This window comes from Anomaloglossus baeobatrachus, chromosome 2 (genome assembly GCF_048569485.1).
Source record: "Anomaloglossus baeobatrachus isolate aAnoBae1 chromosome 2, aAnoBae1.hap1, whole genome shotgun sequence".
Classification (NCBI taxonomy): Eukaryota; Metazoa; Chordata; class Amphibia; order Anura; family Aromobatidae; genus Anomaloglossus; species Anomaloglossus baeobatrachus.
In genome coordinates this window covers 614,686,622-614,758,710 of record NC_134354.1, presented here as the reverse complement: position 1 = coordinate 614,758,710, position 72,089 = coordinate 614,686,622, and positions in this window count along the sequence as shown.

Below are 72,089 nucleotides of genomic sequence, written 5' to 3'. Positions count from 1 at the left end.
TTGGATATTTCTGAGAACATTGTTTCTTTGAAGCAAGGATGTATTGAATCAAGATACAACTAGAATAAGGTAAATATATTTTATATACCCCTTTTAGGGTTTACATCCTTTTCTAGGGAAACTAATGAGGATAATCTGTTTGTTTTGTAGAACCTTCCATCTTTTGTTGGATTGGCCCTTGAATCTCCAATACATTACAGGAGGGATATTAAACAACGTGTCCCTTCCGTAGGCTATAAGAGTCCTCTGTTCCTATTAGCTATTTATGCATTGGCAAGATTTGTTTATTTGTGAGTTGTTTACTCATTTTTGGAATTCAAAACATATAGTATCAGTTTAAATTGTGATTTTTGTACACTAAAAGCTTCTTTTTTCTTTTTTTTTCAGGTGCCATCACTATATATTCCCTGATTATTCACTTTTCATTGCGTTAGGAAGGGGGGGGAACGCGTCAGGAGAGTCAAGGATATCCATTTAAGTGGACCCTTTGACTCAATTCCTAAAAATAGCTGATTGCTCTGACTGGAATTTTATACCAGTTAGAAAACCATATTATATTTAATGCAATTGTTGTATTGTGTGTAGGTGGTTTGTCCTTCACCTTTTCTTGCACCTGTTTTGGTGGTGGTTATCGTGCTAGTCAGTTATAGGGAGAGTAAGGGTCAGCCACCTGGAACGGGAATGCCCAAAAAATTATGACATCCTCTGTTGGTAGGAAGGATAAGTTAGGGTGCATCCTAGTATCTTTAAGCATATTCCACAACTATTGATATCTTATTACTCCTTGCTACGTTGAACCTATATCTGTCTAGCACTCACCGGCACATTTGTTGTTTTATATGTTGTTTGAAAGGACGCTTTGTGTCTATTTTAACTAGATTAATAATAAATTAACTTTTAGAGGTAATTATATATGGTGGTTGTTCTAGTGATATACCTCTGGTAATATCAATTGTGGTTGAAATAGATACAGAGTGGAGGGCAGGTCCCTGTATGTGTGACCTCCAGTATAGTACTGTGGTGACATATTAGTGACCCAAAAAATATGACCCAGTCCAGACAGTGTTTTGTGTGCTGTACCCAAACCAGGGTCCATTTGAGCTTGGTGACCACTGTTTTAGGTATTCTTATTTTAAACTCATGTTTTTATGAGGTTACTCATTTAAAAGAGCACCATTAAAAGTTATATTTTATAATTAGTGTGCGGTTGCACAATGTCCACACATCTTGCTATTTAAATAAGCTAAAATGTTCCAGTTTCACAACTAAGGGATTTTGCCTGTTTGACAGAGACCAGTTGTGTTACTGCTCTGTGTTTGCTGAGGTTATCTATAATTTCATTTCTTATTCTCCTTATTTCTCCCTTGTGCATATGCCTTGAGTTTCCTCACCTTGGATCCCTGTGTACCTCTGCTCTTTCTATCTCTTGTTAAGTTGTGCATAGCAGTCTCCCCTCTGGTTCCTCAATAGGAATGAGAAATAGCTCAATGCCTTTCAGCGAGCCAGGAGTCTGTACAGGAATGAGTAAGGTGTGACTTCAGTGTTGTAGGCTTTATTTCTCCCTTTACTTGTGCTTGAAATGATTTTCACAAAACATATATTTTTAAACAGGCCATAAGCAGTGAACTTAAATATTGTGGTAATGACATATTTATTTTGACTAAGAATTTAGATTATATAAAAAGGGAAAAGAATTTGACAAATCAACTGGGCTTGTTTCACAAAAATATACTGTATTTTCCATGCATATAAAGCACATTGCTTAACCATTCAACACTTTTCTGTATAAAGTTGAGGTAAAGAGTTCTGAGAGGAACTGCAGTTACAAGTGCAGCTCAATAAATTAGAATATCATCAAAAAGTTAATTTATTTCAGTAATTCAATACAAAAAGGAAAATGCATATATTAAATAGTCATTATGAACATAGTGATCTATTTCAAGTATTTATTTTGGTTAACGTTGATGATTATGGCTTACAGCCAATGGAAAATCAAATGTCATTATCAAAGAAAATTAGAATACTTACCACAAAACACCTGCAAAGGCTTCCGAAACATTTAAAATGGTCCCTTAGTTTGTTTCAGTAGGCTACACAATAATGGGGAAGACTGCTGACTATCAAGTCAGTCAAGATGTCCAGAAGGCAGTCATTTACACACTCCACATGGAGGGTAAGCCACAAAAGGACATTGCTAAAGAAGCTGGCTGTTCAAAGAGTTCTGTATCCAAGCATATTAATGGAAAGTTGAATGGAAGAAAAAAGTGTGGTAGAAAAAGGTGCACAAGCAACTTTAGCCTTGGGGTAGATTCACAAGAAGTAGACTGTTGCTGGAATTAATGCTTCAAGAGCCACCACACACAGACATATGCAGAAAAGGATCTACAACTGTTGCACTCCTTGCGTCAAGTCACTCATGACCAATAGACAACGCCAGAATCGTCTTACCTGGGCCATGGAGAAGAAGAACTAGACTGTTGCTCAGTGACCAAAGGTGTTTTTAGATGAAAGTAAATATTGAAATTCCTTTGGAAATCAAGGTCCTAGAGTCTGGAGTAAGAGTGGAGAGGCACACAATCCATGCTGCTTGAGGTTTAGTGTGAAGTTTCCACAACCAGGGATGGTTTGGGGAGCCATGTCATCTGCTGGTGTAGGTTCACTATGTTTTATCAAGACCACAGTCACCGCAGTCATCTACTAGGAAATTTTAGACCACTTCATGCTTTCCTCTGCCAACAAGCTTTTTGTAGATGGAAATTTCAGTTTCCAGCAGGACTTGGCCCCTGTCCACACTGCCAAAAGTACCAATAGCTGGTTTAATAACCCCAGTATCACTGTGCTTGACTGGCCAGCAAACTCGCCTGACCTAAAACCCATAGAGAATCTATAGGGTATTGTCTAGAAGAAGATGAGAAACACCAGACCCAACAATGCAGATGAGCTGAAGGATGCTATGAAAGAAACTTGGCTTTCCATAACACCTCAACAGTGCCACATGCTTATCGACTTCATGCATTGATGCAGTAATTCAAGCAAAAAGAGCCCCAACCAAGTATTAAGCACACTTACTGCACATACTTTTCAGTAGGTGCCAACATTTCTGAGTTTAAAATCATTTGTTCAGTTGGTCTTACATAATATTCTAATTTCATAATGACTTTTGGGTTTTCATTGGCTGTAAGCCAAAATCATCAACATTAACAGAAATAAACACTTGAAATAGATCCCTGTTTGTTATAGCTCTTTTATGTATTGAATTACTGATATAAATTAAATTTGAGGAAATTCTAATTTATTGAGATGCACTTGTATATGTGGTTGGGTGGCCATTGGCAATGGATTGAAACCTTGATTTGCATACATGGGCGAGGAAGGGAATCAAAATTATGTACTAAAAACAAAAATACCAGGATCTAGTAGAAAAGTAGCAACAGTGGTAATTCAATACTTTCCAATCTAACAGCTGTTATGGTGAATCGCAGGGACCATGGGAGATGATGCCCACTTTGACACCTTTTGCCTTGGACACCAATAGAGCTTTGTGCTAGAGAATAATTTTATAAGTAAGCTAGAATTATTGTCATGTAGTTTTTCATAATTTGTCTTTGGCAAAGGAAATCAAAAATTGTTTAAGGTTATCAGTTTGTAGCATATTTGCAGTTTGACGCACACTGAGCAAATCAATTCACTCATTTCTTGTTTCAGTAGATACAGTAAATATCTAAAGTATAAAACATAAAATGTGTGCAAACTGTAAAAGCCTAATAATTGAGCTTTTTATAGGCTACTGAGTGGGGGTGTTAACCAAATTCCACTCTGTTCTAATAACCCATAATTTTATTTAATGGGAAAATGATATAATTATGTGCAACAAAGAGTAAACAACATATATAGGCCAAACTTCATAATATCTTTTTTTTATGTTTACCTGAAATTAATGTAACAAGCTTTAATAAAATATTCATAAACATTGTCATTGTCTCACAGCCATGGGAGACGGGAACATATTTTGATCATAGCTTTTATACCTTATTTCAAAGCAAATGGCGTCTTTCATATTTAAGATTTTGTTTAATCAGCTCAGCATGTTTCTATTGATAGAAAATAGGAAAATGCAGATGGAAGTTTGAAATTTTGTATGACATTTCCATGCCGTGATCTTCTTTTCATCAGAGAATGTAACACTGATTACAGTTTTTTTTTTCCTTTACTAACGTTGAATATAAAGATCTGAATTTAAGAATTATATGTAATCTTCTTTCCATATTATTTTAAGTAAAAAGTACTTTTTGCTCCAGCACACAATGTTTTAACATTCTTAAACACATTATTATTTGAAGCATTTTAAGACAAAAATTTGAAGTTCTATAGGAAAGACAGAATAATTGTCCAGACCAATGAACATAAGTAAGAGACTGTAAGGGCTCTTGCAGACAAGGGTATAAATCAGGTATTTGCTATATGACCAATGTTATTCAATGAGGCAATGCAGATGACCGATTTTTTTTTTACTGGAAGAACCTGTGAATAAATCGTATTAGGAAACTCACTTATTCAACTCTATGGGTGCGAGAAAAAAAATCAGATGACACAGTATGGCATCCAAGATAGTGATGAGCAAGTACCGTAATATTCGTAATCGCCATATTCATAACGAGTACTTTGTAACACTCCCGTAGTCATTCCAAATAGCGAGTACAATGCAAGTCAATGGGAAATGCGAGTAATTTTCTTCTGGACCCAACAAAGAGGTCTGAGGGCCTTAGAAAAAGGCTGAAATCGATAGGAAAGTTATGAAACTGAATGGGAAGAGCCTGGAGACTATGCCTGCATGTCTCTGTCTCTCTCTCGCTTGCTCCCGTGATCGATAAGTATGAAGCACGGCCAGCCAATCATAGTAATGCCACAACCAAGATAGCAGGACATATGAATATAGCGAGGCAAGTACACAAAAACTCGCAATGTAACAAGTAACACGAATACCGTACTATCCGAGCTATTAGCAAATAGCAACAATTAGAGTTGAGCGAGTACTCAACTATTCATACTTGCTATACTCATAACGAGTAATGTCTAAAACTCGCATATTCATTCCGTATATTGTGTGCATTGCAAGTCAATGGGGAAAAATTTGCAAAGTAACGAGTAACTCAAATGCTGTAATATTTGTGTGAGTAGCGAATAGTGCGGCTTTCAGGTTACTCGTTACTTTGCAAGTATTCCCCATTGACTTGCATTGCACACACTATTCGGAATGAATACATGAGTATTAGACAGTACTTGTTATGAGCATAGCGAGTACGAATAGTTAGGTACTCGCTCAACTCTAGTAATGATTACGCTCACTTATCACTATTCCAAGATACATTGCAATTCTGTAATATAAGAAACTGTAAAATGATTAAAATTTCATACAACAAAAAACTGGATAGTACACAGACTGCACAAAGATGTTAACAAAAATCGTCCCAGTTTTCTGAATGAATATTGGACCAATATTATTTACACGCTCGTCTGCGCCTAGTCTAAGTGTGATACACAAATTATTATTTTTTTAATTTATTCATGTAACATTAAAAATGTTTAATAAATTTAAGGAAATAGCAAAAAAAAATCAAAGTTAAAATATTGGCTAAACAACAGATGTTCCTTCTGCTATATGGCATAAACATTGCAGTTCAAGGACCCTTTCTTGGGACTTCTGCCAAAACATTTGTTGATAGATAGTCTCAGCATGATGATAAAAATGAAGTATACTTTATCATGTGCACGGCTGATGGTTAAAGTAGGAATCTGAAAATCACAATGTTGACTAATGTTTGCTGTTTGATCTTATTTCCCTATAGCTCTACTTTGTTAGACTTCCTGATTAGAAGTTTTCATTTTTACAAATTAAGGTTTTGTTTTTGCTTCGTATTTTAGTATTCAAATATCGCAATGTAATTCCTTTCACATATCCATAAATAGGTTTGTTTAATCCTTTCATAAACTTGAATGTTTGACAGCTTGATACACTGGTGTACAAGTAATACATAATAACAAAAGTTTACCTTTTCTTTTTTTCTTTTTTATTTCATGACATGGATCAAAATTATATTTTTACAAGGAATGGTACCATTTTTTACTCATCTATGATCTTGCTAAAAACAGGGTAAGAAACAGACATAGACAGGGTAAGAGACAGACACAAAGAGACAGACACAGACAAAGAGACAGACTGACAGGGAAAGAGACAGACACAGACAAAGAGACAGAGACAGGTAAAGAGACAGACACAGGCAAAGAGAAGGAAAGAGACACACAGGGAAAGAGAGGGAAAGAGAGGGAAAGAGACAGACAGGGAAAGTGACAGACAGAGAAAGAGATTGAGACTGATGGAGAAAGAGACAGGGAGAGTCAAAGACAGACAGGGAAAGAGACAGACAGACAAAGAGAGAGAGAGACACAGAGAGATATATACAGAGGGGGAGACAGACAGAGAATGGGAGAGAAACAGAGAGACAGTTACTATGCCGGGCAGTGCCGGGTGCTACAGCTATAATATATAAAGCTGAATGTGTGTATGTATGTATGTATGTATGTATGTATGTATGTGTGTGTGTGTGTGTGTGTGTGTGTGTGTGTGTGTGTGTGTGTGTGTATGTGTGTTTATGCCCAGGATTGGCATCTGCACCGTCGCAGCTACAGCCACAAAAGTTTCCACACTCACACGTCTGGACCCCGAGAGCGTCATAAGCTATGTTGTGAGGTGAAGTTTTAACCCCGCGCATTCCAATTTACCAATCAGTTTTGCCCCATTCTACATAATGGGGAAAAAGTGAAATGAAAAGTGTATCCGCACCGTCGCATTTACATTCACAAAATTTTGCACGGACACCTCATGTGACCCAGGGAACGTCGTAAGGTGGTGTCACACATAGGGATGACCACAACGACATCGCTGCCAAGTCACCATTTTCTGTGACGTAGCAGCGACGTTCTGTCACTGTCACTGTGTGTGACATCCAGCAACGACCTGGCCCCTGCTGTGAGGTCGTCGGTCCTTGCTGAATGCCCTGCTTCATTTTTTGGATGTTGCTCTCCCACTGTGACGCACACATCGCTGTGTGTGACAGCAAGAGAGCGACGAACTGAAGTGAGCAGGGAGCAGGGAGCCGGCGTCAGGCAGCCTGCGGTAAGTTGTAACCACGGTAAACATCGGGTAACCAAGAAGCCCTTTCCTTGGTTACCCGATATTTACCTTAGTTACTAGCGTCCGCCGCTCTCATGCTGCCAGTGTCGGCTCCCTGCTCCCTGCATTCGTAGCTGGAGTACACATCGGGTAATTAACCCGATGTGTACTCTGGCTAGGAGTGCAGGGAACAGGGAGCCGGCACTGGCAGCGTGAGAGCGGCGGATGCTAGTAACTAAGGTAAATATCGGGTAACCAAGAGAAGTGCTTTCCTTGGTTACCCGATATTTACCTTAGTTATGCTCCCACGCGTCGCTGCTGGCTGGGGGCTGGTCACTGGTCGCTGGTGATATCTGCCTGTTTGACAGCTCACCAGCGACCATGTAATGACGCAACAGCGATCCTGATAGGGTCAGATCACTGGTCATGATCGCTGCTGCGTTGCTATGTGTGACACCACCTGTAGACTATGTTTTGACAGGAAAATTTAACCCCTTGCCTTACAGTTACTCTCTAAAACACATGCCTTCATTAAAGTAAATGGAGCTTGGAACTACAGGTTATTAGTAGGAGCTGTGAGTGGTTTCTATAGGAACAAAATACATTTATAGTATAAGAAGCTAATATGTGAGGTAATAAGATATCGGTGGGGAGACGGATAGAGAGAGACAGAGAGAGACAGACAGAGAGACAGACAGACAGTCAGAGAAAGAGACAGAGAGATAGAGACAGACAGGGAAAGAGACTGACAGAGACAGACGGTGAAAAAGACAGACAGAGACAGATGGGGAAAGAGACAGACATAGACAGACCTGGAAAGAGACAGACCTGAAAAGAGACAGATGGGGAAAGATACAGACAGACATGCAGACAGGGACAGAGATAGGCAGACAGGGAAGGAGGAGACAGCCAGAGAGACAGACAAAGATAGATGGCAAAAGACACAGACCTTGATAGAGACAGACTGGGAAAGACACACAAAGACGGGGAGACAGATGGGAAAGAGACAGACCTGGGAAAGAGACAGACCTGGAAACAGACAGATGGGGAAAGAAACAGAGAGATAGAGACAGACAAAGAAAGAGACAGACAGGCAGACGAGGAAAGAGGCAGACCTGGAAAGAGGCAGACCTGGAAAGAGACAGACAGAGACAGACTGGGAAAGAGACAGATCTGGAAAGAGACAGATGGAGCACATTACTTGGCCAATTTAGTTAAATCTGTGTGGAATATCTGTGGTGTTGAAATATATGTTGTAAAACGCTTTTATTAGCTTAGTTTTTGCCTTTTAATAATTACATTTATATCTATTTGTTTTGTGTTTTTTGTGTGCAGAATACATTTTTGTTAATACATTCTATTTTGTTAACAGCAGTTATTAACCCGGGCGAAGCCTGGTAGTACAGCTAGTTACATATATTTGAAATCTTCTCAACATTAAATTTGCAACGCCAACAAAGAAAAGTTGTGGAATTATTGAAATCACAGGCTGGATTGACATGTTAATGATATGCCAATGATGAAACAATGGAAACAAACTTTTCAAAACATCTTGATTTATTAAGTATCCGTACTATTTGATTCAGTAGGGATGAGCAAATTTGTTTGAATGGAATATAATTCTCTTTTTTTTTGTAATTTGCACCATGCATATTCTGGAAAAGATGGTTAACTGGGGCCATCATTTTACTGAAAATAAAGATAATACTAACATCACAGCTAACCAGTCCTCCTACTACCACATCCCATCATCCTTTAATCTGTAATTTTCAATTTTCCCCGACCCTCATATTTTCTGAATTTCCACTCCCAGTCAGGTGTTCCAGTTGAATAAGACCTCAGATATCCCTGTTGTGTCATGCTTTCAAGACAGAGTGTCATGACCCATGATATCACAATGTTAGAATCTGCATCACCCAAGTGACTGCACAACATGCAGTGACATCAGTTATAGGACTTGTTGAGACACAAGCTTTGGCGGTAAAAAAAAATATGCATCTCTGGAAAAGGAGAAAAGAGGTTCTGAGGATCAGAAAGAGTGCTATGGGGACAGTGGGACAGGTGAGCTATGAGATCTTTTTTGTTTTTGTTTTACATGCAATGATTTAAACAATGGCTTATGGAGAAACAGAAGAACACAAGAAAATTTAAATTGAAAGAGAATAACTTTTCTGCAAACCAAATTTCTCTGTAAGATCCAAGGGATTTGCCAAACTCAAATCTCACCAGATATGCTCACCTAATGAAAAGAGCAGATATATATATATATATATATATATATATATAAATGTATACAGTTATATGAAAAAGTTTGGGCACCCCTGTTAACCTTTTTTCTTTATAACAAATTGGGTTTTTGCAACAGCTATTTCAGTTTCATATATCTATGGGATGATTTGAAACGTGCTGTCCATGCTCGGCGACCATCAAACTTAACTGAACTGGAATTGTTTTGTAAACAGGAATGGTCAAATATACCTTCATCCAGGAACTCATTAAAAGCTACAGGAAGTGACTAGAGGCTGTTATTTTTTTGCAAAAGGAGGATCTACAAAATATTAATGTCACTTTTATGTTGAGGTGCCCATACTTTTGCATCGGTCAAATTTTGTTTAAATGCGGATTGCACATTTTCTGTTAGTACAATAAACCTCATTTCAATCCAGAAATATTACTCAGTCCATCAGTTATTAGATATATGAAACTGAAATAGCTGTTGCAAAAACCCAAATTGTTATAAAGAAAAAAAGTTAACATTAATAGGGGTGCCCAAACTTTTTCATATGACTGTATGTCTTGGCTGCTATAAGGGAGGTTATTAATGGATATTTGGAATGTTCTGTCATCTTGGGCACATCAGTCATTAAGATTTGCTGCTGGCAGCTTTCTTTGCAATTGTCAACTGTCTCAGATGAGCCTGGGTCAAGTAGACAGATGCTGCAAACCATGGTCGCTTGTTTAGGCCACATAGGCTGCTCACAATAGCATGAGCAACACGTGCCTTGACACATTGAAAAATGGTTGATTGGTCACTTTAGAGAAACAGCCATACCACTGATTCTATAACCAAATTAATGTAAAGCTGAGGTGTTAATGTACCTGGAATAAAGATTAAAGCAATCCATCTGACATACATTGTCATCTGACAGTATTATGCCAGGAGCAGGACTGGTGTGATGTTCCCTCATCTTCATCATGTTGCCAATATTATCTCCAGATGTAGACCTTACAGCAGTGACAATGTAACCATTAGATATATTTTCTCCAGACACTGGGGGATATTACTACGTGACCCCATCCTTAGAAATATGTTATCTGCTCGCCCATTGGTTACTTTTAGAAGGGCGCCGACCATTAAGAATATTATAGCTCCCAGCAGGTCAAAAACTCCTCTGTTGTTAAAAAAAAAAAAACAGCTACCTTAATTGGCTCCTATAGATGCGGTCTCAAAAATTGTCTCTGTTGTAAAAGTATTTGCCACAAAAGGACCACTTTCTGCTCTTGGGGGGGCTCAGTAAATTTCCCCATCAGAAGTCGTTTAACATGCCAGTCGGACTTTGTTATACATTTAGTGGACTGTGTGTGCGGGAAACAATATGTAGGAAGGACGAGTCAGGCCCTCCACAATAGGCTAAATTTACATAAGCACAATGTGAAGATAGGCTATATGCTCGACGGACTCTCTAAGCATTGCGCTCTGAAACACAATAAGGGGATAATTTTTAATATTACACCAATAGAGCAGATAGCCCCAAATGCCCACAATAGAATGGAAACCCTGAGCAGAAAGGAGACCTTTTAGATCAACAAACTAAATACGTTAAAACCCTTTGGTCTAAATGAGGTCACTGACTTGTTTTATTAATTCGTTTTTATCCCCCATCAGTTATAAAGTACCCTTTTATCTGGTATTATATGCTGGCTTGGCCATTGTTTTTATATCTAGTGCTAACAAACGTTTTACTCATTTATTGTGTTTTATTGAATTAATATTGTATTTATATTTATAATTTGAAAACCATGTAGTAATTTTTAAATTGACACTGTCCTATATATATCTACAATAAGTATAGTCTTATTGTTTTACCATTTATTATTTATTTGTATTGCGTTTCTGTATTTGTCCCCTATGTTCCTCCATCTCTCGTTAATACTCTTATTCTTCATGCAAATGACTGCTATATGTGTCTGGTACACTTTTTTTGCTGTCTTTCTGCACTCTTTGCACTCATTTGCCGCAAGATTGACAAAACCTCCTCTTCTGCTTGTCTAGCGCAAGCGCATTGTATCTGGTTCCCACGGTAGTGAACTCTGGTCATCCCTCGGTTCCTTGAACTTGTATCACCTCTACTGCGCAGGCACCCTAGCTTTTTTTTTTTTTCTCTACACTCGCTTCCTATTGGAGCATGTCTCCTTTATGAAAATAGAATGCATACTAAGCATTAGAAAGTAAAAATCGACGGATGTCTTTTTTATATATAAATGTCCCCCCTCTTTTTAGTGGTTTCCTCAACGAGCCCGCTTTTTTTGTCATTGTCAAGACATTATAAAATTTTTAATCAAAATAATTTTCAATCGCAGTGTCCTTGCAGTTCTTTTCCTCATTCTTTATAATTTTTTATATATATAAATAAATATAAAAAGATTTTTTTCACGTCCTTCTGGATATTCACTCACGATCGCTGTATCCCCATATATAGTTATATATATATACTTTTTTACACATTGTTTTGAATTTTCCCTTACTATCTCTGTATCCCCATGTAGAGTAGAGCACTAAACACCAGTATATTCACCTATATTCCATAGGTTCGCACACCATCTTAATCACATCCCTTCCACCCTGATTTTATTAAATAACACGAGGAACAACTGTTTTCATGTTTATATTCATTCATTTTTCTATTTTTTCAGTATTCCCTTTGTTGGAATTATCCATGTTTCTTGGGATCATGCTGTTTTCAGACACTTTTTTCTGTTGTTCACAATTTTTCCATCTTTCCTTTTTTTTCTCCCTTTTTTTTTCTTCTTTACCATGTGGCTCTGAGTCATCAGCTCTGAGTCATACGGACAGTCCTTAATGCATGCATGGCTGTTTGCTCCTTATTAGAGATGAGCGAACCGGTCGCGGTTCGGCTCGAGGTTGGTTCGCCGAACGGACCTCCCGTTCGAGTTCGGTTCGTCGAACGTTCGACGAACCGAACTCGAACTGCATAGGAAACAATGGCAGGCAATCACAAACACAGAAAAACACCTAGAAAACACCCTCAAAGGTGTCCTAAAGGTGACAAACAACTCAAACACATTGGAAAGTGACAAGGACATATACTCATGCGAAAACAAAACAGCTGGACAAGGAAAAAGAGGAGGACACACAGATATAGGCATGGCACGCCCTTCTAAAATCATGTAAAACACCGCAAGGTGACTCCAAGCGGAGTCTCCCTTTTTTTCCAAAAATTGGGCCACACAGACACCCACCCCATCAGTGGCAGCACTTGGGCCCTAGTTGCAAACAGGATGTTTTGATTTGCATCAAGCACATTCAAAAATACGCCATTCTTATCCGTCCCCAGGATGACACCGGGGTAGGTAGCAAAGTCTTTCCTGATCCCAGCTCTGTTCATCTTGGCTTCTTTTAAAAACACAGCAAGCAAGGGTTACTCCAAGCGGAGTCTCCCTTTTTTCCAAAAATTGGGCCACACAGACACCCACCCCATCAGTGGCAGCACTTGGGCCCTAGTTGCAAACAGGATGTTTTGATTTGCATCAAGCACATTCAAAAATACGCCATTCTTATCCGTCCCCAGGATGACACCGGGGTACGTAGATAAAGTCTTTGCTGATCCATGACTTGTTCATCTTGGCTTCTTTTAAAAACAATGTAAGCAAGGGTTACTCCAAGCGGAGTCTCCCTTTTTTTCCAAAAATTGGGCCACACAGACACCCACCCCATCAGTGGCAGCACTTGGGCCCTAGTTGCAAACAGGATGTTTTGATTTGCATCAAGCACATTCAAAAATACGCCATTCTTATCCGTCCCCAGGATGACACCGGGGTAGGTAGCAAAGTCTTTCCTGATCCCAGCTCTGTTCATCTTGGCTTCTTTTAAAAACACAGCAAGCAAGGGTTACTCCAAGCGGAGTCTCCCTTTTTTCCAAAAATTGGGCCCACACACACCCACCCCTTCAGTGGCAGCAGTTGTGCCCCAGTTGTACACTTCACAGCTAGATTTGCATCAAGCACATTCAAAAATACGCCATTCTTATCCGTCCCCAGGATGACACCGGGGTAGGTAGCAAAGTCTTTCCTGATCCCAGCTCTGTTCATCTTGGCTTCTTTTAAAAACACAGCAAGCAAGGGTTACTCCAAGCGGAGTCTCCCTTTTTTCCAAAAATTGGGCCACACAGACACCCACCCCATCAGTGGCAGCACTTGGGCCCTAGTTGCAAACAGGATGTTTTGATTTGCATCAAGCACATTCAAAAATACGCCATTCTTATCCGTCCCCAGGATGACACCGGGGTACGTAGATAAAGTCTTTGCTGATCCATGACTTGTTCATCTTGGCTTCTTTTAAAAACAATGTAAGCAAGGGTTACTCCAAGCGGAGTCTCCCTTTTTTTCCAAAAATTGGGCCACACAGACACCCACCCCATCAGTGGCAGCACTTGGGCCCTAGTTGCAAACAGGATGTTTTGATTTGCATCAAGCACATTCAAAAATACGCCATTCTTATCCGTCCCCAGGATGACACCGGGGTAGGTAGCAAAGTCTTTCCTGATCCCAGCTCTGTTCATCTTGGCTTCTTTTAAAAACACAGCAAGCAAGGGTTACTCCAAGCGGAGTCTCCCTTTTTTCCAAAAATTGGGCCCACACACACCCACCCCTTCAGTGGCAGCAGTTGTGCCCCAGTTGTACACTTCACAGCTAGATTTGCATCAAGCACATTCAAAAATACGCCATTCTTATCCGTCCCCAGGATGACACCGGGGTAGGTAGCAAAGTCTTTCCTGATCCCAGCTCTGTTCATCTTGGCTTCTTTTAAAAACACAGCAAGCAAGGGTTACTCCAAGCGGAGTCTCCCTTTTTTCCAAAAATTGGGCCACACAGACACCCACCCCATCAGTGGCAGCACTTGGGCCCTAGTTGCAAACAGGATGTTTTGATTTGCATCAAGCACATTCAAAAATACGCCATTCTTATCCGTCCCCAGGATGACACCGGGGTACGTAGATAAAGTCTTTGCTGATCCATGACTTGTTCATCTTGGCTTCTTTTAAAAACAATGTAAGCAAGGGTTACTCCAAGCGGAGTCTCCCTTTTTTTCCAAAAATTGGGCCACACAGACACCCACCCCATCAGTGGCAGCACTTGGGCCCTAGTTGCAAACAGGATGTTTTGATTTGCATCAAGCACATTCAAAAATACGCCATTCTTATCCGTCCCCAGGATGACACCGGGGTAGGTAGCAAAGTCTTTCCTGATCCCAGCTCTGTTCATCTTGGCTTCTTTTAAAAACACAGCAAGCAAGGGTTACTCCAAGCGGAGTCTCCCTTTTTTCCAAAAATTGGGCCCACACACACCCACCCCTTCAGTGGCAGCAGTTGTGCCCCAGTTGTACACTTCACAGCTAGATTTGCATCAAGCACATTCAAAAATACGCCATTCTTATCCGTCCCCAGGATGACACCGGGGTAGGTAGCAAAGTCTTTCCTGATCCCAGCTCTGTTCATCTTGGCTTCTTTTAAAAACACAGCAAGCAAGGGTTACTCCAAGCGGAGTCTCCCTTTTTTCCAAAAATTGGGCCACACAGACACCCACCCCATCAGTGGCAGCACTTGGGCCCTAGTTGCAAACAGGATGTTTTGATTTGCATCAAGCACATTCAAAAATACGCCATTCTTATCCGTCCCCAGGATGACACCGGGGTACGTAGATAAAGTCTTTGCTGATCCATGACTTGTTCATCTTGGCTTCTTTTAAAAACAATGTAAGCAAGGGTTACTCCAAGCGGAGTCTCCCTTTTTTTCCAAAAATTGGGCCACACAGACACCCACCCCATCAGTGGCAGCACTTGGGCCCTAGTTGCAAACAGGATGTTTTGATTTGCATCAAGCACATTCAAAAATACGCCATTCTTATCCGTCCCCAGGATGACACCGGGGTAGGTAGCAAAGTCTTTCCTGATCCCAGCTCTGTTCATCTTGGCTTCTTTTAAAAACACAGCAAGCAAGGGTTACTCAAAGCGGAGTCTCCCTTTTTTCCAAAAATTGGGCCACACAGACACCCACCCCATCAGTGGCAGCACTTGGGCCCTAGTTGCAAACAGGATGTTTTGATTTGCATCAAGCACATTCAAAAATACGCCATTCTTATCCGTCCCCAGGATGACACCGGGGTACGTAGATAAAGTCTTTGCTGATCCATGACTTGTTCATCTTGGCTTCTTTTAAAAACAATGTAAGCAAGGGTTACTCCAAGCGGAGTCTCCCTTTTTTTCCAAAAATTGGGCCACACAGACACCCACCCCATCAGTGGCAGCACTTGGGCCCTAGTTGCAAACAGGATGTTTTGATTTGCATCAAGCACATTCAAAAATACGCCATTCTTATCCGTCCCCAGGATGACACCGGGGTAGGTAGCAAAGTCTTTCCTGATCCCAGCTCTGTTCATCTTGGCTTCTTTTAAAAACACAGCAAGCAAGGGTTACTCCAAGCGGAGTCTCCCTTTTTTCCAAAAATTGGGCCACACAGACACCCACCCCATCAGTGGCAGCACTTGGGCCCTAGTTGCAAACAGGATGTTTTGATTTGCATCAAGCACATTCAAAAATACGCCATTCTTATCCGTCCCCAGGATGACACCGGGGTACGTAGATAAAGTCTTTGCTGATCCATGACTTGTTCATCTTGGCTTCTTTTAAAAACAATGTAAGCAAGGGTTACTCCAAGCGGAGTCTCCCTTTTTTTACAAAAATTGGGCCACACAGACACCCACCCCATCAGTGGCAGCACTTGGGCCCTAGTTGCAAACAGGATGTTTTGATTTGCATCAAGCACATTCAAAAATGCGCCATTCTTATCCGTCCCCAGGATGACACTGGGGTAGGTAGCAAAGTCTTTCCTGATCCCAGCTCTGTTCATCTTGGCTTCTTTTAAAAACACAGCAAGCAAGGGTTACTCCAAGCGGAGTCTCCCTTTTTTCCAAAAATTGGGCCCACACACACCCACCCCTTCAGTGGCAGCAGTTGTGCCCCAGTTGTACACTTCACAGCTAGATTTGCATCAAGCACATTAAAAAATACGCCATTCTTATCCGTCCCCAGGATGACACCGGGGTAGGTAGCAAAGTCTTTCCTGATCCCAGCTCTGTTCATCTTGGCTTCTTTTAAAAACACAGCAAGCAAGGGTTACTCCAAGCGGAGTCTCCCTTTTTTCCAAAAATTGGGCCCACACACACCCACCCCTTCAGTGGCAGCAGTTGTGCCCCAGTTGTACACTTCACAGCTAGATTTGCATCAAGCACATTCAAAAATACGCCATTCTTATCCGTCCCCAGGATGACACCGGGGTAGGTAGCAAAGTCTTTCCTGATCCCAGCTCTGTTCATCTTGGCTTCTTTTAAAAACACAGCAAGCAAGGGTTACTCCAAGCGGAGTCTCCCTTTTTTCCAAAAATTGGGCCACACAGACACCCACCCCATCAGTGGCAGCACTTGGGCCCTAGTTGCAAACAGGATGTTTTGATTTGCATCAAGCACATTCCAAATCCACAAGCATTTACTCTCCCCAGGATGACACAGGGGTAGTAAATTCCTTCTGGATCCATGACTTGTTCATTTTGATGAACGTCAGTCTGTCCACATTGTCACTGGACAGACGCGTGCGCTTATCTGTCAGCACACACCCAGCAGCACTGAATACACGTTCAGAGACAACGCTGGCAGCTGGACACGACAAAATCTCCAAGGCGTAACTGGAGAGCTCTGGCCATTTTTCTATGTTTGAAGCCCAAAAGGAGCAAGGCTCCAGTTGCACAGTCATGGCATCGATGTTCATTTGGAGATACTCCTGTATCATCCTCTCCAGCCGTTGAGTATGTGTCAGACTTGTTGTCTCTGGTGGCCTTGCAAAAGAGGGTCTAAAAAAATTATGAAAAGATTCCATAAAATTGCTGTTACCGGCACCAGATACGGTCCTACTGGTACGGGTAGACTGGTGAAGATGACGAGACCGTCCCATGTTTGTCAAGTTACAACTGGGAGATTCCCTCCCTGCACCTGCACGGTTGTTTAGTGGAAAAGCCGAGCTAAGATCGAGTAACAGCTTCTGCTGATACTCCTGCATACGTGCGTCCCTTTCTATGGCTGGAATTATGTCACAAAATTTGGACTTGTACCGGGGATCTAATAGTGTGGCAATCCAGTAGTCATCATCACTTCTAATTTTGACAATACGACTGTCATGTTGGAGGTAGTGCAACAAGAAGGCACTCATGTGTCTTGCGCAGCCATGCGGACCAAGTCCACGCTGTGTTTGTGGCATAGAGGTGCTAACCGTTCTTTCTTCCTCTGACATCTCCCCCCAACCTCTTTCAACTGAAATTTGACCAAGGTCTCCCTCATCCGCTGAGTCTTCCATGTCCATGGACAGTTCGTCCTCCATTTCTTCATGTTCTCCTGCACCTTGCTCAACATTTCGCCTGCTACTATGCGCCCTTGTCGATCCCTGTTCCCCATGGTCCCATGCCTGCTGCGTTGGTGATGATGAACGTCTGGATCTTGGTGATGTTGTTGTCCCTTGCACATATGAATCCTCCTGTAGTTCCTCCCCTTCATGTTGTCCCACCCCCTGACTCCGAATAGTGTTTAGCGTGTGCTCCAGCATGTAAATGACTGGAATCGTCATGCTGATAATGGCATTGTCAGAGCTAAACATATTCGTCGCCATGTCGAGACTGTGCAGAAGGGTGCATAGGTCCTTGATCTGAGACCACTCCATCAGGGTGATCTGCCCCACCTCTGCATCTCGTTGGCCCAGGCTATACGTCATGACGTATTGCACCAGGGCTCTGCGGTGCTGCCACAGTCGCTGTAACATGTGTAGAGTTGAATTCCAGCGTGTCGCCACATCGCATTTCAGGCGATGAACCGGCAGGCCGAAAGACTTCTGGAGCGATGCAAGTCGCTCAGCTGCGGCGCTTGAACGCCGGAAGTGAGCAGACAGTTTTCGTGCCCTGTTCAGAAGGCCATCTAGGCCGGGATAGTGTGTTAAAAATTGCTGCACGACAAGGTTCAACACGTGAGCCATACAAGGTACGTGTGTCACCTTGCCCAGGCGAAGGGCCGCACCCAGGTTTGCAGCATTGTCGCACACGGCCTTACCAGGCTGCAGGTTGAGTGGAGACAACCATTTATTAAACTCGGACCGCAGAGCTGACCACAACTCCTCAGCTGTGTGACTCTTATTACCAAGACATGTCAAGCTAAAGACCGCCTGATGCCGTTGCGCTCGGCTGCCAGCATAGTAATGAGGCGTGCGTGATTCCTTCTGCGCAGTGAGAACGCTGGTGGCCTGACCAGGCAGGCTTGGGGCGGAGGTGGAGGACCCAGATGAGGTGGAGGATGCAGAAGCTGTGGCGGAACTTGGACAGACAGAGGATTGACACACAAGTCGTGGGGACGGCAAGACTTGTGCAGCAGACCCTTCACCATCTATCACCATAGTTACCCAGTGCCCAGTCAGCGACATGTAACGTCCCTGTCCATGCTTACTGGTCCAAGTATCGGTGGTGAAATGCACCCGTTCACACACAGAGTTTCTCAAGGAAGCGGTGATGTTGTGTGCGACATGCTGGTGTAGCGCGGGCACACCTTTCTTAGAGAAGTAGTGGCGACTAGGCATCTGGTACTGGGGCACAGCGACAGACATAAGGTCTCTAAAATCCTGTGTGTCCACTAGGCGGAAAGGCAGCATTTCGGTAGCCAACAGCTTACAGAGGGATAGAGTCAACCTCTTAGCTTTGTCATGGGTCGGAGGAAGTGGCCTTTTATTTGACCACATCTGAGGGACAGAGATCTGGCTGCTGTGTGTAGACGGTGTTGAGTAGGGTGTCCCTGGAAAAATGCAGGTTTGTGAGGAAAGTGCAGGCGGAGACATGATGTTGCCTTCATCCAACGTTGGTGCTATCGATGTCTGAGAGAGCTGTACACACTCACTTGTTTCCCCTTCCAAACCAACTGACGACCTTACAAGCAAACTGCCTGTTGCGGTTACAGTGGTGGAAGTTTTGCGTGGAAAAACAGGTGTGACAGCTGTCCCCACAGTCCTAGAAGATGAAGAGCGCGCGGATGCACTGGAAGGGGCGGGCGGTGGATGGTTCGCTCCGCTAGCCGGCATTGCAGCACGGTGAGCTTCCCACCGGGACTTATGATATTTATTCATGTGACGATTCATGGAAGAAGTTGTCAAACTGCTGAGGTTTTGACCTCTACTAACAGAATCATGACAAATGTTACATATCACATGAGTTGGGCGATCTTTTTCGATGTGAAAAAAGGCCCAGGCTAGGCAAGGCTTAGAGGCCATGCGACCTGTTGATCCACCCCGAATAATGCTCATAGGCAGAGTGGTGGCTGAGGATGCAGTTGTAGACGTGCTACCAGTGCTCCGACTCTGTCCAGGAAGGCGCAAGGTAACTTCGTCGTCGGTTGCATCCTCCTCCACCGCCTCTGTTGACCTCCTCGAGTGCCTAACTGGGGGTTGACAGTAGGTGGGATCTAGAACGTCATCATCAATTGTTGTGTTTGCACTCCCCTCCCCCTCAGACTGAGCCTCTTCTTGCCCTGACCGAATATTTAAGTTGTCATCCCAATCGGGTATCTGCGTCTCATCTTCATCAGTATGTTCCTCATTGTCTATAACCACAGGTGTTACAGTTTGTGACAAAGGGTCAACATTATGCTCAGAAACTTGGTCCTCACGGCCTCAATCTGAGTCACAAAGGTTCTGGGCATCACTGCAGACCATTTCCTGTTCTGTACTCACTGTAGCTTGGGAGCAGACCTCTGATTCCCAGGCTATAGTGTGACTGAACAGCTCTGCAGACTCAGCCATCTCAGTTCCACCATACTGTGCAGGGCTGATGGAGACTTCAGAGCTGGGAGAAATCAAGTGTGATTGGGATGACAACTCAGAGGAATGGTGTTTTTTGGATGCGGTACTTGAAGTGGCTGAGAGGGCACTTGTTGGACCACTTGAGATCCATTCAAGCATTTTCCTTTTTTGCCCATCATCTACCTTTGTTCCTCTTGTTCGTGTCCGTAAAAAAGGGAGCACATCGGATTGTCCACAATAAGTAGTAGACATCTTACTTTTGCTAGTAGATGGTCTATCTTCAGCAGATGATAATGGAGCTTTGCCACCTTCCCCACTGACAAAACATTTTTTGCCTTTTCCACCACGCCTCTTCCCCTTTCCACCAGCATCTGTCATTTTGCCACTCATGTTGATTGCGACAAGATTGTGGACTGAAAATGTGGTAGTAAAAATTGAGAGGTGGTGAAGATTGCAGTGGTGGTGTAGCTTTATTAACAGCAGAATAATAAAGAATAAATATCCCTGACAATGTAACTTAGTTATAATTCGTTGGAGTGTGCAACGCAGGCAGACGTGCTGCAAATGTCTTGGCACTAGTGGGACTATAGCAAAGTCCAATAGCCACGTATAGGATGCCACTAGGTACACTGAGTGTTTGCTAGTATAATGGCTTCGTTATAATTTGTTGTAGTGTGCAACGCAGGCAGATGCGCTCTGCAAATGTCTTGGCACTAGTGGGACTATAGCAAAGTCCAATAGCCACGTATAGGATGCCACTAGGTACACTGAGTGTGTGCTAGTATAATGGCTTCGTTATAATTAGTTGGAGTGTGCAACGCAGGCAGATGCGCTCTGCAAATGTCTTGGCACTAGTGGGACTATAGCAAAGTCCAATAGCCACGTATAGGATGCCACTAGGTACACTGTGTGTTTGCTAGTATAATGGCTGAGTTTAAAAAACTTGGAGTGTGCAATGCAGGCAGATGTGCTCTGCTAATGTCTTTGCACTAGTGGGACTATAGCAAAGTCCAATAGCCACGTATAGGATGCCACTAGGTACACTGAGTGTTTGCTAGTAAAATTGCTTAGTTTAAAAAACTTGGAGTGTGCAATGCAGGCAGATGTGCTCTGCAAATGTCTTGGCCCTAGTGGGACTATAGCAAAGTCCAATAGCCACGTATAGGATGCCACTAGGTACACTGAGTGTGTGCTAGTATAATGGCTTCGTTATAATTAGTTGGAGTGTGCAACGCAGGCAGATGCGCTCTGCAAATGTCTTGGCACTAGTGGGACTATAGCAAAGTCCAATAGCCACGTATAGGATGCCACTAGGTACACTGAGTGTTTGCTAGTATAATGGCTTCGTTAAAATTTGTTGTAGTGTGCAACGCAGGCAGATGCGCTCTGCAAATGTCTTGGCACTAGTGGGACTATAGCAAAGTCCAATAGCCACGTATAGGATGCCACTAGGTACACTGAGTGTGTGCTAGTATAATGGCTTCGTTATAATTAGTTGGAGTGTGCAACGCAGGCAGATGCGCTCTGCAAATGTCTTGGCACTAGTGGGACTATAGCAAAGTCCAATAGCCACGTATAGGATGCCACTAGGTACACTGAGTGTTTGCTAGTATAATGGCTTCGTTATAATTAGTTGGAGTGTGCAACGCAGGCAGATGCGTTCTGCAAATGTCTTGGCACTAGTGGGACTATAGCAAAGTCCAATAGCCACGTATAGGATGCCACTAGGTACACTGTGTGTTTGCTAGTATAATGGCTGAGTTTAAAAAACTTGGAGTGTGCAATGCAGGCAGATGTGCTCTGCTAATGTCTTTGCACTAGTGGGACTATAGCAAAGTCCAATAGCCACGTATAGGATGCCACTAGGTACACTGAGTGTTTGCTAGTAAAATTGCTTAGTTTAAAAAACTTGGAGTGTGCAATGCAGGCAGATGTGCTCTGCAAATGTCTTGGCCCTAGTGGGACTATAGCAAAGTCCAATAGCCACGTATAGGATGCCACTAGGTACACTGAGTGTGTGCTAGTATAATGGCTTCATTATAATTAGTTGGAGTGTGCAACGCAGGCAGATGCGCTCTGCAAATGTCTTGGCACTAGTGGGACTATAGCAAAGTCCAATAGCCACGTATAGGATGCCACTAGGTACACTGAGTGTTTGCTAGTATAATGGCTTAGTTAGAATGAGTTGGAGTGTGCAGAGGACAAGAGGGTACAGTGGCAGGATTGTGGTGCTCTGGGTAGAGGAATGGAAGCCTGCCTTTCTATTCCCTCCTAATGGTGAAATGCAGGGAGGAAATCCCTGACCTGGGCTACACAGACGCTGTTGCTGTTTGCAGGACCTGTCACCTATGGCTCTCTGACCCTGCCGGTACGAGCCCTTAAAAGGACTGCTAGAATGTGCTCTCCCTAAGCTGTCCAAAGCTGTGTATGCAGCGCATACAGCTGTATCGGCGATAGGACAAAGGACGGAACTGCGACAGTGATGTCTGACACCAAAGACGCAGAAGGCAGATAATGGCGATCGTGAAGAAAATGTCCGGTTTTATAATGCAGGGACATGTGACATGCAGATCCTATCACACATGCCGTTGCTTCTCTGCCTCAAAGTCCACTTAGGTGTGTGTGTGTCTGTGATTGGCTGACATGCTGGCCAGCCCCACAAGACGTGCGCGCTTAGGGAAGGAAGACAAGAAAAAAAAAAAAAAAATGGCGATCGCCATTATAGAAACAGCAGTGATCTGAAGGCGCTGTTCACGCACACTATACACTGAAATGTGATAATAGTTTGATTCACAGAGTGACTTACACTATTACAGCAGAAACCAAGCTAAGATTTAGCTGTTTTTTGGCTGCTAGAACCGTTCTCGAACGTTTCTAGAACTATCGAGCTTTTGCAAAAAGCTCGAGTTCTAGTTCGATCTAGAACATGCCCCAAAATCACTCGAGCCTAGAACTATAGAACCACGAACCACGAACCGCGCTCAACTCTACTCCTTATATATAGGTCCAGGCGGCCTTGCTGTAATATGATTTATTTTCCTGAAGAAGGAGACGGATGTCTCTGAAACACGTAGGAACTGTCAAATAAAAAGGAAATCTTTTCATTTACACGCATCAGTGGTTTTAACGCGGCATAAACCCGGTCATCTCTTCTACCTGTGTGATACAAACTTCCTCTCCCGGGGCTGCAGCTAAACCACCACGCACTCACAGGCTATCATAAGGGGTTGTGACTGGCACAACCTCACCAGGTGAGTGCTTCTTTGTCTTGTCTGTCTACCCTCATACTGGGTAAGATCCTATTGCGCTTTTTTCCCCCCGACAGTTTCACAATAGCATGAGCAACACGTGCCTTGACACATTGAAAAATGGTTGATTGGTCACTTTAGAGAAACAGCCATACCACTGGTTCTATGACCAAATTAATGTAAAGCTGAGGTGTTAATGTTCCTGGAATAAAGAATAAAGCAATCCATCTGACATACATTATGTCATCTCACAGTATTATGCCGGGAGCAGGACTAGTGTGATGTTCCCTCATCTTCATCACGTTGCCAATAGTATCTCCAGATGTAGACCAGAAGCTGGAACTCTATGTAAGTGGACCTGGAAGAATTGATGCATTGATGCTGATTAAAGGCAAAAGGTTGGCCACTGCAAATTTAATTTATTTAGATTTTTCTTTGGTACTTTTACTGATCACCGACTTCACCACAACCCTGCATTGTTCCAGTCCTCTTCTGAACAATGTGACTGTAAATCAGCTTATCCGGCTCATACAGCATCTACTGAGTGGACCGGTAGCTGCTTTCCTAATATAAGACTTACATTGAAGAAGCTACTTCCAGTTCATTCAGGAGATGCTGTGTGGGTTTACAAAATGCATTTATTTTTGAGAGTTATTCTTTAACTATTAATATATTTTTCCCTGTAATATCTCTAAAAAAACATTTTCAGTGAAATACTAAAGCTATATGACATCTGAAAGGCATTTTATAAGGATATAGTGTAATATATCTCTAAATAATATATAGCTGGGATGAATAAAAATGAATACAAGATATTCTCAACATATAAGAATTGTGTTCATAGGAAGAGTTGCATATTTAGATTACATAATGAACTAATATTGTCATATTTAATTTCATTTGTTTACATATTGAAAACATTCTTTATTCATTGAATGAAAAAAGGGTTTAAAGGGAATCTGTCACCAGGGTTTTGCCACCTAAGCTGAGAGCAGGATAACGTAGAGTCAGAGACCCTGATTTCAGCTCTGTTTTACTTTCTGAGCTGCTTAGTGTAATGAAGTGTAGTGTGATTTTGATGAAATCAGCAGTAGATTATCTATATCAAATAGAGAAGAAATCAGGTATCAGTCACGCTATACCACAGGATTCAATCTTGTAAAGGAATTCCTTTATTTGAAGTACAAGTCTACTAGTTTCAGAGATATATCTATCTCCTTCCTCAGGACGTAGGGTAAGACCCTATTGCACTTTTTGCTCCACAGTGTTTCCTGTTAGCAGTAGATTATCATTAGAGGACTACTTGACATGCTGCAGGTAATCCAGCATGTTCATGAGCTCTGTATAACAGCTAGATATGCACCATTAAAACATTGATTTTAACAAAATGACAGAAAACAGCTAAGTAAGTGATGCATCACTGGAATTAAGGTCTCTGTCTTTACATTATGCTGCTTTCAGATGAGGTATCAAAAACCTGGTGACAGATTCCCTTTAAGACCTACTATATTATGGTGCTCAAAAGTTTGTGAACCCTTCAGATTAATATACTGTATAGAAGAGCCCAGGCCGCTGTGTAGAACATAAAAAACAATTTATAATACTTACCAAGGGGGTCACTCCGGTGCAGACCGGTCAAATGGGTGGCGCCGTTCTCTGGGATTGGCGCCTCTTCTTTCGGCCAACTTGGTCCTCCTCCTTCTGAAGCCAGCGTGCATGACACCTCCTGAGCAGGGCAGATAAAAGTGCTCTTACTCAGGACCTCAGTGCCGGCGAGTGTGTATAACGTGGGACGTGTCATTTAACTCAGTGCCCATTTGATTAGTCTGCACCGGAGCGACCCCCTTGGTGATTATTATAAATTGTTTTTTATGTTCTACACAGTGGCCTGGGCTCTTATATACAGCATGTTAGAATGCCGTATATAAGAACCCACTGGTGGTGGCCGCAGCTTATAGGCCTCAAGTCTAGTGACAGGTTACTTTTAAAGAAACAAGGAAACAAGAAGGGTAATATGGGTGGGAACATACTTTTAATTGGCAGTACTTTGCAGAAAGAAAATAGTGTAGATTTCACCTTATAGTGACAGTCAATGTAATTTACTTCACAAGAATCAATATAAATATATAAAAAATGTGGCAAAAAAGTCATGTAGAAAAAGAAAAACTGTAATGTCATTGAAAATAAATGTTATCACATGTGTATAAACTTAGATGTATCATATTAAAAGAGAGTTAAATACTGACATGAAAAGGAAGTGAAAGGAGAAAACAAATATACCATTGCTTTTCCAGCCCTGTCTACAATTTAACCACCTGCTATCCATGTGCAAGGTTGTGTTGCTACCTGAGACTACACCTTTCCCCACACATGACAACTGATCTGATAAGCTAACATGTCATCAGCGACAAAAACAATAAAAACATTTAATTTTTTTTAAAAAAATATATATATATCTACAGTACAAACCAAAAGTTTGGACACACCGTCTCATTCAAAGAATTCTCTTTATTTTCATGACTGAAAATTGTAGATTCCCATTGAAGGCATCTAAACTATGGATTAACACATGTGGAATGAAATACTTAACAAAAAAGTGTGAAACAACTGAAAATATGTCTTATATTCTAGGTTCTTCAAAGTAGCCGGGTCCATACTATGGACCCGTGAAAGCACCCCTAGAGGTGCGAAATGGTACCGTCGTCCTCGTGCTCCCCTCCCTCCATTCCCTCATGTCCATTGCACCTGTCAGCATCGAAAAATAAAGCTGTCTAAAGTTACTGCAGAGTGCTGCCCGCTCTCTTATTTTCTACAGTCTGGAGGTGTGTTTGGGGTCATTGTCCTGTTGAAAAATAAATGATGGTCCAGCTAAACGCAAACTGGATGGAATAGCATGCCACTGCAAGATGCTGTGGTAGCCATGCTGGTTCAGTATGCCTTCAGTTTTCAATAAATCCCCAACAGTGTCACCAGCAAAGCACCCCCACACCATCACACCTCCTCCTCCATGATTCACGGTGGGAACCAGCCATGTAGAGTCCATCCATTCACCTTTTCTACAAAGACACGGTGGTTGGATCCAAAGATCTCAAATTTGGACTCATCAGACCAAAGCACAGATTTCCACTGGTCTAATGTCAATTCCTTTTGTTCTTTAGCCCAAACAAGTCTCTTCTGCTTGTTGCCTGTCCTTAGCAGGAGTTACCTAGCAGCTATTTTACCATGAAGGCCTGCTGCACAAAGTCTCCTCTTAACAGTTGTTCTAGAGATGTGTCTGCTGCTAGAACTCTGTGTGGCATTGACCTGGTCTCTAATCTGAGCTGCTGTAAACCTGCGATTTCTGAGGCTGGTGACTCAGATAAAACTTATCCTCCGAAGCAGAGGTGACAATTGGTCTTCCTTTCCTGGGGCGGTCCTCATGTGAGCCAGTTTCTTTGTAGCGTTTGATGGTTTTTGCACTGCACTTGGGGACACTTTCAAAGTTTTCCAAATTTTTCGGACTGACTGACCTTCATTTCTTAAAGTAATAATGGCCATTTGTTTTTTTTTACTTAGCTGCTTTTTCATTGCCATAATACAAATTCTAACAGTCTATTCAGTAGGACTATCAGCTGTATATCCACCAGACTTCTGCACAACACAACTGATGGTCCCAACCCCATTTATAAGGCAAGAAATCCCAATTATTAAACCTGACAGGGCACACCTGTGAAGTGAAAACCATTTCCGGTGACTACTAGAGATGAGCGAACCGGTCCCGGTTCGGCTCGAGGCCGGTTCGCCGAACGGGGGTCCCGTTCGAGTTCGGTTCGTCGAACGTTCGACGAACCGAACTCGAACGTATAGGCTATAATGGGAGGCAATCACAAACACATAAAAATGCATTATAAATGTACACAAACAGTTAATAAACATTGCCATAACACTTACCGGTCCTCGCGATCCCTTCTGCACTCTGTCTCCTGCCGCTATTCCATCCGATGATCGCTGAATCCTCCCGGTGACCTGCACTGCCAGCAGAGAAGCAGGACCTATCGTGACGTCAAAATAGCCATGTGACCAGTCACGTGGCTATTATCTCATTGGCTACAGACTGGTCACATGACTATGACACGTCATGTAGGACCTGCGAGTGCATCTCTCCGGTACACGGTGCACATATGTGTATCGCCGTGTACCGGCGACATGCTCTAGCACACGGTCGACTCCCCGTTCCGTTAGGGACCGGCTGACACAGCCGGTCATTAACGGAGATCACCGTTGCCATAGCAACGCAGTTAGCGGTGACGTCACCGCTAACCGCGGCTCCGGGAGCACCGTTGCTATGGTAACGCGTCTGTCAGCGTTACCGCTAGCAGCCAGCAGTGATCACTCACGGAGTGAAGGCTGCACGCTGCTTCCCGATTGTAGTGAGCATTGTAGTTAGGATGGAGGTTCCCCATCCCCAAGTGATGCCCCTCACTACAATCGTCACTACTACTACACTAGAAAGAAAGAAGACAGAAGAGCAGGATCGTGGAGGGCTGACAGGGGTAATAAAGATGGAGTCTCTAATGTGTCTGTGTATTTATTTCTATTAAAGTATTTTTTCTCTGTGTGGTGTCTTTTTTTAACCCTTTATTGGAGATTCTTAATGGCCGGGTCAAACGTGCCTGACATTAAGAATCTCTGGCTTAATACTGGCTAGTAAAACAAAGCCAGTATTAACTCATGATTACCCAACAAGCCACCCGGCTCCAGGGCTGTTGGAAGAGTTGGATACAGCGCCAGATGATGGCGCTTCTATGGGAGCGCCATTTTCTGGGACGGCTGCGGACTGAAATCCGCAGCAGAGGCGCCCACAAACCTCGGGCTAACCTGTGCTGCGGATTCCAATCCCCAGCTGCCTAGTTGTACCCGGCTGGACACAAAAATAGGGCGAAGCCCACGTCATTTGTTTTTTAATTATTTCATGAAATAAGTGAAATAATTAAAAAAAAACGGGCTTCCCTATATTTTTGGTTCCCAGCCGGGTACAAATAGGCAACTGGGGGTTGGAGGCAGCCCGTGGCTGTTAGCTGTACCTGGCTAGCATACAAAAATATGGCGAAGCCCACGTCATTTTTTTGGTGGGCAAAAAACTTCTGCATACAGTCCTGGATGGAGTATGCTGAGCCTTGTAGTTCTGCAGCTGCTGTCTGCTCTTCTCCATACAGACAGACAGCAGCTGCAGAACTACAAGGCTCAGCATACTCCATCCAGGACTGTATGCAGAAGTTTTTTGCCCCCTGAAAAAATTATGTGGCTTCGCCATATTTTTGTATGCTAGCCAGGTACAGCAGGCAGGTACGGCTGCCCCCAACCCCCAGTTGCCTATTTGTACCCGGCTGGGAACCAAAAATAAAGGGAAGCCCTTTTTTTATTATTTCATGAATTTCATGAAATAATTAGAAAACAAATGACGTAGGCTTTGCCCCATTTTTGTGTCCAGCCAGGTACAACTAGGCAGCTGGGATTGGAATCCGCACCACCGGTTGGCCTGAGCTTTCTGGGCCCCACTGCTGCGAATTGCAGTCTGCAGCCACCTCAGAAAATGGCATTTTCATAGAAGCGCCATCTTCTGGCGCTGTATCCAACTCTTCCAGCACCTGCCTGCTATACCTGGCTAGCATACAAAAATATGGCGAAGCTCACGTCCTTTTTTTGTAGCTTTTTGGCAAAAAAAAAAAAAATGCTTCCCTGGATTTTCCATTGCCAGTGAAGGTAACACCAAGCAGTGGGGGTTAGCAGCCAGTAGCTGCTTGGATTACCCTTAGCTAGCAATACAAAAAATGCAGTGGGAGCTAACATATATTTTTTTTAATTATTTATTTAAATAACTAAAAATAAAATGGGCTTCCCTGTATTTTGATTGCTGGACATCACAGTGCTGTAAAAATAAATCTTTAAAAAAATGACGTAGCGCTCCGCGGTATTTTTGATTCTCAGCGCAGATAAAGCAGACAGCTATGGGTTGCCACCCCCATCTGCCTGCCGTTACCTTGGTTGGCAATCAAAATAGAGGGAAGCCCATTAATTTTTTCTATTTAAAAAATAGTTAAAAAAAAAAAATTACGTTGGGTCCCCCCATTTTTGATAGCCAGCTAGGGTAAAGCAGACGGCTGTAGCCTGAAAACCACAGCTGGCAGCTTTACCGTGGTTGGGGATCCAATGTGGAGGTCCCCTCAGGCTCTTTTTTATAATTATTTTATAAATATTAATAATTACACAATAAAAGTAGGGGACCCCCCAAATTGGATCACCAGCCAAGGTAAAGCGGACAGCTGTGGTCTGGTATTCTCAGGGTGGGAAGGTCCATAGTTATTGGGCCTTCACAGCCTAAAAATAGCAGGCCGCAGGCACCCCAGACGTGGCGCATCCACTAGATGCGCCAATCCTGGCGCTTCACCCCAGCTCATCCCGTGCCCTGGTGCAGTGGCAAACGGGGTAATAAATCGGGTTGATACTAGCTGTAAAGTCACCTGAGATCAAGCCCAGCAGTTTGTGATGTCATGGCGTCTATTAGATACCCAACATCATAAACTGTCAGTACTAACAAAAACAAAAAATCGACAAAAGAAATTTATTTGAAAAAACAGTCCCCAAAACATTTCCTCTTTCACCAATTTATTGTAAGAAAAAAAATAAAGGGGTCCCACGACGACTCTGGACCGTCTGGAATATGGGGGGGAGACACTCAGGGAACGTATCCCCCATTTTCTAGGAGTGCGGACCCTTCATGTGAGGAGTGTGGGTGCAATGAATCTGCACTCACTCTCCCCGGGTCCACAGCAGCAGAGTCCATGTCGTAATGGTTGCTACCAAAGCTGCAATGCCCTGCTCATGAGGTAAGGGCATGCCTAATCAGGAGAACTACTGTAGAGGAAGCTCTGCTCAATGGTATATAGGTGCTCAGAGGTAATAATAGATAAAATTAGTGAGTAACCTCGGCACTCTATATCTCCCAGACTAAGTCAGTAAGTCACAACGGATAGTAATGCAAAATCACTCTTTATTGGTCCGTATTAAGAAAATTTTTTTTTCATAAGCATATATGTTTTTGTCCAAAACAAGTTACAAATGACGTTTCGGCCTGAGCCTTCGTCAGATTGGACTTATCTGCATGTAATCATGAAAAATGACAATAATCAGTATCACATAAGAGTGAGAGAACAATAACATAAACTCGAACAATGTAGAGGTACAATTGGGATGCAGCAAAAAAATTGCAACACAGCAAGAAATGAAACACATGATACAAATGTCATAATACAGTACAAGGACAATATAGTAATGACAAATATGGGGTCAGAGTAGACTTAGACAGCTCTGGTACGAAAGAGATGTCAATCATAAAGTAACATGTGCAGTAGGTGTAGAGCTACACTATGCATGGCAGAGCTAATGGGTAGACCGACCATAGAAAAAGTAGAGAAAAAGTGGAGAAAAAGTGGAGAATAAGTGGAACATAAGAGGAGAAAAAGTGGAGAAAAAGTGGAGAAAAAAGTGGAGAAAAAGTGGAGAAAAAGTGAAGAAAAAGTGGAGATTAAGAGGAGAAAAAGTGGAGAAAAAAGTGGAGAAAAAGTGGAGAAAAAGTGGAGCATAAGAGGAGAAAAGTGGAGAAAAAGTGGAGAAAAAGTGGAGCATAAGAGGAGAAAAAGTGGAGATTAAGAGGAGAAAAAGTGGAGAAAAAGTGGAGCATAAGAGGAGAAAAAGTGGAGAAAAAGTGGAGAAAAAGTGGAGAAAAAGTGGAGAAAAAGTGGAGCATAAGAGGAGAAAAAGTGGAGATTAAGAGGAGAAAAAGTGGAGAAAAAGTGGAGAAAAAGTGGAGAAAAAGTGGAGCATAAGAGGAGAAAAAGTGGAGAAAAAAGTGGAGAAAAAGTGGAGAAAAAGTGGAGATTAAGAGGAGAAAAAGTGGAGCATAAGAGGAGAAAAAGTGGAGAAAAAAGTGGAGAAAAAGTGGAGAAAAAGTGGAGAAAAAGTGGAGAAAAAGTGGAGCATAAGAGGAGAAAAAGTGGAGAAAAAGTGGAGAAAAAGTGGAGAAAAAGTGGAGCATAAGAGGAGAAAAAGTGGAGAAAAAGTGGAGAAAAAGTGGAGCATAAGAGGAGAAAAAGTGGAGAAAAAGTGGAGAAAAAGTGGAGCATAAGAGGAGAAAAAGTGGAGATTAAGAGGAGAAAAAGTGGAGAAAAAGTGGAGCATAAGAGGAGAAAAAGTGGAGAAAAAGTGGAGAAAAAGTGGAGAAAAAGTGGAGCATAAGAGGAGAAAAAGTGGAGATTAAGAGGAGAAAAAGTGGAGAAAAAGTGGAGAAAAAGTGGAGAAAAAGTGGAGCATAAGAGGAGAAAAAGTGGAGAAAAAAGTGGAGAAAAAGTGGAGAAAAAGTGGAGAAAAAGTGGAGATTAAGAGGAGAAAAAGTGGAGCATAAGAGGAGAAAAAGTGGAGAAAAAAGTGGAGAAAAAGTGGAGAAAGTGGAGAAAAAAATGGAGAAAAAGTGGAGAAAAAGTGGAGAAAAAGTGGAGAATAAGAGGAGAAAAAGTGGAGAAAAAGTGGAGAAAAAGTGGAGAATAAGAGGAGAAAAAGTGGAGAATAAGTGGAGAAAAAAATGGAGAAAAAGTGGAGAAAAAGTGGAGAAAAAGTGGAGCATAAGAGGAGAAAAAGTGGAGAAAAAGTGGAGAAAAAGTGGAGAAAAAGTGGAGCATAAGAGGAGAAAAAGTGGAGAAAAAAGTGGAGAAAAAGTGGAGAAAAAGTGGAGCATAAGAGGAGAAAAAGTGGAGAAAAAGTGGAGAAAAAGTGGAGCATAAGAGGAGAAAAAGTGGAGAAAAAGTGGAGAAAAAGTGGAGCATAAGAGGAGAAAAAGTGGAGAAAAAGTGGAGAAAAAAGTGGAGAAAAAGTGGAGAAAAAGTGGAGAAAAAGTGGAGATTAAGAGGAGAAAAAGTGGAGAAAAAGTGGAGAAAAAGTGGAGCATAAGTGGAGAAAAAGTGGAGAAAAAGTGGAGAAAAAGTGGAGCATAAGAGGAGAAAAAGTGGAGAAAAAAGTGGAGAAAAAGTGGAGAAAAAGTCGAGCATAAGAGGAGAAAAAGTGGAGAAAAAGTGGAGAAAAAGTGGAGCATAAGAGGAGAAAAAGTGGAGAAAAAGTGGAGAAAAAGTGGAGCATAAGAGGAGAAAAAGTGGAGATTAAGAGGAGAAAAATTGGAGAAAAAGTGGAGCATAAGTGGAGAAAAAGTGGAGAAAAAGTGGAGAAAAAGTGGAGCATAAGAGGAGAAAAAGTGGAGAAAAAAGTGGAGAAAAAGTGGAGAAAAAGTGGAGAAAAAGTGGAGATTAAGAAGAGAAAAAGTGGAGCATAAGAGGAGAAAAAGTGGAGAAAAAAGTGGAGAAAAAGTGGAGAAAGTGGAGAAAAAAATGGAGAAAAAGTGGAGAAAAAGTGGAGAAAAAGTAAAGAATAAGAGGAGAAAAAGTGGAGAAAAAGTGGAGAAAAAGTGGAGAATAAGAGGAGAAAAAGTGGAGAATAAGTGGAGAAAAAAATGGAGAAAAAGTGGAGAAAAAGTGGAGAAAAAGTGGAGCATAAGAGGAGAAAAAGTGGAGAAAAAGTGGAGAAAAAGTGGAGAAAAAGTGGAGAAAAAGTGGAGCATAAGAGGAGAAAAAGTGGAGAAAAAAGTGGAGAAAAAGTGGAGAAAAAGTGGAGCATAAGAGGAGAAAAAGTGGAGAAAAAGTGGAGAAAAAGTGGAGCATAAGAGGAGAAAAAGTGGAGAAAAAGTGGAGAAAAAGTGGAGAAAAAGTGGAGAAAAAGTGGAGCATAAGAGGAGAAAAAGTGGAGAAAAAGTGGAGAAAAAAGTGGAGAAAAAGTGGAGAAAAAGTGGAGAAAAAGTGGAGCATAAGAGGAGAAAAAGTGGAGAAAAAAGTGGAGAAAAAGTGGAGAAAAAGTGGAGAAAAAGTGGAGAAAAAGTGGAGCATAAGAGGAGAAAAAGTGGAGAAAAAAGTGGAGAAAACGTGGAGAAAAAGTGGAGAAAAAGTGGAGAAAAAGTGGAGAAAAAGTGGAGCATAAGAGGAGAAAAAGTGGAGAAAAAGTGGAGAAAAAAGTGGAGAAAAAGTGGAGAAAAAGTGGAGAAAAAGTGGAGAAAAAGTGGAGATTAAGAGGAGAAAAAGTGGAGAAAAAGTGGAGAAAAAGTGGAGCATAAGAGGAGAAAAAGTGGAGAAAAAAGTGGAGAAAACGTGGAGAAAACGTGGAGAAAAAGTGGAGAAAAAGTGGAGAAAAAGTGGAGCATAAGAGGAGAAAAAGTGGAGAAAAAAGTGGAGAAAACGTGGAGAAAAAGTGGAGAAAAAGTGGAGAAAAAGTGGAGCATAAGAGGAGAAAAAGTGGAGATTAAGAGGAGAAAAAGTGGAGAAAAAGTGGAGAAAAAGTGGAGAAAAAGTGGAGAAAAAGTGGAGCATAAGAGGAGAAAAAGTGGAGAAAAAAGTGGAGAAAAAGTGGAGAAAAAGTGGAGAAAAAGTGGAGATTAAGAGGAGAAAAAGTGGAGCATAAGAGGAGAAAAAGTGGAGAAAAAAGTGGAGAAAAAGTGGAGAAAAAGTGGAGAAAAAGTGGAGAATAAGAGGAGAAAAAGTGGAGAAAAAGTGGAGAATAAGAGGAGAAAAAGTGGAGAATAAGTGGAGAAAAAAATGGAGAAAAAGTGGAGAAAAAGTGGAGAAAAAGTGGAGCATAAGAGGAGAAAAAGTGGAGAAAAAGTGGAGAAAAAGTGGAGCATAAGAGGAGAAAAAGTGGAGAAAAAAGTGGAGAAAAAGTGGAGAAAAAGTGGAGCATAAGAGGAGAAAAAGTGGAGAAAAAGTGGAGAAAAAGTGGAGCATAAGAGGAGAAAAAGTGGAGAAAAAGTGGAGAAAAAGTGGAGCATAAGAGGAGAAAAAGTGGAGAAAAAGTGGAGAAAAAAGTGGAGAAAAAGTGGAGAAAAAGTGGAGAAAAAGTGGAGATTAAGAGGAGAAAAAGTGGAGAAAAAGTGGAGAAAAAGTGGAGAAAAAGTGGAGCATAAGAGGAGAAAAAGTGGAGAAAAAAGTGGAGAAAACGTGGAGAAAACGTGGAGAAAAAGTGGAGAAAAAGTGGAGAAAAAGTGGAGATTAAGAGGAGAAAAAGTGGAGAAAAAAGTGGAGAAAAAGTGGAGAAAAAGTGGAGCATAAGAGGAGAAAAGTGGAGAAAAAGTGGAGAAAAAGTGGAGCATAAGAGGAGAAAAAGTGGAGATTAAGAGGAGAAAAAGTGGAGAAAAAGTGGAGCATAAGAGGAGAAAAAGTGGAGAAAAAGTGGAGAAAAAGTGGAGAAAAAGTGGAGAAAAAGTGGAGCATAAGAGGAGGAAAAGTGGAGATTAAGAGGAGAAAAAGTGGAGAAAAAGTGGAGAAAAAGTGGAGAAAAAGTGGAGAAAAAGTGGAGCATAAGAGGAGAAAAAGTGGAGAAAAAAGTGGAGAAAAAGTGGAGAAAAAGTGGAGATTAAGAGGAGAAAAAGTGGAGCATAAGAGGAGAAAAAGTGGAGAAAAAAGTGGAGAAAAAGTGGAGAAAGTGGAGAAAAAAATGGAGAAAAAGTGGAGAAAAAGTGGAGAAAAAGTGGAGAATAAGAGGAGAAAAAGTGGAGAAAAAGTGGAGAAAAGTGGAGAATAAGAGGAGAAAAAGTGGAGAATAAGTGGAGAAAAAAATGGAGAAAAAGTGGAGAAAAAGTGGAGAAAAAGTGGAGCATAAGAGGAGAAAAAGTGGAGAAAAAGTGGAGAAAAAGTGGAGCATAAGAGGAGAAAAAGTGGAGAAAAAGTGGAGAAAAAGTGGAGCATAAGAGGAGAAAAAGTGGAGAAAAAGTGGAGAAAAAGTGGAGCATAAGAGGAGAAAAAGTGGAGAAAAAGTGGAGAAAAAGTGGAGCATAAGAGGAGAAAAAGTGGAGATTAAGAGGAGAAAAAGTGGAGAAAAAGTGGAGCATAAGAGGAGAAAAAGTGGAGAAAAAGTGGAGAAAAAGTGGAGAAAAAGTGGAGAAAAAGTGGAGCATAAGAGGAGAAAAAGTGGAGATTAAGAGGAGAAAAAGTGGAGAAAAAGTGGAGAAAAAGTGGAGAAAAAGTGGAGCATAAGAGGAGAAAAAGTGGAGAAAAAAGTGGAGAAAAAGTGGAGAAAAAGTGGAGAAAAAGTGGAGATTAAGAGGAGAAAAAGTGGAGCATAAGAGGAGAAAAAGTGGAGAAAAAAGTGGAGAAAAAGTGGAGAAAGTGGAGAAAAAAATGGAGAAAAAGTGGAGAAAAAGTGGAGAAAAAGTGGAGAATAAGAGGAGAAAAAGTGGAGAAAAAGTGGAGAAAAAGTGGAGAATAAGAGGAGAAAAAGTGGAGAATAAGTGGAGAAAAAAATGGAGAAAAAGTGGAGAAAAAGTGGAGAAAAAGTGGAGCATAAGAGGAGAAAAAGTGGAGAAAAAGTGGAGAAAAAGTGGAGAAAAAGTGGAGCATAAGAGGAGAAAAAGTGGAGAAAAAAGTGGAGAAAAAGTGGAGAAAAAGTGGAGCATAAGAGGAGAAAAAGTGGAGAAAAAGTGGAGAAAAAGTGGAGCATAAGAGGAGAAAAAGTGGAGAAAAAGTGGAGAAAAAGTGGAGCATAAGAGGAGAAAAAGTGGAGAAAAAGTGGAGAAAAAAGTGGAGAAAAAGTGGAGAAAAAGTGGAGAAAAAGTGGAGATTAAGAGGAGAAAAAGTGGAGAAAAAGTGGAGAAAAAGTGGAGCATAAGAGGAGAAAAAGTGGAGAAAAAAGTGGAGAAAAAGTGGAGAAAAAGTGGAGCATAAGAGGAGAAAAAGTGGAGAAAAAGTGGAGAAAAAGTGGAGCATAAGAGGAGAAAAAGTGGAGAAAAAGTGGAGAAAAAGTGGAGCATAAGAGGAGAAAAAGTGGAGATTAAGAGGAGAAAAATTGGAGAAAAAGTGGAGCATAAGAGGAGAAAAAGTGGAGAAAAAGGTGAGAAAAAGTGGAGAAAAAGTGGAGCATAAGAGAAGAAAAAGTGGAGATTAAGAGGAGAAAAAGTGGAGAAAAAGTGGAGAAAAAGTGGAGAAAAAATGGAGAAAAAGTGGAGCATAAGAGGAGAAAAAGTGGAGAAAAAAGTGGAGAAAAAGTGGAGAAAAAGTGGAGAAAAAGTGGAGATTAAGAAGAGAAAAAGTGGAGCATAAGAGGAGAAAAAGTGGAGAAAAAAGTGGAGAAAAAGTGGAGAAAGTGGAGAAAAAAATGGAGAAAAAGTGGAGAAAAAGTGGAGAAAAAGTGGAGAATAAGAGGAGAAAAAGTGGAGAAAAAGTGGAGAAAAAGTGGAGAATAAGAGGAGAAAAAGTGGAGAATAAGTGGAGAAAAAAATGGAGAAAAAGTGGAGAAAAAGTGGAGAAAAAGTGGAGCATAAGAGGAGAAAAAGTGGAGAAAAAGTGGAGAAAAAGTGGAGAAAAAGTGGAGAAAAAGTGGAGCATAAGAGGAGAAAAAGTGGAGAAAAAAGTGGAGAAAAAGTGGAGAAAAAGTGGAGCATAAGAGGAGAAAAAGTGGAGAAAAAGTGGAGAAAAAGTGGAGCATAAGAGGAGAAAAAGTGGAGAAAAAGTGGAGAAAAAGTGGAGAAAAAGTGGAGAAAAAGTGGAGCATAAGAGGAGAAAAAGTGGAGAAAAAAGTGGAGAAAAAGTGGAGAAAAAGTGGAGAAAAAGTGGAGCATAAGAGGAGAAAAAGTGGAGAAAAAAGTGGAGAAAAAGTGGAGAAAAAGTGGAGAAAAAGTAGAGATTAAGAGGAGAAAAAGTGGAGAAAAAGTGGAGAAAAAGTGGAGCATAAGAGGAGAAAAAGTGGAGAAAAAAGTGGAGAAAACGTGGAGAAAACGTGGAGAAAAAGTGGAGAAAAAGTGGAGAAAAAGTGGAGCATAAGAGGAGAAAAAGTGGAGAAAAAGTGGAGAAAAAAGTGGAGAAAAAGTGGAGAAAAAGTGGAGAAAAAGTGGAGAAAAAGTGGAGATTAAGAGGAGAAAAAGTGGAGAAAAAGTGGAGAAAAAGTGGAGCATAAGAGGAGAAAAAGTGGAGAAAAAAGTGGAGAAAACGTGGAGAAAACGTGGAGAAAAAGTGGAGAAAAAGTGGAGAAAAAGTGGAGCATAAGAGGAGAAAAAGTGGAGAAAAAAGTGGAGAAAACGTGGAGAAAAAGTGGAGAAAAAGTGGAGAAAAAGTGGAGCATAAGAGGAGAAAAAGTGGAGATTAAGAGGAGAAAAAGTGGAGAAAAAGTGGAGAAAAAGTGGAGAAAAAGTGGAGAAAAAGTGGAGCATAAGAGGAGAAAAAGTGGAGAAAAAAGTGGAGAAAAAGTGGAGAAAAAGTGGAGAAAAAGTGGAGATTAAGAGGAGAAAAAGTGGAGCATAGGAGGAGAAAAAGTGGAGAAAAAAGTGGAGAAAAAGTGGAGAAAGTGGAGAAAAAAATGGAGAAAAAGTGGAGAAAAAGTGGAGAAAAAGTGGAGAATAAGAGGAGAAAAAGTGGAGAAAAAGTGGAGAAAAAGTGGAGAATAAGAGGAGAAAAAGTGGAGAATAAGTGGAGAAAAAAATGGAGAAAAAGTGGAGAAAAAGTGGAGAAAAAGTGGAGCATAAGAGGAGAAAAAGTGGAGAAAAAGTGGAGAAAAAGTGGAGCATAAGAGGAGAAAAAGTGGAGAAAAAAGTGGAGAAAAAGTGGAGAAAAAGTGGAGCATAAGAGGAGAAAAAGTGGAGAAAAAGTGGAGAAAAAGTGGAGCATAAGAGGAGAAAAAGTGGAGAAAAAGTGGAGAAAAAGTGGAGCATAAGAGGAGAAAAAGTGGAGAAAAAGTGGAGAAAAAAGTGGAGAAAAAGTGGAGAAAAAGTGGAGAAAAAGTGGAGATTAAGAGGAGAAAAAGTGGAGAAAAAGTGGAGAAAAAGTGGAGAAAAAGTGGAGCATAAGAGGAGAAAAAGTGGAGAAAAAAGTGGAGAAAACGTGGAGAAAAAGTGGAGAAAAAGTGGAGAAAAAGTGGAGAAAAAGTGGAGCATAAGAGGAGAAAAAGTGGAGAAAAAAGTGGAGAAAACGTGGAGAAAAAGTGGAGAAAAAGTGGAGAAAAAGTGGAGCATAAGAGGAGAAAAAGTGGAGATTAAGAGGAGAAAAAGTGGAGAAAAAGTGGAGAAAAAGTGGAGAAAAAGTGGAGAAAAAGTGGAGCATAAGAGGAGAAAAAGTGGATAAAAAAGTGGAGAAAAAGTGGAGAAAAAGTGGAGAAAAAGTGGAGATTAAGAGGAGAAAAAGTGGAGCATAAGAGGAGAAAAAGTGGAGAAAAAAGTGGAGAAAAAGTGGAGAAAGTGGAGAAAAAAATGGAGAAAAAGTGGAGAAAAAGTGGAGAAAAAGTGGAGAATAAGAGGAGAAAAAGTGGAGAAAAAGTGGAGAAAAAGTGGAGAATAAGAGGAGAAAAAGTGGAGAATAAGTGGAGAAAAAAATGGAGAAAAAGTGGAGAAAAAGTGGAGAGAAAGTGGAGAAAAAAATGGAGAAAGTGGAACACCCTTTGGTACCTTTCATGTGGCACTAAGGGGTGCTTAGCTTTGTATTTAGCCAAAAAAATGAAAAAAAAAATGACATAGGGTTCCCCCTAGTTTTGTAGCCAGCTAGGGTAAAGCAGACGGCTGCAGCCTGCAGACCACAGCTGGCAACCTCACCTTGGCTGGTAATCCAAAACTGAGGGCACCCCACGCTGTTATTTTAAATTAAATAAATAATTAAAAAAAAAACCACGTAGGGGTCCCCCAAAATTGGATCACCAGCCAAGGTAAAGCAGACAGCTGGGGCCTGATATTCTCAGACTAGGGAGGTCCATGGTTATTGGAATCTCCCCAGCCTAAAAATAGCAGGCCGCAGCCGCCCCAGAAGTGGCGCATCCATTAGATGCGCCAATCCTGGTGCTTCGCCCCAGCTCATCCCGCGCCCTGGTGCGGTGGCAAACGGGGTAATATTTGGGGTTAATACCAGATGTGTAATGTCACCTGGCATCAAGCCCTGGGGTTGGTGAGGTCAGGCGTCTATCAGATACCCGACATCACCAACCCAGTCAGTAATAAAAAAAAAATAGACGACAAACACATTTTTATTTGAAAAAACACTCCCCAAAACATTCCCTCTTTAACCAATTTATTAGATTGAAAAACAAATCCAGGTCTGGTGTAATCCAAGGGGTTGCCATGACGATGCACACTGTCCCAGTCAATGAAGAGCAGGATGTTCCCCATTGGCTGGGAGAGCAGTGCAGTGACCTGAGCTAACATCAATGGGTCAGCCCAGGTCACTGCAGGGGGGTGACAAGTGCTGCTGTCAGTGAGGTACATTACCTGCGCTGATCTCCAGCACACTGACAGCCCCTGTCACTGAGGTCAATGACCGGCGCCTTCACATCAAGTATCGCGAGAGGTCCGTGACGTCACCGCCAGTGTCAGTCTCGGGTCGGAAGCGATAGGTGATGTGACAAGCGGCGGCCATGGAGGACAGTGACAGCGCTGAGGTCGGGATGGCGGGACTTCATCACCGCAGGTAAGCCGAGCGAGCGAGCGGGCGGGCGGGCGGGGGGGGGGTGGATGTGTGTGTGTGTGTGTGTTTGTGTATGTGTATGTATGTGTACATGCCGCGGGCAGGAGGGGGCGGAGTGAGCTGAGCGGGAAAGTGTGGGCTTCCTGCACGTAACTAAGATAAACATCGGGTTACTAACCAAAGCGCTTTGCTTGGATACCCGATGTTTATCTTGGTTACCAGCTTGTGGCAGGCTGCCAGCGATGGCTCCTGCTCACTGTAGCTGTAAAAAGCCCTGCTTTTTGCTGCTAGAACCGTTCTCGAACGTATCTAGAACTATCGAGCTTTTAGCAAAAAGCTCGAGTTCTAGTTCGATCTCGAACAGCCCAAAAATCACTCGAGCCTAGAACTGGAGAACCACGAACCACGAACCGCGCTCAACTCTAGTGACTACCTCTTGAAGCTCATCAAGAGAATGCCAAGAGTGTGTAAAGCAGTAATCAAAGCAAAAGGTGGCTATTTTGAAGAACCATACTTTCAGTTGTCTCACACTTTTTTGTTAAGTATTTCATTCCACATATGTTAGTTCATAGTTTTGATGCCATTGAGTCATGAAAATAAAGAAAACTCTTTGAATGAGAAGGTCTGTCCAAACTTTTGGTTCGTTCTGTATATATATATATATATATATATATATATATATATATATATATATATATATATAAAAGTTAAAATCACCACCCTTTAGCCCCATTGAAAATAAAGCCATAAAAAATAAAAACATACATACTTGATATCTCCACACTCAGAAATGCCTGATCTATCGAAATATAAAATAAATTAATCCAATAGGTAAAAAATGTAATGGAGAAAAGTTAAGAATGCTAGAATTAATTTTTTTTTGCCGCCGAAATATTGTAATAAAATGCAATAGGAGGCGATCAAAACATTGCATCTACCCAAAAATGATAGTTGCAAAATCATCAGCTCAGGGTGCAAAAAATAAGTCATGACACAGACCCAGATCCCGAAAAATGAGAACATTACAGTTTCCGGAAAAATGGTGAAAAAAATATTTTTTTTTTCATCAATTAAATTAAAAAACACCATGCATATTTCGTATCTACGAACTCATACTGACCTGAATAATCATAATGGCAGGTCAATTTTACCATAAAGTGAACATGGTATATAAGAAAAAATTAATAAAATAATTGAGGATTTGCCATTTTTTTGCAATTTCTTTGCACTTGTCATTTTTTTCCCCATTTTATAGCACACTCTATGATAAAATTATTGGCTTAATTAAAAACTACAACTCATTCCTCAAAAAAAAAATCCCTCATATGGCACTTGAAAGAAGGGGAGGAAAAAACGAAAATAAAAAACTTAAACTCGCCGGGTAGTGAAGGGGTTCAACTATGTTGCTTTAAATCTACACCTCATTAGTAATAATTTTAAACATAACCTTTTGCAAATAGTATACATATTATTTCCTTATATAATATGAATCGCATAGAACAAGAACTGATCAGTTTCCATAGTAACCTGTATTTGTGGGAATTACTATGTTGTCTGCATGTGTCTTTTTGCTTTCCAGTGGAAAAACATGCTATTATTTGCTATCATAAAAATAAGAGGGAAAATGTAAGTGTTTAAAATTTTTAATAACAATGGTTTAAAGGGAAAAGTATATTCTAGAGAATTTATAAAAAAAGCAATCTATAGAACATTAAACAGTCCTCTGATTGCAGGAGAAAGGCTGCAAGGACCCTTATAATAGTGAGCAAACTTATCATCATTATAGCATTTCACAATGCTAGCGGGACATATAAAGGCCTATTGTACACCTACTGTAATCGCTAAGCATATTATGTCAAATAAGGAAAGCATAGGATCACAGCACACAAGTCAAATGTACAGATACAAAGTATGAAATGAAATTGTTTTCATGGAGACGACATTTTTTCACATAATACACACACCTACTTACTTCAGAGGTAAGCAAATTTGGGCTTATAAAAAAATTGTTTCAAATCCAATGACTAATCTTTATTATATTTATTACATACAAGTGAAATGAACAAAAAATTAGACTACTGCAAAATCGTCAATTTTTAAGATTTTTCTCTTCATGGGTATATTTTTGCTTAAAATGTTATTTTTTTTATTCTATAAACTACTGTAACATGTCTCTGAATTTCCAAACAATAAATTTTGTACACCATGTTCCAAATTATTATTCAAATGATATTCTTCTCTGATTTTCCTAAATGGTTGGTGCAAATGACAGTCTAATAAAAATCATACATCGAATTTTATTGAAGAAACCTCGTAATAATAACAGTATAATCTTCAAAATTAAAAAAACCTTAAAATGCACTGTTTCAAATTAATGGGCAAAGTAGAGTTTCTAAACATTTTATATGTTTTAAAGAACTGAAAATGCTCATTTGTGGAATTTGCAGCATTAGGAGGTCATAGTCACTGAAAAAAAAGCTATTTAAATCCAAAACATCCTAAGAGGCCAGGTTACATATTAACATAGGAACCCTTGTTTGATATCACCTTCACAATTCTTGCATCCATTGAACTTGTGAGTTTTTGAAGACTTTCTGCTTGAATTTCTTTGCATGATGTCAGAATAGCCTCCCAGAACTGCTGTATTGATGTGAACTGCCTCCCACCCTTATAGATGATACTCCAAAGGTTTTCTATAAAGTTGAAGTCAGGGGAAGATGGTGGCCACACCATGAGTTTATCTCCTTTTATGCCCCTAGCAGCCAATGACATAGAGGTATTCTTTGCAGCATGAGATGGTGCATTGTCATGCATGAAGATGATTTTGCTCGTGAAGGCACGTTTATGCTTTTTATTCCATGGAAGAAAGTTGTCAGTCAGAAACTCTATATACTTTGCAGAGGTCATTTTCACAACTTCAGGAACCCTAAAGGGGCCTAGCAGCTTTCTCCCCATGATTCCGACCCAAAACATGACTCCTCCACCTCCTTGCTGTTGTCACAGCCTTTTTGGGACATGGTGGCCATCAACCAACCATCCACTACTCCATCCATCTGGACTATCCAGGGTTGCTCGACACTCACCAGTAAAAAAGACTATTTAAAAATTAGTTTTCAAGTATGTCTGGGCCCACTGCAATTGTTTCTGCTTGTGAGCACTGATTAGGGGTGGCGGAATAGTAGGTTTATGCACCACAGCAAGCCTTTGAAAGATCCTACATAGGGACTCCATAAGCACCAGCAGCTTCAAATAACGGTTTGCTGGTTTGTAATGGCTTTTTAGCAGCGACTCTCTTAATCCAATGAACTTGCCTGGCAGAAACATTCCTTATTCTGTCTTTATCAGCACAAACACGTATGTGCTCTGAATCAGCCACAAATCTCTTCACAGTATAATGATCACACTTACGTTTTCGGGAAATATCTAATGTTTTCATCTCTTGTGCAAGGCATTGCAGTATTTGATGCTTTTCAGCAGCAGAGAGATCCTTTTTCATGCCCATGTTACTTGAAAACTGTGGCCTGCTTAATCTTGTGGAAAATCCAGTTTTCCTTTTATTGGGCTCACCTGGCAAACTAATTATCACAGGTATCTGAGATTGAATTCAGTGATCCGAAGAACCCTGAGACACAATAACATCAATGAGTTTTATTGAAAAAAAAAAATAATCGCTAGGACACTTAAATCCAATTTGCATAATAATTTGGAACATGGTGTATTTATTTTCTGAAAATGAGAAATGGTCAAAATAATAAAAAAATCCATTGCTTTCAGACTTCAAATTATGTAAAGAAAACAAGTTCATAATCTTTTATAAACAACATATCTAATGTTTTAATTCAGGAAGAGTTCAGAAATCAATATTTTGTGGAATAACCATGATTTTTAATCACAGCTTTCATGCGTCTTGGCATGCTTTCCACCAGTCTTTCACGCTGCTTTTTAATGACCTTTTGCCACTAATGGTGCAGAAATTTAACCAGTTCTTTGTTTGATGGCTTGTGACTATATTCCTCGATTACATTCCAGAGGTTTTCAATGGGGTTCAGGTCTGGAGATTGGGCTGGCAATGACAGGATTTTGATGTGGTGGTCCTTCATCAACACATGGTGCATTGTCCTGCTGGAAAAAAACAGTCCTCAGGGTTGGGGAACATTGCCTGAGCAGAAGATAGCAACTGTTTTTCCAGGATAACCTTGTATGCAACTTGATTCATACGTCCTTCACAAAGTTTAATTTTCCCAATTTCTAGAGTAAGATAATCTTCTCTGATGAGTCTAATTTTCAGCTTAAAAAAAATTACATTTTACTCAAAAATATACCTATAAAGAGAAAAAAAATTCAGAAAAACTGACAATTTTGCGGTGGTCTCTTAATTTTTTCCAAAGTGTTATATATATCTTGAATATTCATTCTGCAAATATCTATATTGGATATTAAATGTTGCAGCCGCAGCCAATCAACAAGCTTTATTGCATGTGGAATCTGCCTCTCCGCTACTTTGAACAACAAAGATTAAAAAAAGTAACGTGAGCGCCCACCTGCTTTTGCTAACCAGTACAGATAAAACAGACTGTTGCGGACTGCAATTCTCAGCTGTTAACTTTACCTTAACTGGTTATAAAAAAAAGTTAAAAAAATTGCTTGGGATCCCTTTTATTATTGGTAACCAGCAAAGGTAAAGCTGACAGCTGAGGGGTGCAGTCTGCAGTTGTCTGCTTTAGCCGACCCGGTTTTCAAAAATAGGTGGGAGCCTAAGTCTTTTTTTTAAATATTTATTTTCCTATTCACATTTGTTTGCAGGCAACTTCCTCCATTCTTCTTCCTTTTCAAGCTCCCTTACTATGATTAATTTAAAGCCATTTTACAGCACACAAGTTTGGGTCTCGATTGACTAATATGGGGTTCGGGGTCAAGTTCGGGTCAAATTCGGGTCCCGAACCAAACATTTATTAAAAGTCCATTTGATATTGTGATGAAATCTCTCTTTTTGTGAACAGCACTGCGGTTTTTAGGAAAGTAGTCCAAATGGTAACGTAAAAAATGTCACTTCAAATTCATCAGAAAACCAAAGCCTTTGAAGTTTTTCAGCATCTTCTCCACGATTGACTTAAGTTAAGGATATTTGTTGTTAACTAGAAATTTGTGCATTACTTCTTTAAAAGAATCCCAAGCCTTTTTCCCAATAGCTTTCATTTTTGTTTTGAATATGACATCCTTCATCAGTTAACGAATATCCGGATACACAAAAATGCTTTCCTTCAGTTTTGCTTCAGACAGTCCCTGAAATTTGGTACTTAAGTACTTAAGTCTTTTCTTCTTTAGGTAGATCTTTCTGAAACTCCTGCATCAGTTCAAGCTTAATGTGGAATAGTGGTAGGAGAACTTTATTGGGATAAGCTAAACTTTCTGCAACAATGTTCTTGAATGCAAGTTGTAAAGATATTCTCGTTGACCAACTTTTTTGGCTTCAGTGTTGAGTCCTATCCCGGCTGTCTGATTTCTACAAAAAGCATGGGTACTTTGAGTATCTTCCTTACTGTCCAAGGAGCAAAGACTTTCAGATCATCACCTATTAACCATCATTGATCATCATAGTCAAGTTTCTTTAGGATAAAGTCTAAATTATGTGATGTGATCACTGGTGATGTGCATGAGGGGAGATATGTGTCACTGCGACTGCTGCAATCAGTGATATGAACCCGGATGTAGTACTCCAGCATATTAGGTGCTGAGAGGGTTAATTTGTATGACCTGGGCCGGGTTTGTTGTGGACAGCTAAAGAGATGGGTGGGATGGCTGTTCACCATATCTCCACCTTGGTGTCTGGTCCCAGAGGTAAAAGCCAGGCCTCTGGACACCCTCATGGTCTTCTGTTTGGCTCTATTTTCCTGTGCTGGAGGAAGTAGCGCTGTTTTTTGTCAATGGATTGTGACTGATGCTAATAAACCAGGTGAAAATCGACACGTGTGGTGTTCCTGCATCCATGCCCTACCGCTGAGAGAGTGGCTCTACCACAATTCTCATAACTTTCCTTCAAGTGCACAGAATGCCCAACACATATTGAAGCACACTTGCTGCCATTGTGCAGTAGCACAGCTTTCAGACTTTTTTTGGATGAAGCAATAAAGAGATTCCACTTGCTCACATTGTACTCAATGTTAAACGTTTTCCATCAGTCCAGGAACATCACTGCAATACACTAGATAGCCATCTTGAGAAAAGTATGGAAGGATTTCCTTTTGACACTCTGTAGAATTCTATTCTTTTACAAGCCTATGTAGTCAGTGTTTGTGAAAAAATTGAGCATGATGATTTTTTTTTTATATGTTTATATTTTTAGTGAGATCAGTGATTGAAAATACATAAAAGTCATCTTTTACTTTTCTTACTTGCTGCCATTGTGCAATACCACAGCTTTCAGACTTTTTTGGATGAATCAATAGGGAGTCTCTACTTGTTCACATTGTACTTAAACTTAAACTTTTTACATCAGTCCAGGAACATTACTGAAATACACTAGATCACTGTTTATTTTTCAAACAATTTTAACCTTGGCAGACCTGTGTTCTTAATGAAAAATGAAATAAAAACTCTCCTCATTCTTAAAAACAGATTGACTACATTTAAAGATTTTGGCCAGATCTTTTATATTAATCAATCCTGCAGATTAGCTTTTTCTGGTGCTTGTTTTTTGCGGGACAAGTTGTACTTTTAAATGAAACCATAAGTTTAACCATATAGGGTACTGGAAAACAGCAAAAAAAATCAAAGTGTGGATAAAATGCAAAAAAAAGCGCGATTGCATGATTGTTGTTGGGATATTTTATTTACAATATTCACTACATGGTAAAACTGATGTACCAGTGTGATGCCTCAGGTCTGTACAATTTCGTAGACACCAAACATGTATAGGTTTACTTTTATCTAAGGGGTTAAAAAAACCCCAGAATTTTGTCCAAAAAAGTGGCACGCTTTTTGCTCCATTTTCCGCGACCAGTAGTGTTCTCATTTATCAGGATAGTGGGCTTAGTGAGGGCTTTTTATTGCGTCTCGAGCTGACGTTTTTCATGGTACTGTTTTTGCACAGATGCTACATTTTGATCGCCTGTTATTGCATTTTCCGCAAAATTTGCAACGACCAATAAACGTTACTTTGGCATTTGGAATTTTTTTGCCACTACGCCATTTACTGATCAGATTAATTGATTTTATATTTTGATAGATCAGTCATTTCTGAATGTGGCGATACCAAATTTGTGCATATTATTTTTTTTTAACCCTTTAATTTTCAATGGGGCGAAAGGGGGGAGATTTGAACTTTTAGGTTTTTTATTTTTTTAAATTTTTTAAAACTTTTTTTTACTTTACTAGTCTCTCTAGGGGACTATAAGGATCAGTAGTCTGATCGTTCATTCACTTCTGTTGATCACAGCTACACAACTGAGATCACCAGAAATGCTCATGTCTTGTAACAGGCAGCACTCGGCCGACTGAAACAGGAAGGGAGTCATCATATGACCCTGTGCTCCCATGGCAACCATCGGCTCACAGTTATCATGTCACGGTGCCAGTGATGGAGCCAGGTGAGTAAACATTTACCGCGACGGGCATTTAAATCACGCTGTCCCATTTTGACAGCACAATTTAAGAAGTTAAAAGGCGCAGATGGATCACGAATCTACCTGCGCCTGCAAGGCACACATATTTGCTGTACAAATCAGCAGACATGTGCGCGGATCACCGTCGGCTGCCTGCAGCATCCGCAAGTAATTACGCTATGATGGCTTAGGACGTACCATTATGGTCTGCGGTCGTAAAGGGTTTAATTTAAATTGGCTATAGCCACTGCACATCTGCCCTGTATTGGAATCAATATGGAATGGATGTTCAGTACCCAGCCATGGCCATATGCAGTTGACGGAGCTTTTGTAGTTCTGCTCTGCAACTGACCAGGTCCTGTCATCAGCTGTTTCGGAAATAACTAATCTGTAGGATTGCCAGGTGTCGCATTCACAACAATCAAATATTGATGACCTATCGTAGGGATAAGCCATAAATATACAAGTCCTGGTCAACCCCCTTAAGATATATTTTATGTGCTAATAAAACTATTTTAATGCAGTAGCATTGCTTTTCCTTTATTTAATAGATATCGCAGTAGAAATAACTGCCTTCTAAAGTGCCTGTGATATGCTACTCATCTCTATGGTGGGGTTCTGACTTTAGAGTGTAATATTTATTCAAATTGTACCTGTCATTTAAGGCAACATTTCAGACTAAGCTGTCATAATTGTGTACATGAGGAATAACACTACGTCTGGCAAATATATGACTTGAATCAGGCAGGCTCTCTATCTAATTTCAGTTTTCTTTGAGCTAATAGTAGGTGACAATGTGGTCTCTCATCCACTGCACACAAAAATAAAAGGGATTCTGACTCTCAAGTTTCCATGTTGCAGTTGCTCAAAAGTTTTGGACATATCCAGCATATAACACAGCAGTACTAAGCAACACAGCTATGAATCTATCTCTGTGGTGAGGCAAGTTACTCACTAGTTAGCTTTATTAGGAATTTTACCTCCCTGCTGGTTTCACAGTTTTCTACTTTCCTCTTGTTTTGCACCTATCCACAGATTTAATTTGTACCTGTCATCTTATCCTACAGTGAGCTGGCAGAGTGTATTATTTTGACTAAAAGGGATTTTAGCATAATTTGTGTGAGTGATGCGTTAGAAGAGAAGTGGCTCATTAGTGAAGAGAGAAGTATATTTCTGAGATAAGCTACATTCAGTCAAGGCTGAAAGTGTTGGCACCCTTGACATTTTTCTAGGAAATGAAGTGCTTCTCTCAGAAACTTATTGCAATTAGACCACACTCACATTAGAGGTATTTTGCCGCAAAACCGTATCCATCATAAATGCGTTTCAGTTCCATTCATTTACAATGGAATCGCAGCAAGATGCGGTCACATGCAGTTGTGTGTGCGGCATACACAACCGCATGTGACCGCATCTTGCCGTGAGTCCATTGTAAATGAATGGAACTGAAACACATTTATGACGGATCCGGTTTTGCTGCAAAATTCCGCTGATGTGAGCGCGGCCTTACACATGATTTGTTATATTCACGTTTATTTTCTTAGAATATGTTGGTACAACACAAAAAATAACAGTTAAAAAGGTCAGTTGGACATTTATAATAAAATCAATCTATATCCATCAACAAGCAGCGTACACCTCTCAGCTGGAATTTTGGACCACTCTACTTTTGAAAATGCTCATGGTCTCTCATATTTGAGGGGTGCCTTCTCCCAACTGCAATTTTAAATCTCTCCACAGTTGTTGAATGGGATCAAGACTCATTGCTGACCACTTCAGAACTCTCCAGCACTTTGTTTCTATCTATTTCTTGATGTTTTTTGAAATATGTTTGGGGTCATTGTCTTGCCGGAAGATCCATGACCTACCACATTATCCCAGATTTCTTACACTGGGCACTACATTCAAACCCAAACTTCTTTGGTAATCTTCAGATTTCATGATGGCTTGCACACAGCAAATATATATAAAAAAACTGACCCGCACTTACAACAAATGTGAGCAGGTGCTAGTGGAAAAAACATAGTAACTATAAGATGCATACAGCTGCACACTAAAAGGCTAACAATGTATGAGGGAAGACTGGTATTGCATTACTGCTATAGGAAGATATGAAAAAAGAGATATTAAGTTTATGTATTGGCTAATGCATATAAGCCCGATCATCACGGCAAGGCATATCTCTGTTAAACTGGGAATTTAAATTGAATTGCCACTATCTAGATTAAAACATCCATGTCTGGGCAGCTAGACTAAAAATCTAACTAGAAATGCCACTATCTGGACTACAAACCTCCATGTCTGGGCAGCTAGACTCCTGCTATAAAGGATATGAGCTCAGCTTGGTTATAGGGCAGTGTGCTCAGTCAGAAAGACTCACTACAAATATTTAGAAAAAACTGATCCGCAAATTGATCAAATGTGAACAGGTGCTAGCTGTAATGCAATACCAGAGTTACACATTGTTGGATTTTTAGTGTGCAGATAGATGTATGCATCTTATAATTGCACACATCAAATTCACCCAGTGTCAGAGGCAGCAAAGCAACCCTAAAAAAAGTTTGAACTTCCACCATATGTGACTGTAGGTACTGTGTTCTTTTCTTTGTAAACCTCATTTCATTCTTGGTAAACAGTAGAATGATGTGCTTTACCAAAACGCTTTATCTTGGTCTCATCTCTCCACAAAATGCTGTCCCAAAAGGATTTTGGCTTACTCGTGTACAGTTTGGCAAACTGAAGTCTAGCTTTTTTATGTCTGTGTCAACAGTGGGATCCTTTTGGGTCTTCTGCCATATTGTTTCATGTCATTCAAATGTTGACAGATAGTTTCTGCTGACACTGATGCACCCTGGACCTGCAAGACAGCTTGAATTTTTTTGGAACTTGATTGGGGCTACTTCTTTACCATTCAGACTGTCCTGAACTACAACCTTTCAGCAATTTTTCTCTGCCATCCACATCCAGGGAGATTAGCTACACTGCCATGGGTTGTAAACTTCTTGATTATGTTGTGCATCATGGACAAAGGAACATCAAGATCTCTGGAGATGGACTTGTAATCTTGAGATTGATGATATTTTTTTACAATTTTGGTTTCCAAGTCCTCAGACACTTTTCTTCTCTTTTTGTTCTCCATGCTTAGTGTAGCACACACAGACATACAATTCAAAAACTACAATCCATGACAGAAGTTCTGTTGCTTATCCATGTTATGTAAATAACAGCTTATAATCGGACTTTAAATTCATCCATTGTTTTTATAAATTACATTTTTAAAAGATGAAACCCTCCCAAATTTGGTTTAGGTTATGAAAATAAAGTTGCTGTAAAGCTGAAAACTTGATCATTTAATGAACACAGAAAGGTCAGATTTTGGCAAGACAAAAGTTTTGTTGCCCACAGAAAGTAATGTGAAATTCAAACAAATAATTCACTTCTAATACAAAGATAGAGAGAGAGCGGAGCCAGCACGATCTGAAAATGGCATGCATCATATAGAAAGTGCAAATTCACAAATTTATTCCAACTGTACTGTAATATAAATGAGATTTTTAGCAAATAATTGATCAATTCTTTGAGCCACCCCTGCCAACGTCACGGCAAATCTCAATAGGGGGGTCCTACTCTATATTCTATATTTCATGTGCCAAGCGGCCTCCTAGATAAAGTTAAAAGCAGAACCATAATGGAGCACACATACCTGTAACCTGTATATATAACCGCTTCTATGTTGCAAAAGAGGCAATTGTGGATAGAGGCCAGCCCAGGTCCCAGCATGTGGAGCAAGCACTACACATACCAGGACTATATCAGAACTGACCCTCCCAGTGCCAGACAGCAACCATTGATAAAGGAGGACCTTTGTTGTAGAGATGGATGTATGAGATGGAGCACCATCCTGCTGCAGAATTTGACCCCTTTTATGATTGGGAATGTAAGAGGTAGCTAATACTTCTTGATATTTTAGGCTATTGATATTGCCTTCCACCTTGCAAATGTTTCGCACACCCCCATACTGAATGTAACCCCAGACCATGATCTTTCCACCACCAAACTTAACTGTTTTCTGGATCCATATGGGCTCCAGTAGGTCTCCTGCAGTATTTGCAGCAGCTGTGGTGTAATTCAACTGAAGATTCATCAGAGAAATCCACCTTCTGCCACTTTTCCAGCGTTCATTTGTTTAGCAAGCTGTGGGACTTGGCAAATGCCACACGTTTTTTTAATTGCCTTTTGTTTAGTTCTGGCTTCTGGGCACTGATTTGACCATGGAGGCCATTTCGAGACAGAATCCTACAAACTATTCTAGTTGACACAGGGACTTGATGTGACCAGGCCTGTTAGAACTCTGCTGCAGTGGAATAGTGGCTGGCTTTGGATTATCTAAACAAAAAACGTTCCTCCTGAGCAGTTGTTTGGCGGGGTCTGCCGGACTTGGGCTTGTCAAAAACATCTGCAGTCTCTTTAAATCTTTTTTTTAATTCTTTGTACTTGACGCTGAGACACATTAAAGGTGCCAGCCACCTCTGCAGTGGATCTGGTCTTCAGTGTCTTGATAATCAAGGCTTTGGTCGCAGGGTGGATTTTTGGCATGTTGTCAGAGGTCAAGTTGCAGTTAAAGTGAATGTCTGGGGTGCTGGATTTCTTTTTATACACACCCACTAAGAAACCAATCATTTAGTGAGCAAAGGTAAGGATGTAAACTAGGATTGGGTGCATTATATGACAAGGCGACAAAACTTTTGTCTAGCCAAGATCTGACCTTTCTGTGTTCGTTAAATGATCAATATTTTAGCTTTGCAGCAACTTTCTTTTCATAACCTAAACTAAATTTGGGAGGGTTTCAGCTTTCAAAAGAGTAATTTATAAAACCAATGGATGAATTTAAAGTCAGGTTATAAGCTTTTATTTACATAACATGGATAAGCGACAGAACTTCTGTCAGGCAGTGTAAACGTCTTGCCTTTGTATCTAGTTTCAGGAGTGATTTTCATAATCTCCACACCTGTTACTTGCCAAATTGTAGTTTGAACAAACATCAGTTGTTTACCCACAATTTTGAAAAGGTGCCAACAATTTTATGCTGACTATTTTTGAGGTTTTGTTTGAAATTATGTAAAATTTGCCTTATTTTCTCAGTTTTTTTTTGTTACATTCCAATACACACAAAGGAAATAATCATGTTGTTATGGGGGGACTGGCAGATCAGGATAAGGTGGTAAATATCCCAATCACCAGTCGGGGCCCACCATGCTCCAGATGACAAAGGAGCTGCTGGCAACACGAAGGTTAGGTGGAGAATACAGAGCTGGGTGGCTGTGAAATAATTGGGGCCTGATCCAAGTTAAGTAACACTTGGATCAGGAGACTGTGAACCCTGTTAGTGTCACAGGCTCCACTCACCCAACCCAGGAATTCTCTGTTGACTGCACAGGAGACCTGGGAACCGTTCATGTGTGTAGGGACACATCAGACCGGACGACAACCCAGTTAGCATTTCGGTGTACTTTTGGTGCTACACCGACCACATGTGCAGAGAACACGTCAGGCCAGGTGGTGACCAGGTAGCATTGACCGGAGGACTGCTGCAAAAGTGCCCTGTCGGCCACGTTTGTACGACACGTCAAACCGAGCGGTGCCCTGATTAGCCATTCTGGCCACCAGGGCTCTCAACTGGCCACGTGTGTACAGGACACGTCAGGCCAGGTGGTTACACCAGTTGTGTTGATTGGGAAGCTGATATGAGGAGGACAGGTGGCGCAGCAGCCGGAACCCAGTTGACTCCACTGTGCTGCACTAGCAGGACTGGATGGTAGGAGGTGGAACCCCGGCGCTTTACCTTAACGAGCTGAGCCACGGGTGTCTTGGCGTGACAAGCACCGCATGCCTAACCCTGCTTACCGCTTCTAACCTATGGCTTATGCCACAATGAGTCTCTAACATGGAGGTGTGCTCTGTCTGAGCAAATGTGAAGACTGCACACCTCCATGTTGTCTCCAGCCCCTTTTATAACCTGGGTCCACCCCAAACCCAGTGTGGACTACAATGGCACCTCCAGGGTCCAATAGCGGAGTGTCATGTCATCAGTGACATCACCAGCAGTCTATCCGGAACCGCCACATCACTGATGACCTCATGGCAGCAACACCCTTAAACACCTCACCAGTCATCGTCTGATGACCAATGGTGAGGTGCCGTGTCATGGGGGCGGGCCTCTGCGAGCCAGTCAGGAGACAGTCAAAGCACCTGATGCGTGCCAGCCTATCATGGCCTGCCACCTCACGGACATGCCCAGTGAGGTCCTTAACAGACCTAGCCTCTGATGCATTAAGTGCCTGAGCATGCTCAGTAGCCTGAACAACAGTCTCAGAAATCAGACTATCTGCCTGAGCATGCTCAGTAGGCAAAACACAGGACTTAGACACGGCACAAAGTCAAAGTACCTGTGCAAAGAGGCTTTTCGCATTAAGTGTTGGAGCATGCTCAGAAGCCCGAACTGAGTACTTAGCCTCAGAAATGACATAATCAGGCTGAGCATGCTCACTAGGCGAAACACTGGACTTAGGCTCTGGCTGGGTTAAATCGGCGTGCGCATGTGTACTTGTTGCCTCTCCACACTTAGACGTGGAAGAGAAAGCATCCAGCTGGACGACCCAGGGCACGGCCAAAAATGGCGGCCGGTGCCTGGGCAAAACTGGAGCAGGCAGATTGCAGCTATAGCGGCGTCGATTCATAACACATGTGTACAGCAAAACGTGAATTTTCAAGAATTGTCTGGGAGAAATAAATATTTTCTCAAACAATTTAAAGGGTGTCCAACTCTTTTGGTCATGATTGTTTGCTGAGTTTCTAAAATTCATTATGTTCTGTTCTGTTAAACTGTATAACTATTGGGATATTTTAAAGGAACATTCATCCAACACCTAATTGTTGCAATGCAGAATTTACAATTGCTAAAAGGATTAAGCATAGTTTGAGTCTGCAAATTACTAGCATAAACAAAAAAGCAGCACCAAATGTGCACTACAGCACTAAACATTCCAAACTGTACTTATTTTAAAAATTTTGAGATTTTTGGCAAAAAATTGCAATTTCTTGAGCTGCTTCGCCACGTCACGGCAAATCTCATTTGAAGCAGTCCTACACTAAAATATTTTTATAAAATGTGCCATACGGCCTCACATATGAATAGTAGAACTGCTCTTAGCAGCACTCACCTGGTCTATTTCAATCCCGTACCCATGACTGAGTCATGGCTGTGGGCGGGACAGGTCCAAGCAAATGCTGCATGAAGTAAATAGCCTGTGGACAAAGCCTGATGACTTAATGTGAACAGTCACCAACCGCCAAAATCTAGACAGATGGAATACATCCCAAATTGGGGTGCAAAGCAAGGTGGAGGTCATCCACCGACCAATTCAATGAAGAAAAAACAAAAAAGCAGCACCAAATGTGCACTACAGCACTAAACATTCCAAACTGTACTTATTTTAAAAATTTTGAGATTTTTGGCAAAAAATTGCAATTTCTTGAGCTGCTTCGCCACGTCACGGCAAATCTCATTTGAAGCAGTCCTACACTATAATATTTTTATAAAATGTGCCATACGGCCTCACATATGAATAGTAGAACTGCTCTTAGCAGCACTCACCTGGTCTATTTCAATCCCGTACCCATGACTGAGTCATGGCTGTGGGCGGGACAGGTCCAAGCAAATGCTGCATGAAGTAAATAGCCTGTGGACAAAGCCTGATGACTTAATGTGAACAGTCACCAACCGCCAAAATCTAGACAGATTTACTAGCATAGCAGAAACAGTTATAGACATAGTGTACCATAGTGTTTTTGACTAATGTGTTTGACATAAACACCTGTTGGTGATGATTTTATGCAAAAAAAATCACTATGTTACATTCTTAAAGGGAATCTGTTAGCAGGCTTTTGCTATCTCATCTGATAGTAGCATGTTGAAGGTAAGGAGATTTTGAATTCATATATCTATCACTTAGATTACTGGGTGCAGCCAATCTGACACAATATACATTTTTCGCTTTAGTCATGTAGTAGAATCCACAGAGCTATCACCGTCCCCACCAGGTTCTCAATAGAGATTGTACGTTGACAGTAAGGCGGGCTTTGCACGTTGTGACATCGCAAGCCGATGCTGCGATGTCGCATGCGATAGTCTCCGCCCCTGTCGCAGGTACAATATCTTGTGATAGCTGGCGTACCGATAGTTATCGCTATGCCAGCTTCACATGCACTCACCTGCCCTGCGACCGTCGCTCTGGCTGGCGACCTGCCTCCTTCCAGAGGGGGCGGGTCATGCGGCGTCACAGTGACGTCACACGGCAGGCGGCCAATGGCGGCGGAGGGGCGGAGATGAGCAGGATGTAAACATCCCGCCCACCTCCTTCCTTCCGTATATCCGCTGGCGGCAGGTAAGCAGATGTTCCTCGCTCCTGCAGCTTCACACACAGCGATGTGTGCTGCCGCAGGAACGAGGAACTACATCGTACCTGTCGCGGCCCCGGCATTATGGAAATGTTGGAGCCTGCACCGATGATACAATAACGGCGCTTTTGCGCTCGTTCATTGTATCATCTAGGATTTACACACTACAACATCGCAAGTGACGCCGGATGTGCGTCACTTTCGATTTGACCCCACCGACATCGCACCTGCGATGTCGTAGTGTGCAAAGCCGCCCTAAGGTGTCAATCAGAGGGAGAGGTGTGCAGGACAACATGAGCCAGCTAGCCATACAATAATGGTCCGGCTGCAAAACAAACAGTAAACAAACAAAAGATCGGACTATGACAACACAGGCATGCCTGAACTTTCTGTCTTTACTCTTGCAGCATGCTCGCTGAAGCTTATATAGCAAAAACCTGGGACAGATTCCCTTTAATGGCCACGAAGCTCTGCCCACATCACCAGTAATTTTAAAGGGAATCTGTCAGACGGTTTTTACTAAGTAATCTGAGAACAGCCTGATGAAAGGGCTGAGACTCTAAAGGTGGTGTCACACACAGCGACGACAACGACGTTGCTGCTACGTCACCATTTTCTGTGACGTTGCAGCGACGTCCCGTCGCTGTCGCTGTGTGTGACATCCAGCAACGAGTTGGCCCCTGCTGTGAGGTCGTTGCTCGTTGCTGAATGTCCTGCTTCATTTTTTCATCGTCGCTCTCCCGCTGTGAAGCACACATCGCTGTGTGTGACAGCGAGAGAGCGACGAAATGAAGCGAGCAGGGAGCAGGAGCCGGCGTCTGGCAGCTGCGGAAAGCTGTAACCACTGTAAACATCGGGTAACCAAGGGAAGACCTTTCCCTGGTTACCCGATATTTACCTTCGTTACCAGCCTCCGCCGCTCTGGCTGCTAGTGCCGGCTCCTGCTCTGTGCACATGTAGCTGCAGTACGCATTGGGTAATTAACCCTATGTGTACTGTAGCTAGGAGAGCAAGGAGCCAGCGCTAAGCAGTGTGCGCGGCTCCCTGCTCTCTGCACTGTGACATGTAGCTGCAGTACACATCGGGTTAATTAACCCGATGTGTACTGTAGCCTGGAGAGCAAGGAGCCAGCGCTAAGCAGTGTGCGCGGCTCCCTGCTCTCTGCACATGTAGCGACGTTATGATCGCTGCTGCGTCGCTGTGTTTGACAGCTAAGCAGCGATCATAACAGCGACTTACAAGGTCGCTGTTACGTCACAGAAAATGGTGACGTAACAGCGATGTCGCTGTCGCTATGTGTGAACCCAGCTTAAAGCCAGTGATATAACACTAGGCTGTGTGCTATTGTTTCAATAAAAATCAGTGTTTTGTCAGCATGAGGCAATCACTATGTCTTCTCTCCTGCCTTGTTAACCATGGCACCACAACTGATTAGCAGTTTAATGTCAATATGCAGTGTACACATCAAGCTGCCAATCAGTGATGTGGGTGGGATAAAACAGGACTTATCAATCAAAGCTCTTCTGGATGTGCAGCATGGAAAACCGCGGTTTTTCTGCAGGTTGGTCCCTGCATTTTTTTATGCTGTAACTGCAATAAATAATATAGATAATAGATAATCGATAGATAAATAGCCAGACAGATAATGGATAGAGGGAAAGATGGATAGATGAATAGATAGATATATAGATAGATGAGAAAGACCTATATAATGTCCCACCTCCCTGCATATTCTAAGCTGGCACCCTTTAGTGACTTTCATGTGGCACTAAAGGGTGCTTAGCCTTGTATTTAGCCAAAAAATAAATAAATAATTAAAAAAAAATGACATGAGATCCCCCATAACTTTTGTAGCCAGCTGGGGTAAAGCAGACGGCTGCAGCCTGCAGACCACAGCTGGCAGCTTTACCTTGGCTAGAAATCCAAAACAGAGGGCACCCCACGCTGTTATTTTACATTAAATAAATAATTTAAAACAAAAAAACGTGGGGTCCCCCCCAAAATTGGATCACCACCCAAGGTAAAGCAGACAGCTGTGGTCTGATATTCTCAGACTAGGGAGGTCCACCGTTATTGAACACTCCCCAGCCTAAAAATAGCAGGCCACAGCCGCCCCAGAAGTGGCACATCCATTAGACGTGCCAATCCTGGTGCTTTGCCCCAACTCATCCCATTGCCCTGGTGCGGTGGCAAACGGGGTAATATATGGGGTTGATGCCAGATGTGTAATGTCACCTGGCATCAGGTCCTGGGGTTCGTGATGTCAAGCATCTATCAGATATCTGACATCACGAACTCAGTCAGTAAGAAATAAAAAGTAGACAACAAAAAAAGTTTTCTTTGAAAAATCACTGCCCAAAACATTCCCTCTTTCACCAATTTATTGAAAAGAACAATCAATTCCAGGTCCGGCGTAATCCAATAATGGGGTCCCACGACAATCCATACCATAGTCACCGTCCCAGGCAATGAAGAACAGAATGTTCCCCATTGGCTGGGAGAGCAGTGCAGTGACCTGAGCAAACATCATTAGGTCAGCCCAGGTCACTGCAGGGGATGACGAGTGCTGCCATCAGGAGGTTAGATGAGATCATTACCTGCTGTGACGATCTCCTGCTCTCCTGACGTCAGCGCTGTCACTGACTTCTATGCCCACTGCGTTCTCAGCAGTATCGCGAGAGCCCATAACATCAGCGCTAGTGACAGTCTCGGGCCACCCACGAGACGGGCATAGAAGGCAGTGACAGCGCTGACGTCAGGAGAGCAGGAGATTGTCACAGCAGGTAATGATCTCATCTAACCTCCTGACAGCAGCGCTCATCATCCCCGCGGCTGCCAGCACTGCAGTGTGAGAAGCTGCTGATACTGCAGTGCGGGCAGACACTGACACTGCAGTGCGGGCAGCCGCGGGGCTGGAGCAGAACAAAGACTGCACGGGCACCCGACGGAGGTCACACGGAAGTGCTTCCATGCGGCGTCCAAGGAGTGTGATGTGTGTGTATTTACTCTGCTCCGCTTCCTCTTCCTGTCATAATGACATCACTTCCCTGCAAAACGCAGGCAGTTATGAACATTACCGCAGGTAAATCGCGGCTATACCGAGGATATACCTAACATCATTTGCTACCTGCGGTATACCCGCGGTATTTCGCGATTACATTACAGTGAATGGAGTGAAATACCGCAGATACCTGCGGAAAAGAAGCGACATGCACATATTCTCAAGATATTTTCTCAAGAAATTCTGCAGAAAGAATTTTCTTGAGAAAAAAAACGCAGTGTGCGCACAGCTATTTTTTTTCCCATAGGTTTTGCTGGGAAATGTCTGCAGAAAGATTACAAACATTTGTCAAGAAATTTCTGCAGCAAAACCGCGGGTAAAACCGCAGGCAAAAACGCAGTGTGCGCACAGGGCCTTATTGTTTCAAAATGACAGCACGCAGTGCAGCAAGTGACACATAGCTGTGATCAGTGTCTTTGCCGCTACATCATACTGCCCTGAGATGAGGTAGAAAACATTTGGTAAATGATTCCATTTAGAGAGTACAACTACAACAACTACAAATACAAGTCAAGGCAATGTAAGAGAGTTATTAATGAAATCTCTATAATTTTTGATTGGATGACACACTCAGGTTAATTAGTTAATTACATTTGTGTTGCCTAATATTTATTTTATTACCGCCTTTCTATGATTTGTCATAGGTATGCACTAACGCCTATTTTGTTTCCCAATGCAGTGGAAAAAGTGCTGGCTTGAAAGGTCTAATAGTGAAAAAAATCCATTATTATTGTGGTTAGGGTAATAACTATATCACTATACATGTTTTTATGTGAATAAAATGTTTGCTTGTATTTATGCAATTTAACAAATGGCTGCATGTCCCTAAGTGCTATATTAACATAGTGCCCGTCTCCAGGTGATGAAGTAACATGACTGCCTGTCTGTAGTGGATGTTATTACATAGCTGAATATCTTTTGTTAATGTCTTTCATGACTGCATGTCTCTAGGTCAGAGGTTCCCAACTCCAGTCCTCAAGGCACACCAACAGGGCATGTTTTCAGGATTTCTTTAGCATTGCATGGGTGTTAGATTCAGCACCTTTGCAGGTGATTAAATTATCACCTGTGCAATACTAAGAAAATCCTGAAAACATGCCCTGTTGGTGTGCCTTGAGGACTGGAGTTGGGAACCTCTGCTCTAGGTGATGTACAATATCACTGACTGTCTCCAGTTGTTTTAGTATTATGGCTTTATATCTGTATATGTTGTGTACTATGACTATTTATCTATAGGGGAAGTATTAATATGACTTCCTGTCTCTAAAGCCTGCTTTACACGTTGCAATTTTGCATACAATATGGTATGCGATTTGCAACGCCCCCATCGTATGTGCGGCACGTTCAATTTGTTGAACGTGCCCCACAAATGATTAACCCTCTGTCACACGTACTTACCCGTCCATACGACCTCGCTGTGGGCGGTGAACGTCCACTTCCTGGAGTGGTAGGGATGTTCGGCGTCACATCGACGTCACGTGGCAGCCGGCCAATAGAAGCGGAGGGGCGGAGATAAGTGGGACGTAAACATCCCGCCCACCTCCTTCCTTCCGCATTGTCAGCCGGGAGCTGCAGGACGTAGGTATGATCTGTTCATCATTCCCAGGGTGTCATACACTGCGATGTGTGCTACCCCGGGAACATTGAACAACTTGCTGTTCAATTTTAGAGAAAGATACGATGCGTACGCGATGAACGGATTTTCGTTCAATTGCAATCGTACGTATCTGTCACACTCTGCAATGTACCTTACAATGACGGATCTGCGTCACTTACGACGTGACCCCGCCGACACATTGTAAGAAATATTGCAGCGTGTAAAGCGGGCTTAAGGCGGGCTTTGCACACTACGACATCGCAGGTGCGATGTCGGTGGGGTCAAATTGAAAGTGACGCACATCCGGCATCACATGCGACATCGCAGTGTGTAAAGCTTAGATGATACGATTAACGAGCGCAAAAGTGTCATAATCGTATCATCGGTGCAGCATCGGCGTAATCCATAATTACGCTGACGCGACGGTCCGATGTTGTTCCTCGCTCCTGCGGCAGCACACATCGCTGTGTGTGAAGTCGTATTAGCAAGGAACATCTCCTACCGGCGTCACCGTGGCTTCCGTAGGTTATGCGGAAGGAAGGAGGTGGGCGGGATGTTTACATCCTGCTCCTCTCCGCCCCTCCGCTCCTATTGGCCGCCTGCCGTGTGACGTTGCAGTGACGCCGCACGACCCGCCCCCTTAATAAGGAGGCGGGTCGCCGGCCAGAGTGACAGTCGCAGGGCAGGTGAGTGCATGTGAAGCCGGCAAAGCGATAATTTTCGCTACGCCAGCTTTCACAAGATATTGTACCTGCGACGGGGGCGGGGACTATCGCGTGCGACATCGCAGCATCGACTTGCGATGTCGCAACGTGCAAAGCCCGCCTAAGTGTTATATAACATGCCTACAGGTGCTACCTAACATGGCTGAAAGTCTCTAGATGAAACTAGCTGTTTAGCCTCACTTTCTGCACCAACCTTTTTTTGATGCATTTTCCCCCTTAATTTGATGAGCTTCTAATGCAGATTTGATGTAGTGTTTTTAATTTAATTTTCTACCACAGAACAGCTTTAGCTTTTAAAGGGGTTTTCCTGTCCATAATAATAAGTCTGCAGCCACTCTGTGTCAGTCAATATGACTGCAGATTTTTGAATCCTTCAAGCGCACACACTGTGCGCTGCGAGGATTCGCCAATTTCTAAGCCGGTAGCAGCAGTCACGTGACCTCAATTGTACGATATACATGTTCACGGCCAGAATTCGACTAGAGGGTGCGGTCTCGTGCAATACAAGTCTACGGAGTGGGTGAGTCTATCTAGTAGGGGTGGCCATTTAGTAGGTGCAGCCTTGCTCATTACATTTGTATGGAGTGAAGTTGGATTCTGTCAGGGAACATCCATATCGCGCAATTGCGGTCACGTGACTGCTGTTCCTAGCACAGTAATCAGTGAATATTCGCAGTGCAGACTGTGTGCATTGGGAAGATTCATAAGTCTGCACTCACATCAAGTGACAGCAGACGTATCATTTTAAACCAGACAACCCCTTTAACTTATAAGCAAAACTGAAGTCCATGTCCAATCATTTTTTTTACAGAAGCAGCTTTAACTCCTTCACGACCTTGGACGGATCTATCCGTCATGGATCGTGTCCCGTTAAGCCCCGCCCCCTGCCGCAGGCAGGCGGCGGCGGTCGGCACACATATCAGCTGTTTTCAACAGCTGACATGTGTGCCTGCTAGCCGCGGGTGGAATCGCTTCCACCCGCGGCCATTAACCCCTTAAATCTTGCTGCCAAAGTCTGGCACCAATATCTAAATGCGCGCGGCCATGTTTTTTTCTTACCGCTGCCCCCACCGGAAGTCACGTGCGTGATCACGTGACTATCGGTGGTTACCATCGTAGCACAGGGTCATGTGATGACGCCTACAGCTACGAAGTTTCACTTTCGTTTTTCCTCGGCCGGGAGCGGAGGGAAAAAGAAAGTGACTATTTCTGCTGTTTACAGCTGTATAGCTGTGATCAGCAGATAGCCATCAGCGATCGGATTGCTGATCGCTATAGCCCCCTAGGGGGACTAGTAAAATAAAAAAAGGAAAGAAAAAAGTTTTAAAAAATAATAAAAAAAAATATGAAAGTTCAAATCACCCCCCTTTCACCCCATTGAAAATTACAGGGTTAAAAAATAAATAAATATACACATATTTGGTATCGCCGCATTCAGAAATGCCCGATCTATCAAAATATAAAATCAATTAATCTGATTGGTAAACGGCGTAGTGGCAAAAAAATTCCGAACGCCAAAATTACGTTTTTTGGTCGCCGCAGGTTTTACGCAAAATGCAATAACAGGCAATCAAAACGTAGCATCTGCGCAAAAATGGTACCTTTAAAAATGTTAGCTTGAGATGCAAAAAATAAGCCATCACTGAGCCATAGATCCCGAAAAATGAGAACGCTATGTGTTTCGGAATATGGCACAAAACGTACGCCACTTTTATTGGACAAACTTGTGATTTTTTGAAACCCCTTAGATACAAGTAAACTTATACATGTTTGGTGTCTACAAACTCGCACTGACCTGAGACATCATACCCACACATCAGTTTTACCATAAAGTGAACACGGTGAAAAAAACATCCCAAAAACTATTGTGTGATCACACTTTTTTTGCAGTTTTTCCACACTTGGAATATTTTTGCTATTTTCCAGTACACTATATGGTAAAACCTATGGTTTCATTTAAAAGTACAATTTGTCCCGCAAAAAACAAGCCCTCATTTGGCAAGATTGACGGAATAATAAAAAAGTTAAGGCTCTCGGAAGAAAAGGAGTAAAAAACAAAAACGCAAAAACGGAAAGTGCCCGGGGGCTGAAGGGGTTAAATAATTAATTTACAAGACCACTTACAGTTTCCTATGTTATAGAATTGCAATGTATCCTTAAAAATCAGACGCTATACTGTGGCATAGGTATTTTTTCTAGCACACATAGAGTTGAATGGCTAAGTCTGATCTGATTTTCTATTTCTGTGATTTTTTTACAGACATATTCTGTCACTAAAAAAATGGTCATCTTCATTGCCTCATTGAATAACATTGGTCCAAGTGCTGTCCGTTTTCCTCACTGATAGCACTCGGAATAAAAACACAGTCGTCTGCATAAGTTCTAAGGACATGCCACTAATTGTTGAAAACCACTTTGATGGTATGTGCACACATCTTTTTAGGTGGACTCTACCTGGAAACTGACCAAAAGAACATTGCAGAACAACTGAAACAAACTAACATTGTAGACAGGAATGTAAACACAACAATGCTGTGCACATGTTCGGGAATCATAAAACAATTAAAATCTTTGGTTGGCCTCCAATAGAAATAGATTGTTAAAATATAAAGAAAAGACACGGGTGATAGCAATACCATCATCAAAGCCACTTCAAGAAAAAGACCACCCTCATTTTCTCTAAGCGGGTATAAAAACCTTTGTGAATGCACCACAGCGCCTTAAAGACATTGTGTGCGCATACCCTAACTTTACTTTTTAAACGTACTACTTTTTTACATTTTCAGGAAGACTAAAAAACCTTCTTGGCAGAAATGTTAATAATAATAAAGATTATAATAACTATATATATATATATTTATTTTTTTTTAGAATTTAGGAAGGAAAGGTTTTGTTAGGCAAAGTATTTATAAACATACATACGTTTTTTGTCTTTTTATTTAAATAAGTTATATACACTATTATCAATACTAATGGCTTGTTTCCTTTACCTGATTTTCTTCAATATCATATATCCAAAAGAATGGTAAGTATTTTAGTGAGAGAAATGTTATCTGATTACGAAACAATCTTTTAGCAATATGTTGGATTAAATTATACTTTTATGAACATGCACTATAGTACATAAACATTAAATATGATATACTTTTTGAAAAATACAATGCTTTTTGTTGAGTTTTATAATGAAATTATTGGAAAAATAATTATGTACAAACTCCTTCTACATTTACTATCTATTCAAAGGTGCACTTAAGTTCTCAATATCCATTGATGTATTCAATCAAGGAAAATTCCGTTGTTCTCAAATGTTGCAATCATAATTTCCTGTCATATTTTATTCTTAAGTACTGTAAATGTACTTTTTCACCGGGATTTCTGGCTTTGTCAATAATATTCATATACCCCTGAATTAAAAAATGTAAAGTGTTTTGTGCAAAGTATATTCAACAAACTATAGATTCACTGAAAGCAGGATCCTGACTTGTGGGAATAGTTTAAAATATGTGCTGTAAGTAAATCTACAATTTTGGCCAAACGAAATGCATTTTCTGGTCAAAGTCTGAAGTTTCCAGTAAGTGTAATATTTTATTACATAAAACTGGAAGTTTAGATCTACAATTAACAAAACTTACTGTTCTTTTGTAACTATAGTTAGGGACGTAATATTCAATAAATTGTCATAGCTGTTCCGATCCTAATGCTCTCACTTTTGGCTGGCTGAACAAATGTATTTACTTCTGGCAGCGGAAATGCCACTAATGTAAAACTTAGAAACCAAAGTTCTTCAATATACATAATTAGCTATCATATTGTATAAACCAATATAAAGCACCAATTTAGTGATACAAACACATGTTTATACCATGCTCAGCATAAGTGAGTACATCCCCTTAGAACAGTAAGACGTTAAGCAATATGTCACTGAACACAAGAACTTTTACCAATTTTTTTTTAACCTATCAATAGTGATGGGAGGACCCGGACTGTAAAAGTACTGATCCGCGCGGGTTCTCGTGCACTGACCCTGGGCCAAGAGTTTTGAGGGAACTCTGGGTAACTATCTGGACTCAGCAACTCGGGTAATTAAAAAAAAAAAAAAAAAAAAACAAAGTCAAACGTAAGACAGAGAAAACAAGTTTAGGGGGGGTCGAAAACCTTCCAAAACAGCAAAAATATGTTTTACAGTGCAGCACCACTATTTTGGCATAAGAATTAACTTCCTAGACTATTGAGATAAGAAACATTGAGGTGGATGAGAGACAAGTGTAGGGCTGGTGCTCCCATCCCTGCCAGTGCAGAAAAGACACAATTTGGAGACCCATCTTGAAGTCTTGACATTTAAAAAACATTCAGGCAGACAGCAGGTCATTGGCAACAATTGCCCCCTCTGCCCCCTCCCCATTTCCCCATAGTGTATTTTCAAAGCAGGAAATTATGGTCCATGCCACACAAAGGATGTGGCCTGGCATTTTCATTTTAAAAAGTGAGCACACAGCGACAGTGCCTTCTGGAGCTGCTCATCAAGGCCGCAATAGTGCCCTAGAAATTTCTGTACAACCAGGTTGATTCATACAATACACATGTGATGTCGCCCAGGCATAGAGCCGCCACCAGGTGTGAAGTGTTACTGCAGATGGCCTTTTCTCCAGGTTCAGTGAAGACAGCCATTGAGTAAACTGGACCTGGATAGTGGTCCACAACTCTGCAGCTGTGTGACTGCATTCTCCAATGCATATTAATTTAAGCACTGCCGAATTGCATTCACTTACACTCAGTATGTGGACTGGCATTATCATTGTAAAAATCAAGAGATCTATGAGTGACAGGCGTAGGCCTCTTGCTCTCAGAACCCTGGCAGTACAGACAAAAGACTATTTGAAGACCCTACCTGGAGTCTCCACATTTTCAAAAATAAAGGTCAAGCAACAGGAAAAGGGGCAACAATTGGGACACACTAAGAATAGTCCAACAAAGCAACCTGGATGCTTGGGACTGGCCCTGTACTAGTGAGTGTGTTACAAATCGGCGCTGCCGTACCCACAAGCAGCTTGCTGCGGTTCCTGATATGCCCAGGTGCTGTCCACCATTTTTGGTGTAGCAGGAACCACCTGGGGTCATCCAGCTGGCTGCTTCTTACTCCACATCTAAGTGTGGAGAAGCAGCTAGGGCGCATGCGCGTGTCAATTTGCCCCAGCCAGAGCCTATGTCCATTGTTTTGCCTAGTGAGCATGCTCAGCCTAGTAGTGCCATTTCTGAGGCTAAGTCTGTGGTTTAGGCTACTGAGCATGCTCAGGCACTTAGTGCATTGGAGGCTAAGTCCAGTAAGCACTGCACTGGGCATGTCCGTGAGGTGGCAGGCCCTGATAGGCTGGATAGCATCAGGTGTCCTGATGATGTGGCCACTCCGGACTGGCTCACGGAAGCCCTCCCCTTTGACCTGGCACCCCATCACTGGTCATGAGACGATGACTGGTAGGGTTTTTATGGAGGTGCTGACATTGTGTCATCAGTGCCATGGCAGTTCTGGATAGGCCGCTGGTGATGTCACTGATGATGTGGCACTCCGCTATTGGCCTCTGAAGGTGCCATTGTGTTTGTGGGTTTGGGCGGACCCTAGGTGATAAACGGTCATGGAGACCGCATGGAGGTGCACAGTCTTCCCATATACATTAGAGAGCCACCTTGCGGCAACACCCAGTTGTTCTGGAAGCGGTAGGAAGGGTTTAGTGTCCGGTGCCTGTCACGCCAAGATTCGTGGCTCGGCACATTAAGATCAGGCATCGCGCTTCTCTCCTACCATCCAGTCCTACTTGAGCAGCCCAGTGGAGTTAACTGGGCTGTGGCTGCTGCTCCGACTGTCTCCGGTATGCCTCTTATGCACACAGACAGTCTACCCAGGACCCCTGTGGTGTTAACAGTGGAGTTCCTGGTTTGGGTGTGTGGACTCTGGGAAGTTAACAGGGATCACAATAGTCCTGGTCCAAGTGACACCTAACTTGGATCAAGTTCATATTTTTTCGGAGCCACCCAGCTCTGTATTATCCACGTGACCTACGGGTTGCCAGCAGCTCCTTTAATATCTTGGACCCCGACTGGGGATTGGGATATACACCACTTTTATCCTAATCCACCAGTCCCTTCGTAACTGGGAACACCAACATTTCTACCTTCCCTAAAGACAGCAAGATGACAGACAGACATATCCCTCTTGATCCCAGATGCCTAGCACAACAAACAAAAGACAATTTGGAGACCCTTCTTGGAGTCTCCAGATTTCCAAAAATTAAGGTCAGGCCAAAAGAAAAGTGGCACCAATTAGTACAGAATACAAATAGTCCAATATAGCAACCTGGATGCTTGGGACTGGCTCTGTAACAAGGGGTGAACCAACATTTCTACCTTCACCACAGACAGCAAGATGACAGACAGGCATAGGCCTCTTGCTCCCAGAAACCTGGCAATACACTATTGCATATTCTGAAGTGTCTGGGACTGGGGTGGAAAAATCATTGGAAAGCCCCTACTTGTTCATCTTTATGAAGGTTAGCTGGTCTATGCTTTCAGGAGACAGCCGGATATGCTTATCTGTCAATACACAGCCAGCATCACTGAAGACACATTTTGAGTGCACTCTGGCGGTGGGTCAGGCCAAAACGTCCAAGGTGTGACTAGCAAACTCAGGCCACTTTTTCATTTTTGAACACCAAAATGCAAAAAGGTCCAAGCTGCCCTTTACGACATCAAAATTGAACTCTAGATACTCCTGCACCATCCTCTCCAGTCGATCACTATGTGTCAGAGTTGTACTCTGGTCTGCTGTTGCATGGGATGGTTTAAAAAATGTGTGCCAAACCTAACAGAAATTGCTTCTGCCACTTGAACTGCTGCTACTGTTTCTGCATTAACGACGCCATATTCCCGTGGTTGGAATTGTAGAACTACCATGCACACTGTGTACCTCACTGCTGTCTTCTGGAAAACTATTGTTAAGATGGTCTACAAGTTTGTTTCAATACTCCAGCATCTGCGCATCTCTTTCTAGGTGGGAGCATCTTGCTAAATTTAATCTTGCACCATGAATCTAATACAGTGGTAACCCAGTAGTCAGCACCATTTCTAATACTAACAATATGGACATCATGTTACAGATATCGCAGCAAGAAGGCGTTCATGTGTTGGATGATTCCATGATGTGGGCTGGAATTTTCATTTTAAAAAGTCAAGAGACGTTTGAGTGACAGGTGTAGGCCTCTTGCACCCAAAACCCTGGCACGACAGACAAGATATAACTTGGAGATCCATATTGGAGTCTTGATATTTAAAATCTTTTTAGGCAGAGAGCAGGACAGCAGCTACAATTACCCCCTCCCCATTTCCCCATAGTCTGTTTGCACCCTAGGGAAGTATGGTCCATGTAACACAGGATGTGGGCTGGCAATTTTATTTTAAGTGATCACACTGCGACCGTGCCTTCTGCAGCAGCGCATGCAAGCTGTAATAGTGTCCTAGAATTTTCTGTACAACCAGGTTGATCCATGCGGTGCATATGTGATGTCACACAGGCATAGTGCCGCCACTAGGTTTGCACTGTTATCGCACACGGCCTTTACTGGCTCCAGGTTCAGTGGAGATAGCCATTGATCAAAAGGAGCCTGAATTATCTAATTTAGTTTGTTTTTTTTCAAATTAAATCGAAACATGTCTTTCAGATTCTGATTTATGTTTTATGTTCAGTTGTGAATTAAATATAGCTATAAAAAAAAACTTCAAAATCACTGCCTTCTTGTTTTCTTTAAATTTTACACAGTGCCCAAACATTTTAGGAAACTGGAGTTATAGAAAAAAATGGAATTCTTTACTTGCTGAGTACTGTGAAAAAATGAAGCAGTTTTATATTTCAGGAGTTACAAAATGATGCTGCAGGAGTTACAGAAACAGAATATTCCTTTGCTCATCTGTACATTTGCCCCATGCTGTCTCTTAGATAGTTACAGTACCTTCCTTCTAATACAGAAAACATTCCTGTAGTTTTGGATAATCCAACATTCATTACATATGAGTTTTGCCGCTTGCCATGCCTGACACTGATTAACTTCAATACATCACATGGGATCAGAACTTGTTGGAAACATTGTGAATAATTGACATAGATTACTTGTACAGTATTGATCTTAATGTATGCTTCTATGAACCTTTTTCTTCATTCCAAATAAGTATAAAAGCATACCTACAAAAAAGCATCTATACAGTGTCTTGAAAAAGAATTCATACCCTGTGAACTTTTCTACATTTTTTTCCCAGTACACCTACAAAGTTAACAGCATTTTATGGGGATTTTTTTTCTGATATACTAACCCTAATTAGCAAGTATTTGTGAATGGTAAAGAAAATGATACATGGTTTAAAAATATTTTAAAAAATTAAAATCTGAAAACTGTGACTTTCATTTGTATTCAGCCCCCTGAGATTACCTTGTAGGACCACCTTTTGCTGCAACTACTGCTGTATGTCTCTTGGAGTTTGTTTCTAACAGCTTTGCACCTCTGGCGGCTGACATTTTTGCCCATTCTTCTTTGCAAAATAGCTCCAGCTCAGTGAGATTGGTTGGATAGAGTCTTTAAACAGCAATTTTCAAGTCTTACAACAAAATTTCAATGGTATTTAGGTCTGGGCTTTGACTAGGCCATTCATACACATGCCATTTGGGTTTGTTAGAGTCCGACACTCCAGACTCATGTAGAGATGCATGTTTATTCATGAATTTGGACTGTGTGATTAGTGGGGCACACCTGGAATGACAAATCTGGTGTATGGAATGCCATAGCTCATCATGAATTAGATGACCCGTGGCATCCAGTCCTAACTGCACCCATTTTGTTGGGATTGGGAGAAACTGATGGGAAAACTGTAAAAGTTGCAATCTTTATGCGCAACGCCAAATTATGCCAAATTTTGTGACTTTTCAAAGCACACTATGTGTCTAACATTTCAGAATTCACACAATACAAAACATGCCACATTACAGATGCGATGTTCAGAAATGACAATTTGACTCTTGTCAAAATCACTCAGGTCCCTACATAAACCAATCTTTTCTGCTTTCAACACATAAACTTTAAGGCTATGTGCGCACTTTGCGTTTTTACCTGCGTTTCCACAGCATTTTGAACTGCAGCGTTTTATTGCCAAAAGGCATGCATTTTAATTTTCAAGCAAAGTCTATGAGAAATAGGGCTTTCTTGTACGCACAATGCTGTTATAAACGCTGCGTTTTAGTTGCAGAAAATTTGGCAAAAACTCAGCGTTTAAAGAAGCAGCATGTCATATGTTTTTGCCATTTTGGCAGCGTTTTGCTAACATTAGAGTCAATGAGAAATTTCAAAAAGCAATCTACTTCAAAATTCTAGCATTTTACATGTGTTTTTGACTTTATAATAAGGGCATGATATGTCCCTTTACACACACACATAGTCCGACAATTAAATGTATGAAAATCAAGAAATGAACATTATTTTATGCATAAATATTAGCACACAGTTATCATTTTAATAAAATAAGCCATTTTGTGTATGACTTTAAAAATGATATTTGTTATCATTTTTTTCCTTTTTTTTTCATAGTGTTTGTATGTTTAAACTTTATTTAGCATTGTATTTGTAGTCAAAACGCATCTGATTTTAAGCAGTGAAAAAGCATGTAAATCGCGGTAAAACGCGGCTAAAACGCGGTAAAAATGCAAGCGTATTTATAGCGTTTTTGTGGTCAAAACCAAACTTGACAAAGACAATTTCTGCCAGAGGATGCGTTTAGAACTGCAACTACCTTGACGCAAAGTGCGCACATAGCCTAAGAATTGACTGTTCCCTTGCTATCAAATAGATTTAACACCTCCACTGCTGCCAAAATTACAACATAATCAGTGTTGGCTACTTCTGTCAGTGATTTTAACCACTTCATCATAGGACAATTTTTCACGTTTTTGCTTGTCTTGTTTTCCTCCCTTCCTTCAAAAACCATAACTTTTTTATTTTTTCCCCAACAAAGCAATATAAGGTTTTTTTTAACATAAGTCATTGTACATAACACCATTCATTATAACATAAAATGCACTATAAAATGGGGGAAAAATTCAATTGTGTGAAAACACAATGCAATTCCATAATATCATTGTTTTGGCGGTTTGTTTTTTCAGCATTTATTGTGCAGTAAAAATAAGATGGTAATATCATCCTACAGGTTAATGCTTATACAGCAATACAAAACTTCCAATTTTTTTAACTTTTTATTTAAATGGGTGGTCCAAAGTCCAAGGTAATTTTAAACCTAAATCTTTATCTATTTAGTTCCATAATGTAAACTATTTTCAAATATATTTGAATTAAAAGTTCCCTACGTTCCCTAACTGCATGATCTAAATGCTTTTATCACTTCTTTTTTGATGATGCTTAATTTGAGAATCCCTGTCCATGCTAAGATACTCATGTGAAGTATCAACAGGTGGCAAAGACTACCATAGCCTCTGCCCCCTCTCTGAAAGGAAGCATCCTCAACATCACAATATGAGCCACCAACCCACAGCGCACTGTCATGATGCACATCGCCCTGTGCAT